General features: G+C 38.5%; 3 long non-coding RNA genes and 1 other non-coding gene across 10 annotated transcripts; all 4 read left to right on the top strand.

Moving 5' to 3' along the window:
- The first annotated feature begins 17,446 nt into the window (after positions 1-17,446).
- LOC131233653 (uncharacterized) lies at positions 17,447-48,812 on the top strand. 6 transcript variants are annotated; one of them, XR_009165318.1, is made up of 4 exons: positions 17,447-17,465; positions 31,944-32,066; positions 48,160-48,293; positions 48,526-48,812. It is a non-coding gene; the product is annotated as an uncharacterized LOC131233653 (long non-coding RNA). The 6 variants fall into 6 exon arrangements; XR_009165322.1 differs by having other exon boundaries at positions 17,451-17,465; positions 31,944-32,004; XR_009165319.1 differs by lacking the exon at positions 17,447-17,465 and adding an exon at positions 30,046-30,495.
- LOC131233654 (uncharacterized) lies at positions 24,507-29,791 on the top strand. Of its 2 annotated transcripts, XR_009165324.1 has the most exons (5): positions 25,592-26,096; positions 26,263-26,346; positions 27,085-27,231; positions 27,442-27,492; positions 29,594-29,791. It is a non-coding gene; the product is annotated as an uncharacterized LOC131233654 (long non-coding RNA). The 2 variants fall into 2 exon arrangements; XR_009165323.1 differs by lacking the exons at positions 25,592-26,096; positions 26,263-26,346 and adding an exon at positions 24,507-24,709 and having other exon boundaries at positions 29,594-29,788.
- On the top strand, positions 41,090-41,196 carry LOC131234069 (small nucleolar RNA R71). Its single transcript, XR_009165482.1, has one exon. It is a non-coding gene; the product is annotated as a small nucleolar RNA R71 (small nucleolar RNA).
- Positions 48,813-50,767: 1,955 nt separating the features above from the next.
- On the top strand, positions 50,768-51,335 carry LOC131233903 (uncharacterized). Its single transcript, XR_009165404.1, has 4 exons — positions 50,768-50,854; positions 50,937-51,029; positions 51,112-51,219; positions 51,305-51,335. It is a non-coding gene; the product is annotated as an uncharacterized LOC131233903 (long non-coding RNA).
- Positions 51,336-72,089: the final 20,754 nt, after the last annotated feature.

Genomic DNA, 72,089 nt, shown 5'->3' with positions numbered 1-72,089 from the left:
TTCTTCTGGGGTAGGGAAGGGTGGAAGAAGAAGTGTCATTGGCACAACTGGAGAAGTCTTCTACTGCCAAAATCTGAAGGTGGTCTGGCCCTAAGACCCTTAAAATCAGTGATGCAAGCTTGCCATTTAAAGCTTGCTTGGGCAGCCCTGTTCCGGGGCAAGAATAGTTGCTGGTGTAAGTTTGTGAGAGCTAAATATGCTTAAGATTTTTCTACCGAGCTAATCTCGCCTGCTGCCCCCAACACAGCTCCAATTTGGAAAAGGATCAGGGCAACGTTTCCCCTACACGGAAAAATCAAGATGGCTAATTGGGCGTGGCTCCATTGATTTCTGGGAGGAGGATTGGTTCGGCCTTAGTTCTTTGTAAGTTCTGCAGCTGCATCAGCATGCCAGCATGTCAGCTAGTGTCCGGGACTGGATCGGCTCCATGGTTGGTTAGATAGAGTGAAGGCCTTGCAGGTCCTGCCTCTAGCCGTGGTGGATCACACACTACAAGAAATTGGCCCTTTACCAACGACATCGGTAAACATGACTTTTCCTGACGAAATATAATTTCGTCGGCAAAAGATTCCCGCCACGACCAAATATGTTGTTGCCACCATTTACAATAATGGCTTAGAAACTTTTCCCAATGATATTTTGTATCATTGGTGAAAACTATGATACATAATATTTCCCGACAATTATTTCATCAGTAAATTTAATTTTTTCTGACGAACCAAATAGTTTGTCGGCAAAAGGTCCCTTGGTGTCCTTTATGATTTTGTCAGCAAAAGATTCCCGCTACGACTAAATATGTTTCTGCCGCCATTTACAACGACGGCCTAGAAACTTTTCTCGACAATATTCTGTATTGTCGGTGAAAACTACGATACATAATATTTCCTGATGATTATTTCATTGGTAAATTTAATTTTTCCCGATGAATCAAATAGTTCGTCAGCAAAAGGTCCTTTGGTGTCCTTTGTGATGACGGAGAGTCTATTTTTATCGATGTTATACAATATCGTTGGTAAAAAAATCTTTTACCGATGAACGAGATACATCGTCGGCGAAAATGAACGGTGGACATATTATTTCACTTTGTGTGGTTGATCATGGATGTTGATTTATAATTTTTGTTTTCGGTGTAGCTCACTACAAGAAAAGACACTTACCTACGAAAATTTTCGTAGGTAAAAGCCTTATTTTTGTAGGCAAAACCTTTTGCCGACGAAAAATTTTCGTCAGCAATTTCGTTGTTAAAAGACCAAGGGAGAAAACTTCAAAGATAAGACTTTTGCAACGTTTTTTTGCAGGGAAAAATATTGACAAATCTTTTTGCCTACAGTTGTTTTTGTAGCTAAAAAGATTTACAAAACTTTTACCTACGACTTTTTTCGTAGGTAAAAATTAAAAATTATGACAACACTTTTACCTACGAATACTTTTGGCAGCTAAAATTATTTAGAAAAGTTTTACCTAAAGTTTTACCTACGAATACTTTCGTAGCTAAAAATATTTACAAAACTCTATTAAAAAAGATTTTCAAAACTTTTGCCTACGAATAGTTTTATAGCTAAAAAAATTTACTGAACTTTTCCCTACGAAAATTTTCGTAGGTACTAAAAAAACCTAGATGATACCTTTACCTACGAAATTTTCGTAAGTAAGTGTCTTTTTATTTCCACTATTCCAACAAAAAATTCCGAGCTTGTAACATCTCCATCATCCGTCGCTCATGCTCCACCCGCATCTCTTCCATCCTCCTCTCCTACTCTCTCCCCCTCGCTTGCTCCTCCTCCTCTCCTGCTCCTCCCTCTGCCTCGTCAGATCCCCCATCCTCCTCTTCTGCTCCTCCCTCTGCCTCGTCAAATCCTCCATCCTTCTCTCCTGCTCCTCCATCTGCCTCTCCAGCTGCTCACTCTTCTTCTCTAGCTGCTCTCTGATGTCATGAAAGACGACCCGTAGCTGCTGAAATACATTCTTCATATCAACAATATATTGCTATAAGAAATACATTCTTCATATCAACAATAGCCTAATGAAAAATAATGTAAATTCAAATTTAGATGCAAAGCAAATCCATATCAGTCAAATTAAACAATCAATTTTGAACTATGTCACAAGTCAGTATTAGAAAACATATCTCATGTCAAACGCAAATGCTAAGTTAGTTATTAAGAATTCAATAGTTGTACATCCAATGCATGCATGACACTAAATTTTTTATTAAGCAGTCTGCGGTTAATTTGTGTTTATATGTTATGTCACGTGTACAATTGGAGTATATGCATATAGGTGTCATATTCCAAGTGGACAAGTGGACTAATTTAAGCATTAGAAACAAACACATGTTCTAGTGGGCTGATATTTGCATCATTACCATACATCCAAGTGGATTGATTTAATCATCATAAACACATGTCCAAGTAGAGTAGACTGATTTAAGCAGACTGACTTCATTAGTTTGCTAAGCCTTAACAATATTATTTGTTAAGGCTGTTTCAGTACAGATACTGTGTATAGCATTGGTATATTTATCAAGATAAAGAAATCATAACTAAGACATTGGAGGAAGCTAAAGAAATCATCATAGGTAAATTTAATTTATATTTATCAAGCCTAGCTCATTTCAGTTGCGTCTCTCTTATTTTTTATACAAGTTAAGGTATAAACAGTCTTCATTACATATATATGTAAGACAGTGGCATGCATAGTCTGATATATACAACAATTTCACATAACAAGAATGAAATAATTGGCCCAATTTTTACACCATAGTATAGTTGGGTGGTCCATCGATGAATGACCTATATCTAGCCTACATTGGCATATGTGAGAAGATATCAACTTCAATCCAAGGCAGAAGACAGAACTTCATTTAAAAGGCAACTGGAATAAAAGATCAAGAGAGAAGTAACCTTAGATTCTTGCAGGTTGTGCAGGCCTCTCTTCCTAGATTCTACATAAAAACCCTTTGGGCGATTGTGTCCAAGGCAGTTGAAAAGTTCCCAGATAGTTGGCTTGACTTATAATTTTGTTTTGGCTTTGCATATATTGGTAAATTTTGGCTTCAGCCATTTGTTAACAAAATTTTCCAATGTTCCAAAAAAAAAAAAGCATTTGGCCGAAGTTCTTGTGTTTCTGAAGACCAAATGGGGCATATAAAGTAGATAAGGTAGAAATAAACTAGCAAGTTTGCCACATAAAAGTGTCAGAAATAAATGGTTGTCGTGGTCGTAGCCTTGTCCCAGCTATTTGTTGCTGGCTTCAGAGGAAAAAAAAATGGCTTTTAGATAAAATGGCAGCTTGTTCAGTCTTAGGCATGAGTATAAGAAAGATTCAGTTTGAAAATTTTACCCTTGTTTAGCAATCTGGTGAGTGGAGTGGATTCATGGTGACACAAATATTTACAAATCTGTAGTCTATGAACAGGTGCATTGTCCAAGTACTTGGGTTTACATGATCTGCTATTTTCTTTGTAATATTAATGAAAAACTACTCAACAGCAACATTTCTGATGTGGTGAATTATATATCCACCACTGAAAAGGACTCACTCCCTTGCAAATGCGAGTACACTCCTCTACCTCTAGCAATAGGTACCACTCTTCATCCCATGGAACTCTCACTGTCCCTGTGATGATCAACAAGGCATGCCCTCCATAATGCAAATTTCAGCTACTTGGGATCTTTAAATGCATCATCCATTGGCAGAGAGAAAATACATAAGAAAATACTTCTGAAACCTGTTCCAAGTAGTGTGGACAAATCTATACTCCTTAATTGTGACATTTGGAAGTAATGGCTTCCATGATAAATGCAGACTAACATGGCTTCTAATATGAACAGAATCCATAAATTGTGACCCAACAAAATACAGCCACAATAAAGTAAGTAGTCATGCATTAACTAGTTTAGCAGAAACCATCACAAATACACAATTAGACAGATAATTGGATAAAATAGAACATTGAAAAAATGAATTGAAAAAGGAAAAGGAAAAAAGGCAGTGGACCGATGTGAACACACCTTTCTATTCTTGGTGTTTGTAGGAAAAAGATAGAGGCAAAATATTTCTCTTTGATCAAAGTCGTCCACAGATGTAGATTGCAAAAGCAAGCCACCAAGCATATCACTCAAAGGAACCTGTAATCAAGGACCAAGAAAAGGTTAGATATAAAAATTCGCTGTCATATTTAGAATAAGTATTACTTATTGAGTTTTTAATATGGATTTGGGTCGAATATTTTTTTTCCAGGCAGTGAACCTGTAATTTGAACCCTGCAATTTCATAATATAATTGAATTATTTTCTTAATGACCTGTTGTGTATGCTAATCTTAATTACTTTGCGCCTTAATCAATGCCTTGGGATGGAAATTGGTCAGGCAATGATGATTAAATATTTTTTGCATCTTATGAGCTACTTGCATCTTATGAGCTACGAATGACAAACTTCAAAATGGCCGTTTGAATAAAATCAGTCTGAAAAAATGAGAAAGATTATGACTAGGATATTACATGGATGAGAATTTTGTACACAAGTGTGGGGTTTGCTGCTGGTGCTGCTAAAAGGTTACACACATGTCAAAACACATGTTTTTTTTCAGATGTTTATATGTAATTCCAACCTAGAAAAAGACGTGAGCTCCATGCATGGTTTTCTTTTTTCTTTTTTCAAATTGAATAGATTAGCCCATTTTGTAGGGAAAACTCTTGATCATGGTTTAAAACTAAGACTATCTAATGAAACTCGCTCAATTGTCTCGGACTTGTAGGCAAAACATGAAAAATCATAGATTTGCAACAATTTGATACTGATTTAACATGATTTATAGAAAAAAAAAAAAAAAAAAATCGAAAATAGAAAATGCTCACCAGATCGAACATTTGGGATATATCCCACTACTTTTGTGTTTTGTATCGCACAGGTGGGATACAAGATATATTGTGGGATATATCAGCCAATATCATTGATACTTAAAACACTGGTGTTAAGCTATGCAAAGCACTAGTTGAGAAACTCAATCTAGCTCCAACCTGCCATCGCTCCCTGTTTATCTCATCATATCTTTCATTGCTCAAAGAAGATGCATCCATCACCACTGTTCACCGTGAGTGCTCGTTGACAGTGTCACTCATTTTGTTCATCCTTGCTATAGTTTCTCAGCATTCTTATCAGTTCTTTGTCATTGATCAAGAATGGTGAAGAAACCTATTTTTTCTTTTTCATTGGTGCTGCCAGTCACCCTAGAAAATATGACCTTTCAAAATTTCAATCATTGTCCCCATTGCTTGTCCACTCTGGTAACAGGTTGCCCACTGTTGCTGTTACCTATTAGCTCTACCGGCAAGTAAAAAATGCAATGAAGGGTTTGAGAAAAACTTTTGTTGATGGAAGAAAAGCAATTCTCTGTTAGATTTTCCAGTCTATAAGTTGTGCTTTAAGGAAGCTTCTTGAAGAAGAAATATTGCCCTTCATGCTAGCCCAAAGGGTGACAAAGCTTGTGGAAGAAGCTGGCTTCAATCGAGCTAAGCTGTCAAGCTAAGTTGGATTGCTAGCTTAGATGAGGTGCTTAGTAGAGCTGAATCATTTTGCCAATTTGAGTCATCAAGCTGACACAAGCTGTGAGGCAATTTTCTTCCCACCATAGTCACCTAGAATTTGATTTGTGTGCAATAAGAGCCAACATACTAAACAAATCGATGCATGCACCGCGACGGCAATTAACAAGAGATATGAAGCAACATCTGCACATGGATCGACAAATACTCGGGCTCATGTAAAAGTAGGGCATGTGGTGGTCATCTTAGCATTCTTGTCCAATGGATGTGAGTTTAGACAATGCCTTGAGAAGAGCAGCAACATAAATATTTTAGTTTATTTTATTTTTCTTGTTGATAAATCAACCCCTAAGCATCAAAGCTTGGGTATATCAACTCCACTTTTCCTAGGATCCTGAACCCAACTTTGACTTGCCACTTGATCTTTGCTAAGTTTTGGGTGTCAGCTGCCAAGGACAAGATGAACCAGATAAAGTTCCGAGTGAAGATGATTTGATCTTTTCTATTCATTGGAAAATCAAGAATCAGAATTCCATTTAGTCTATCCCTGTATGTGACAGTTATACTCCTGGTGTTGTAGCCTCACCTAAATGGTGGATGTAAATAGTTTCTAGAATAGCCTGTGTTACTCAAAGTAGGTTCAGGTATCAAGTATTGCAAGTATTGGGTTTGGTGGAACCTTGAAATCCAAATTCTCTGGGTACAGTTACAGTAAAGATCGGTTAATGCTCATAGGTCTAATCATGTTGAATACTTCGTGAGGTAGCAGGATCAACACAAACAAAGTCTGAAATTTTATGGACCACTTAGAAACCAAATAGTTCCACCACAGACCATACGGGTTGGAAAAAAAATCAAAGTAGTGGACTGTTGGTATGAACCAAACAGTCTAGCAGCACATGCTAACAGAAGATCTAGTGATGCATAAATCATGCAACGCATGCGTAAGAGTAAGATCAGCAACTGCAGGGACAAATTTTCTTTTTTCTCATAAATAAACCCATTGCTATAATTCTTAAAAAAATAAAATATAAAACTAAAAAAATAAAACCCATTGCTTTGTATGTGCTCGCCATCTTTTTGTAGGTTGCATTCAAACAGAAGTTTCTAAAGATAACGTGTCTCTGCCATCTATTTCTAAGTTGGTACTATCAAATTTCTCAATAGCTCCTCTATAAAAGGAAACGAGAATATCTAGAATTTTATACTACGAAAACTGCAAGGCTTCTTTCCTGACAAGCTGTATACATAGCTGTAACATTGTAGATTGTGGTTATGGTTTAAACAAACCCAGTTTAAAGCTGCCTATTCCATAAATAGGACCAGAAACTGTATGTTTCTACCAGAATTATCATACAGTTGCTGTATCTGCAGGGATAGCTGTCAAAACTGCCAAAAAAAAAAAAAAAAGAAAAAAAGAGAAGGGAACCAGCTACTGCATTGTGGAGAATAGAAGCTGAACTTCTAAAATAGATAAACACATGCATCAATGTGGGGCCCACATATGTAGTGGATTTCAAAATTCATGAAAATCCCGCATGGGACCAAATGCAATTTCATCCCACCTAATCCTAAACTTCCGAATTCCCATCCTCACCAAATGCTTAATGGAATTTGCACGAGAACAAATGCAATTCTATCCCACCTAGTCTCATCTAGTACCCTATGCCAAACACCCCCTTAACCATGCTTTTGCATACTCACAGGTGCATAAGGTGTGCCCCATCATGAAGATGGCCGTATGTAAAAATCAGGCTGGTACACTCAATAGGTGGGCCACTGCAAGTCTGCGACTGAAAATAGTGGGTAGTTTGGGATTCCTGTAAATAGTGGGCCACTTTAAAAAGGGTCTGCAGGCAACACGCTTCACCTTAAGCGGAATCAGGGATTCCTTGTAAATCTGAATCTGGGAAAACTAAGAATCTCCAAATGCATATTTATTAATCATTGAAGATAAAGAAAGAATGAAGCTACTCACGTCGCTTTCTGCATAGCTTTCGTTGCAGCTGCTCCGGTTCTTAGTGCATTAACAGTCTCCGTTGTTGCAGCTGCTCCGTCATTTCATATCAATAATGGAAAATAAGAATCATGAGGAACAAAACCACCTTGGATGGAAAATAAGACAACTAATTTGAAGTGAAAACAATCATATGATTAGAAGGAAAATAATGGATACCCAAAGTTCCATTCAGCTTTGATACAAACAGGACACATGTAGAAGATAAGAGCATTAACAATAGGAATAAGTGATATACAAATAGAAAATGAATCTTCAAATATTTTTGGGCATAGGACAGTTGGACAGGAGATAACAGTTTACTCTCTTCTTCCTTACAGCACATCAGACATCAGTTTGGAATACCCATGCCTGTCTTTTCAGGTTGTCTACAAAAAACTCCTTAACTTTCAAGGGGGTAGCCAAATACACCATGTTTGATCATGGCACACTTTCTTTGAGTTTCTCATCTAAGCCAACTAGCACAACCTAAACACAAACTATTTTCCAACATTTTGTCATCCAAAAACATAAGACACATGAAAGACACACCACCCTCATACTCATAAGCTTCACATTTAAATGAATTTTTGGATTTTAAAGTACAAATAGCCAATCGATGCATACAACTACCTAATTTAATCCAGTACTAGAGCAGCCACCAACCATAGAATTTTAGCCTTCTAAATCCATTTAATGGCGGGGGGGGGGGAAGCTTTGCTGTGTCTCTTTCTCTTGGATTTTACAGAACAAGTTGATATTTTTCCAGGGGAAAAAAGTGTGACCTATGGTAATGCTTTAACCTTAAAGGGAGTGGGCCAAACCAGGCCAAAGCAGGTGCAAATCCAGCCATGAGCTAATATTGAGCCCCACGGTGAGGATCCTATCCACGGATCCACCAAAGCTGGGCCATGCTGCTCTCATGGCATTGAGTAAGTATGTTTGGAAGTTGTTTAGTTTCAAGTACTTAGAATTTCTAGTTCATTAAAATCACGCCACATCAGGTGGTCCCTCATATCCATTGAATCTGTCAAAAAAGCAGAGGGTCGGTAGAATTAATTATTTCGGTGGTTGCTTTGTGTTTTCCCTTTTTTTTTCTTGCGTGCCAGCTCCCTTCGGGGCCTGTTGCACCTGGATGGCAGAGGTCTCAGAGATCATCACAACCTACCTGGTGAATGGTCCAGATCTCTGACACGTGTGCTATCCAATTTGGAAACCAAGCAAGGTATACTGTGACCCAAATGAGGAGAAACGGTCTGATTTTTAGGCAAGGAGATCTGAGTACCACGGCCCACCTGATGAAGATACTAGATCTTGCACACGTGTGCATGCATGTGAATGTGCAGGGTTTCACACTCGTGTGGTCTTGGCAAGCTAGTGAAATGTCAAGGGAACTGGCGCGAGTGACATGTAGGAAGCCCCACTAGTGAAATGGATCACTCCACAGCAGGGTCCATCAAGCCAACAGTTCGATCACCTAATGTGAGCCCCACTAGGGACAATCAATTTCAAATCAAAAGAACTCATACCACAACAGAGATGGCAGTGTGATCATACCTTCTGGGAGACGGCAAAGGCAAGCTGCTCTGGAGTCATGTCATGGAACGGCTTCAATGGGGTTAAGAGCTCCCACAACACAATGCCAAAACTGTCCACATCGACTTTCCTAGTATGTTGTTTCTCCTTGATCATCTCAAGAGAAAAAACCCCCCTCTATGCATCAGAAATCAAGGAAGACGAGCCGATCCTAGCCGGTTTCCTTTAATAGCCACCAAATCCAGCGAGCTTTTCAGTTTCCCATGACTTTCCTGGCTACGCTGTGGCGCAGCAGCATTGGATAGGGTTTTTCAGCTATGGTGGTGTCGATGTTGGCCGGGGCAACGATGGATGGGGAAGGAGCTTGGGCTGGAGAGGGCGGAGACGGGTTCGGCTAGGATTTTGTGGAAATCAACTTTGCTGCTGAGAGGAGGAGAAGACAGACCAGATCTGGGTTAGGGAACGGAGAGAGAGAGAGAGAGAGAGAGTTGGGAGTGGAGGTTTTTTTGGGCGCGGCTCTGTTTTTAAGCGCGCGCCCAAATTTAGTCCTTGGTCTGGCATGGCTCTGTGGGCCCCACCATGATGCGTGTTAAACATCTACCCCATCAGTCAGATGTACCATCCCATGGTGGGCCAAGGGATTAAAAATCAAATCAATCTATTACTTTTGTGAGCCACACCACATACAAAAGTTGAGAGGGGTTACCCTCCATTAAAACATTCATAATTATTTTTTGGGCCCACCGAGATGTGGCCCACAAATCCAGCCCATCTATTATGTGTGTGCCTCTTGGTGAGGGGTCATACCAAGTTTCAGATGCATCCAAATTTCAGGTGGGGCCCACCAAGTGCTTTTATATGTTTTAGGCATGTCTTCACATGATTTTAGATGGTATGGCCCAACGTAGTTCCGTATACATCTGATTTTTGGCATATCTAATAATTTAAAGGGGACCCATCAAATGCATGGTGTTGATGTTTGACACATGTCATGGTGGGGCCCACACAGCTTGACCTCATGGGGACGGCATGAATTAAACACAAAGGTTAAGTTGTGTGGGCTCCACCATGACATGTGTCAAACATCAACACCGTGCATTTGATGGGACCCCTTTAAATTATGGGATATCCCAAAAATCAGCAGTATACGGATCTTAGGTGGGCCATACCTTCTAAATTCATGTGAATAAATGCCTAAAACATATAAAAGCACTTGGTTGGGCCCACTTGAAATTTTCATGCATATGAAACTTGGTCTAACTCCTCATCCAAGTGGGACACACATAATGGATGAGCTAGATTTGTGAACCACATCTCGGTGGGCCTAACAAATGATTATGAATATTTTAATGGAGGGTAATCCCTCTCAACTTTTGTTTATAGTGTGGCCCAAAAAAGTCACGGATTGACTTGATTTTTAAGCCCTAGGCCCACCATGAAATGGTGCATTTGATTGATGGGGTAGTTGTGGGCCCACTTTGATTTATATATTGTATATCCATATGATCCATTTACTTGGCTCAATGTACAACCATAGTGACTCTAGAGTGGGCAACGTTTAAGAATTGGAGGTAATTCTTTAGCTATACAGGTGGCATGGTTTTACAGTAATCACAACTGTCCAAATTGCTAAACCAAGTGTGGATGGAGTATAATTGAAAAATGACAAAGAGAAGATTATTAACCATGCGCATGATTTTTTACTTTAAATTTGGACCACTTGCTGCTTTCTTTTAATAATCTATTTGATGGCCATTAATTGGATGGTCAAGATTACTTGACCTTGTGGTTCTAGAGATTTGCTTAATCTCATAATTTGGATGGTCTGGATAGTCGTACATCACTATCACACGTAAGGAGAATGAATGGACGATCAGCCTATTTTTTGAGAAGGACAATCTTCATTGAGGGGCCTACCTTTTTCATGGTACTGATGTCCTCCATAAATGACATGGTAACGCGAGCCATAGAACCGTTGCATATAGGTGATCAGTTCTCTTTTTAAAATGTTGAAATATCAATATTGTATTTTGAGCTTTGCTAAGCCCACACGCATGTGCAATACAGCTCGAGTACATGTCATATATTTGCCAGCATGGCATAATAGATCTGAGATCCAGTCCATCCATCAGAACAGAAACACAATAATAATAACTTAATTCAAGAATCTGTTTGGTCCACGTGTTATGTGGGCCACAATTTGTAAAAAAAAAGTAGGGCTCTGAGAAACCTGGTTGAAGTTTTCTAACCCATTCACTGTTTCCAAATTGAGGCCCACATACTCATTGGACCAGATTTTATTTTGAAGAAAAAAACATATACAGAGTAGGACCAACCTGATGGATGGATGAGATCTACCATGTATGTGTCATGCTGGCATATGTGTGGTATGTACACGAGTTTATTTGCACACGCGTGTGCGCTTAGTAAAGCTCTACGATTTGCTATTATTTTCTACTGTCAATATAGAATTTCAGAAGATGCAAATCATACCAAACTCAAATGAATAATTTTAGAAGCTTCTCACCATCCAATTGAAATTATCATATGAATAATTTTGGAACCTCAATCAGGCTACATATGAGAAAGATATTAGGCATACAAAATTGATCAACAATTTCAGTGAAATTTAATTTAAACATCTGAAGTTATTTACTCTTTAATTTGAACTGATTAGATTGTCCAAAAACGATTAAAGGTTAAATTAGTGGATGTGCCTAATAATTTAGTAATTTTATTTTTCACAAATAAATTTCAATTTCCTTTTAAAAATAACATTTTTTTTTTCCAAAATGTATATATATTTTTTTTTACTCTTTCAACCAAATATCATTTTTATTATAAAATATTTCAAAAATATTTAAAATACAAATTTTGAATTTTTATTTTCAAAATCTCAAATATTTTCTCATATTTTAATTTTTTTCTCAAAAATTTCAAAATGCCGATTTTTTTCCTTCAAAAGCATTATTTTGTTCTCAAAATTTTTTTTAAACACAGTTAAAATTTCTAAGCTTTTCAATATTCTTTTTTATGACATATTACAAATCATCTAAATATTACCTTTTAATTATATATATAAAAAAATTTCCATTCTTATGATATAAAAACTAAACATACACACACACACACACACACACATTTTTACCGACAAAAATTTTTAAAAATTAAAACATTTTTTACATTATTACAAAAATATATACATTTTTACATTAGGAAAAACACTTTTACCGATGATTTTTTGTATTTTGAAAAATTCAAAACACACTATATCTACGAAAATTTTCTTAGGTAAAGATGACACCCTTTACCTATATTTTGAAAAATTCAAAACACCCTTTACCTATGAAACTTTTCGTAGGTAAAGATGACTTTTACCTACAATATCTTCTTTCATAGGTAAACGTAGACTCATCGATAGGGAAGAAAGATTCAGAACACCCTTTAGTTACGAAAAGTTTCGTAGGTAAAGATGAATTTTGTAAAATTTCAAAACACCCTTTACCTACGAATATTTTCGTAGGTAAAGATAGGTTTTAAAGATAGGTTTTACCTAAGAAATATAGTGTCGTAGGTAAAAGTAAACACTTCGATTAGATTCAGTTCACCCTTTAGTTACGAATATTTTCGTAGGTAAATAAAAATTCAGAACACCCTTTAGCTACGGCAATTTTCGTAGGTAAAGTGGGCTTTTCCCTTTCGTAGGTAAAAGTAAGGTTTTTTGATTTTTTGTATTTTGAAAATTTCAAAACACCCTTTACCTACGACTATTTTCGTAGGCAACGATAGATTCAAATCACCCTTTACCTACAAATAGTTTCGTAGGTAAATATGTTCAGAACACCCTTTAGCTACGACAAGTTTCGTAGGTAAAGAGGGCTATTTGAACTTACTTTTTGTAGGAAAAGTAAGGTTTTCGATTTTTGTATTTTGAAAATTTCAAAACACCCTATGGCTTTTGCCTACAAAATCCAATTTCATTGCTAAAAGTAGACTTTTCGATATATTTTCGATTTTTGTATTTTGAAATTTTCAAAACACCCTATGGCTTTTGCCTACGAAATCCAATTTCATTGCTAAGAAGAATTTCAAAACACCCTTTACCTACGAAAATATTCATAGGTAAAGATGGATGGAAATTCAGAACACCCTTTGGCTACGAATGTTTGCGTAGGTAAATATGGCTTTTACCTACGAAATCTAATTTGGCAGGTAAAAGTAGACTATTCGATTTTTTTTTAAATTCAGAACACCCTTTAACTATGACAATTTTCGTAGGTAAATAGGGCTTTTACCTACGAACCTAAATTTCATAGGTAAAAGTAAGGTTTTCGATTTTTTATATTTTAAAAATTGCAAAACACCCTTTACCTACCAAAGTTTTCGTAGGTAAAGATGGCTTTTTGGGTAAAGTAGACTTTTCAATTTATTTCAAAAATTCAGAACACCATTTAGCTACGAACATTTTCGTAGGTAAAGATGGCTTTTACCTACTAACTTATGTTTCGTAGGTAAAAGTAAGGTTTTCAATTTTCGTAGGTAAAGAGGGGTTTTACTTTCGAAATCTTCTTTCGCAGGTAAAAGTAAACTTTTCGATTTTTTTAAATTTAGAACACCCTTTAGCTATGAATATTTTCGTAGGTAAAGATGGCTTTTGCCTACGAAAGTAAATTTCGTCGGGAAAAGTAAACTTTTACTGACGAAAAAAATTTCGTTGGTAAAAGTCATCTTTACCTACGAAAATTATCTTCATCGGTAAAAACCATATTTCTTGTAGTGTAATAAGTATATTTAAAAACATATGTACGGAGTGGATGGGGCTGATAGAGCACGGGTGGGCCCAAATATTTTTAAATCTTTTTACCGACGAGTTATAAAAACTATCATCGATGAAAATTTTTGTTGGTAATAATGTTATGTTTTAAGTTGAAACGACTCCAGCGCCCATCCCTCTCACTGTCGCTCTCTCTCTCTCTCTCTCTCTCTCTCTCTCTCTCTCTCTCCTGCCATCACGGCCGTCCGACCATCACCGCCCATCCTTACGCCGCACGGCGCACGCTACACGTCCGGCCGTCATCACCTTCGGTAACCCCCCTTTCTCTCTCTCTCTCTCTCTCTCTCTCTCTCTCTCTTCCTTCTCCCTTTATTCTCTCTCTCTCTCTCATTGTCCATTGCTTGTGGGGCCCATCACCGAAATCCATTACCTATGTGTCCCACCGTCACAGTCCATTGCTTGTGGGGGCCATCATTGATGTCCAGTGCTTGTGGAGCCCACTGTTGATATACAGTGTTAGTGGGGCCCGCCGTAGCCATCCACTGTTTGGTGAGGCCCACTGATTTAGTAAATCCCTAATTAGGGATTTCGAAATTAAAATCCTTAATTAGGGATTTTAATTTTGAAATCCCTAATTTGGGATTTTCAATTTAATTAAGGGCTAAAATGCCTAATTGTGGGGCCCACCATCGTTGTCCATTGCCTGTGGGGTCCATCGTTGATGTCCACTACTGGTGGGGCCCACCGTCGTTGTCCATTGTTTGGTGGGGCCCACTGTTTTGGATTCATCATGTCTATGATAGAGCCATAAATGTTTTGGATTCAGGCTAGGCTAGGAATAACCTTATGAACGATTTGGATGGCATATAAACATCACATTTGGACCTGAGAGAAGGTTACAATGATGGACCTTTCCTTATTATTTTCTGTCATGTGGCCCACTTGAGTTTTGTATCCATCTCAATTTTCCATTGTTCATGACCTGACAAGTGTTTATTGGGCCACTGCACGGCTGGGTTTTCATGGGAAGCCGATTATATGTTGAGTAACTTTACAGGACGCACTTTAATTCATATATTTTAACCACTCCTTCCATCCATTTTCCAAGATAATTTTATTTACCACCTTAGAGGAAACAGTGTGAATTGAATGTCTGCCATTGAAAAATACTTAGGGGCCAAAGAAGTTTTGGATCAAGCTGATATTATTTTTATTTTTTATTTTTTTAAAAAAAAAAAAAAAAATTCATGTATTTGTGATCTTAGGAATAGTTTGGATGAAAAATAAAGATCACTATGGGCATTAGGAAGGTTTTAATAGCGGAAATAATTATTCCCACTGTTTCATGCGGTATGGTCTACTTGAGGTTTAAATATGTTTAAATTTTGTGCTTAACCCCTAAATGAGCTGGAACAATGGATGGATGGCGTGGATAAAGCACATGCATTCACGGTGGGCCAAACAGAGTTTACTCAGTCATTACGCAATGTGATTTCGTTTTCATGTCCCTGAACCTAGCTTTGCAGGTATGGGCACGTCAGAGCCTAAGATAGACGCCTTGTAGCTCTCTCTCTCTAGCCCATGGGTCTAACATGTAAATGTCCTGTCCCATTTTCCACCTAGCCGTGATGGGCGGGTAGAATAGAAATGACATGGAAATTTTTGAATTGACTGAAAGCCTATCGAAATTGAAGAAAATGACCTAACCGATATGAAAACAAATAAATCAAATTTGGCTTAGAAAAGTCAAGGAACTATGAAATTCACAGCTTCCTTCCCTAGTAATAATCTTAGATCGTAATCATGGTTAAAAGACTTTGGGACTCTAACCAACTCGTCCGGTCTTGAGTCAAGTCCCTACTCCCTCACCCAAGTCAAGGGTGATCCCTTGTTATCAAAAGTTGAAAAAAAAAAACAAAAAAAAAGGGCCGGCCATCAAATAGGATGGGTGCAAAAGCCTCCCATGCTATCGAAATTAGCTTTATTATTATTGTTTCTTTTTCTTTTCCTTTTGTTTAACTGAGGATATAATCCGTGGTAGAGTGAAATGATTGAACAACATTCATGTAACTGAATCCAATTGCTTGGGATGATGATGATGATCTTCATTTTTCTTGCTTATTTTCTCCAGAAAAAAACATAAAATTACACATTAATCAAAAGAATTTCCGTGGTTGATTTCCGTGGATGTATGTGGATGTCAAGCAGGGGTCCTTGAAAGGTGGAAACCGTTATTATGACCATGATGAAGCTGTCCATTTCCTATAGACAGCAATATGGGTGGCCTGGTCATTTGGACAGGCCCGTGTTTATGGGTGATAAACCCGATCTTGAACCCGAACTCGAACCTGAATTCCTAAACCTAAACCTAAACCGAAACTCAAATCCCTAAACCTAAACCTACACCTAATCCTAATCTCAACTCCTTAACCTAAACCTAAATCAAAACTTGAAAACCTAAACCTAAACCCGATCCTAAATCCGGAGCCCTAAACCTTAAGCCTAAACCTAAACCTAAACCTATTCTCAAATCCCTAAACCTAAACCTAAACCTAAACCTAAACTCAAAAACCTAAACATAAACCTGATCCCGAACCCGAACCCAAATACCTAAACCTAAACCTAAACCGAAACTGAAATCCCTAAACCTAAACCTACACCTAAACCTAAACCTATAACCCTAACCTAAACCTAAACCCAAACTCGAAAACCATATGATGTATGCTTTGTATGTTTATTGAGTTAACTTATATTGTGAGGCAAATGCTTTGTGAAACTTATTATAATAATAACCATATGATGTATGCTTTGTATGCTTATTGATTTGACTTATATTGCAAGGTCATATCAAAATTTATGCAAATCCAGTGCTCACGTGAGTCACAATAAGAAAATACAAATTTGGGTAGTATGCTTAATATGTATTACATTTTTAAAAAAAAATTATTATTGTAACTTGTTACTTTATAATTGTGACTTGTGATTGTGATTTATAAGTTAGATAATTAGTTACCCATTTGAGGATTTCTATGTGGCCATACATATATATGGTGTGTTTTTGGTGGCATAAAAATCGCTCAAATTGTCCCATGTTGGACAGTACAAGGTTAAATGGATAGTATGCTTTCATATAATGTATTTAAATGTTCATGCCTCATTTGCGGCCCATCTCCTTATTTCTCTCTGGATATGTTTCTTCCGTTTCATATTCAATGCCAAATATCTTTACATTGCTTTAGATATTTGACATCGGAATATAACGTAAGATCAACTTATCTAGAGAGGCATGGGGAGATGTTGCCGGATTTTTGGCGTGGACGTTTAAATGGGAATATGAAAGTATTATAATCTATTCAACGTTGAATGGGTAACTAATTTAGGATTTAATTGTTACTTGTAAGTTAGATAATTAGTTACCCGTTTGAACGGGGGTCCTTAGAAGGTGGGAACCGTTACTATGACCATGATGAAGTTGTCCATTTCCTATGGACAGCAATATGGGTGGCCTGGCCATTTGGACAGGCCCGTGTTTATGTATTAGCTCGAAATTGATAGAGCAGACCCGAATGTGCGTCGGAGCTATTCAGATGTTGAGCAGGGGTCCCTAGAAGGTGGGAACTGCTGATATTTATTTTTTTTCCTTCATCAATGTTTATGTGATCTTTTGAACAGGTTGGATGATAAATAAACATCACCATAGGCCCTAGAAAGGTTTCAATGATGGAAATCATTATACCCACTATTTCTTGTGATATGGTCCACCTGAGTTTTGGATATGATTAAATTTTGGTTTCAACCCCTTAAATGATCTGGAAAAGCAGATGGACGGTGTAGATAAACTACATATATTTACAATGGGCCCAACTAAGCGTACTGAGTAACTCTGGATGCAATCTGATTTCAGGCATAACTAGCTTAGTGGGTTAGGCCTTGACCATGGGACCAACTCGATCAATGTGTTGTAAATCTACGTCGTCCATCTGCATTTGCAATAGCTCATTTTGGAGGATGTCCCAAATTGAGGCACATCCAAAGATTAAGTGTGGATCATACCATAGGAAAACCTAAACCTACACCTAATCCTAATCTCAAATCCCTAACCTAAACATAAACCTAAACTTGAAAAACTAAACCTAAACTCGATCCTGAACCCGAACCCGAATCCGACTACCTAAACCCCAAGCCTAAACCTAAACCTAAACCTAAACCTAAACCTAAACCTATTCTCAAATCCCTAAACCTAAACCTACACCTAAACCTAAAACTATAACCTAAACCTAAACCTAAACTCGAAAACCTAAACCTAAACCCGATCCCGAACTTGAACCCAAATTCCTAAACCTAAACCTAAACATAATCTCAAATCCCTAAACCTAAACCTATAACCCTAACTGAAACGTAAACCTAAACCTATTCTCAAATCCCTAAACCTAAACCTAAACCTATAACCTTAACTTAGACCTAAACCTAAACCTATTCTTAAATCCTTAAACCTAAACCTAAACCTATAACCTGAACCTTAACCTAAACCTAAACTTAATTCACTTAACTAAAACCTACACCTAAACCCAAACCTATAACCCTAACCTAAACCTAAACCTAAACTTGAAAACCTAAACCTAAACCTAAACCCGATCCCAAACCCGAAACCAAAACCGAATCCCTAAACCTAAATTTAAACCAAAACCTAAACTCAAATCTCTAAACCTAAACCTACACCTAATCCTAAACCTATAACCCTAACCCTAACCTAAACCTAAACTCAATCCCGAACTCGATCCCGAACCCAAATTCCTAAACTTAAACCTAAACCTAATCTCAAATCCCTAAACCTAAACCTATTCTCAAATCCTTAAACCTAAACCTAAACCTAAACCTAAACCTATAACCTTAACCTAAACCTAAACCTAAACTTAATTCACTTAACTTAAACCTACACCTAAACCCAAACCTATAACCCTAACCTAAACCTAAACCCGATCTCGAACCCGAATCCCTAAACCTATTATCAAATCCCTAAACCTAAACCTAAACCTATAACCTTAACCTAAACCTAAACCTAAACTTAATTCACTTAACTTAAACTTACACCTACACCTAAACCCAAACCTATAACCCTCACCTAAACCTAAACCTAAACTTGAAAACCTAAACCTAAACCCAATCCCGAACCCGAAACCAAACCGGAATCCCTAAACCTAAATTTAAACCTAAACATAAACTTAAATCTTTAAACCTAAACCTACACCTAATCCTAAACCTATAACCCTAACCCTAACCTAAACCTAAACTCGAAAACCTAAACCTAAACCCGATCCCGAACCCGAATTCCTAAACCTAAACCTAAACCTAATCTCAAATCTCTAAACCTAAACCTACACCTAAACCTAAATTATGATCCTGAACCCGAAACCAAAACCGAACCTGAATCCCTAAACCTAAACTTAAACCTAAACCTACACCTAAACCTAAACCTATTCTCAAATCCCTAAACCTAAACCTACACCTAATCCTAAACCTATAACCCTAACCTAAACCTAAACCTATAACCCTAACCTAAACCTAAACCTAAACTTGAAAACCTAATCCTAAACCAGATCCCAAACCCGAAATCGAACCTAAATCCCTAAACCTAAACTTAAACCTAAACCTAATTCGAAACCTAAAACCCTAACCTAATCTTAAACATATTTCCGTAAACTGACTCTAATATTTTCATTGTAGAGATGGATAAGAGTTGGATGCAAGCTTAGAATAGGTTTGGCCTTGAGTATAAATAAGGGATTCAAGAGTTCATGGAATTTGCGTGATATCAAGTAGATTCAAGTAATAGGATTAGATGTCCATATTGAAAATGTAAGAACATGGTTCATAAGACTTTAGACAAAGTAGAAGACGATTTGTTCATAGTTGGGATTGACCAAGGTTACACTTGGTGGATCTATCATGGTGAAGAGTTCCACCAAAGAGTTGAGGCCACTGAAGTCCTTGCTGACCCAATGTGCCGGATGACGAGGATGAAGACGTTGACGAAATGTAAGATATCATAGGGGATGTGTTCAGGGAAATAATTACAGATATTGATTTTGTAGCGACAAGTAGTAGCCAAGATATTCCTCCTATGGGTGATGTCGAATTAGAAAAGTTTAGTAGGTTGTTAAGGGATGTGCAACGTCCACTTTATTTGGGGTGTGAGAACTTCTCCAAGTTGAATTTTCTTATAAGGTTACTTCATTTGAAGATAATAAATTGTTGGAGTAATAAATCGTTCAATACGTTACTTGACTTGTTGAAAGAAGCATTACTGGACGGTGAGACATTGCCTAAGTCTTATTACGAGGCAAAATCCTTGATGCGAGACATGGGCCCTGGTTACATCCTCATACATGTATGTATAAATGATTGTGTATTGCATTAGAAAGAGCATGAAAATGTTGAAGAGTGTCTAGAATGTGGAGAGTCTAGGTAGAAGTATGACCAAGCCGAGCGTAAGAAAATCCTACAAAAGGTGTTAAGGTACTTTCCATTGAAACACAGATTGCAAAGATTGTTTACGTCTCGCAAGACGGTTGAAGATATGAGGTGACTTTAGGAGAAACGCGTTCATGATGATAGTACACTGAGACACCCTGAGGAATCTAAAGCCCGGTAAAATTTTGACAAGCAATATGACTGGTTTGCAGAGGATTCTCGCAATGTTCGACTAGGTCTTGTAAGTGATGGTTTTAATACATTTGGTAATATGACTAGCTCGTATAGTATGTGGCCAGTGGTACTTATGCCCTACAATTTACCTCCTTGGTTGTGTATGAAGGGATCATTTTTCATGATGTCATTGCTTAGTCTTGGACCCAGGTTACCCGGGAATGACATTGATGTGTATTTGCGACCGTTAACAGATAAGTTAAATGAGTTGTGGAGTCAAGGTCTACAGACGTATGACACATTTGCAGGACAGATATTTTGATTGCATGTAGCAGTCTTGTGGACAATAAATAACTTCCCTACGTATGAGAATTTGTCTGGGTGGAGCACGAAGAGAAAATTGGCATGTCCTACATGTAGTATTGAGATTTGTTCATTATCATTGAAGCATGGTAAAAAAGGTGTTATATGGGTCATCATTGCTTCCTTTCGAGCGATCATAATTGGCGTAAAAAGACGATGATCTTTGATGGCAAACAAGATCATAGGCTACCACTGAAAGAGCTATCTGGAGAAGATATGATACAACAACTGAATAACATTGGAGAAGTTAGATTTGGTAAGGCCCCGCACTTGAAGAAGATGAAACGTACAGTATTGGACTATAACTGGAGGAAGAAGAGCATTTTTTTAATTGCCCTATTGAAGTGATCTTAAATTGTGACACAACTTGGATGTCATGCATATTGAGAAGAATACATGTAACAATGTCTTCGGAACATCGATGAACATAGAAAAGAAAATGGAAAACAGTTTCAAGGCTCGATTGGATCTACAAGCAATGAGTTTAAGGAAAGAGTTGTACTTGCAACCACATGGTAATTTATATACTATACCAGCAACCTGCTACACATTGAAAAAACTAGAAAAAAAGTGTCCATGTGAATGGTTGAGATCGGTGAAGTTTTTCGATGGGTATGAGTCAAATATATCTCGGTGTGTATACATAACGGAGTGTAAAGTAACAGGAATGAAAAGTCATAGTTGTCACGTCCTTCTGCAACGTCTACTGGTCGCGATTCATGGATTCCTGAGCAAGGATATCAGTGCAGCGCTGATTGAGTTAGAGATTTTATTTAAGGATTTGTGTTTGAAATCGTTGAATGTAGGGGTTATTAAATGACTGGAGAGAGACATTGTCGTAATCCTTTATAAACTTGAAAGAATATTTCCACCTGCATTTTTTGATGTCATGGTACACCTACAGATTCGCTTACCGCACGAGGTGAAGCATGCGGGCCTAGTACAATATCATTGGATGTATCCGATCGAAAGTGGTAGAACCTATTAAAAATTTTATTCATTCCATAAACTACATATATCCATGTTTTCATACGTATAACATAGTGGTTTTGTGTACAAATACCTTCACACACTAAAACGATTTGTGAGGAATAAGGCATGTCCAGAGGGATCCATTATTGAGGCGTACATTGATAATGAGTGTTCATGTATCTTCGTAGTATAGAGACTAGATTCAACCAAGAAGATCGAAATGCCGATGAAGGGCAGGAGCATGAATAAGGACTCATATCTGTATTCGCACATAATGTCCATCCTTTAAGATCCCCGACGTTTCAGGATATGGACCTTGGGGATCAAGCAAAGGTGCGGTGGTATATGTTGCATAATTGTGAAGAAATAGAGTCGTACATAGAGTAAGTCTTCCTTCGATAATTGTATCTCTACATATGATGATTTTAATGTTTCTTGCTGTTGACGTGCCAATTATGTGTAGCGAACACACCGAGGAGATGAAGTCCCAATACCTGACAAATTTTGATCGAATGCATCAGGATTAGTTTCCAGAATGGTTCGCAAAACGTGTAAGATTTCACTTTCTATCTCACCATACTTAGAATTTTGTTATATTACATAATATTTAAACCTAAGAAAATTCTTAAACAATTACATTTTGTACATGATAATAGGGGCGCGTTTGATTTTCTAATGAAATGGTAAATACCGTGTGAAAAAGTAATAATTATTTCCCCATGCATTTACAACATACCTGATTTGACTGCTTACTTTTTTACACAAAAACCAGTAATATTACAAAATATATGTGGGTCCCACTGTGATGCATTACGCTTATCTACACCATTCATCCATTATTCCAGTTGAATTCATAGCATGAGAAAAAAATTGAGACATATCCAATACTCAAGTGGACCATGTCATACGAAAAAGGGAATCGAATACTTACCATTAAAAACTTTGTGGGGCCATTGTTTCTTTTGGTGTGGGCCGCTTGAGTGTTGGATCTGCTTCATTTTTTGTCTAATGCTCTAAAATATTGTAATAAAATAGATGGACAAAATGGATATATCATATGCATTACCTTGCAGTTCAAAAATTAAAATTATCTCTTTTGAACCAATTTCAAAGGCACGAATTTCTATGAATTTTCAAACACGGTGAAATCGAAATAATTACCATTTACTGTGTATTTCCCATTGCTTTGAAAAAATAAATAGGCCCTAGATGAAAACATTACGCGCTAGCAACTCTGTGGATGTGTCTGATGCATTCTCTTCACTAGCATGTGGCCCTGATAGACGTGTATCTAGATATATAGGTTGTATTGTAAACGGGATTCAGTTCCACACTGAAGAGTATGAGAAGTATAGGACTACACAAAATAGTGGGGTGGTTGTGAAGGAAACGTATGAGGAGGTAGAAATTAACTTTTTTGGTGTTTTAACAGATGTTATTAACTGAGTTATTGTATGAGAAAGCGGTGTACTTATTTAAATGTAATTGGTGGGACATTGAAAATAAGAAGTTGGGAATATAGACTGATGACTACTTTACAAGCATAAATTTATCTCGGAAGTGGTCTAAGGATGACCCATATTTCATCGCCAGCCAAATCGAACAAGTATTTTACCTCGTAGACACGAATTTAGGCGGCTCTTGGCACATGGTGCAGAAAATAAAGCCCAAGAACGTATTTGACATCCCGAAGCAGACGTTAAAGATAGCGAGGACAGGAAAAATGAAACGTCTAGGGTTGAACAAGCATATCAAGAAGACATGCCATCTAGGGATAGAGGGACTGATCCAAATATTGATATTGATGTGGAGAAATTGGACAGAGATGATATGCCACCTGATCATGTTGATACCTCAATAATACATGACATTGTTAGAGATGATAGTAGTTTTATTAATGACGACGTTGCAGACGATGAAGAGGAAATACTGATGATCAGCGATAGTGATGGTGAAGAAGAAATAGTCCTAAGCGATAGTAATACAGTTGACGATTATAAAATGTACACGTGATTTACATGTCATTTTTCAATTCGAATAATTTGATTATTAGATGTATACATGTTTTACACACTACCAAAAAAGGGGCAAAGGATACAGACTATGTTAGTTTTTTGCTACGAATTTAAACTATAGCTATACTTACTATGGATTTAATCCGTAGCTAAAAGGTTACCACACCATTAATAATTAACGGTGGTGTAAGGGGCTCTATAGGGCCTAAAAAAATATATGTGTTCCATGTAAGCCGTTCATATATTTTGAAATATGATTATAGGATATTAAACCAAAAATCATCTAGATTAGAGGCTAAAGTGGACCACACGGTAGGAAACATGGAGATTAAATCACATGTGCTCCCAATGGTGTGTTCCACTTGGACCTTCAATATACTTTATTTTTGGGATTATGGACTAAATTATTTTATTATAATTAATGGACGGAATGGATTAAGCAAATACATCATGATGGGCCCTACGGAGACCCTGACAGGACCGTCCATGGGTGCCTTTCGAGCGCGCGCCCAAAATTCACCCCATTTCTCTCTCTCTCTCTCTCACTCCGTTCCCTAACCCATTCTCTCATCTTCCTCCCTCTCTCTTTCCATTCCCTTATCCTCTCACTCTCTATCTGTGCGCCATTCCTCTCTCTCTCTCTCTCTCTCTCTCTCTCTCTCTCTTCGTTTCCACTGTCAGCTCTCTCAATCTCCCTCTCTCTCTCTTGAGCTCCCTTTCCCTCGCCGTCTCCCTCTCCCTCTCTCGAGCTCCCGCGCCCTCACTCCCCCTTCAACACCACGGCTCTTTAGCAGCGCTGCCTCCACCGGCTCTCCCGCCCCCTCACTTCCCCTAACATTGAGGCTTCTTCCTCTTTAAAGGTTCCCTCTCCCTTACATTTCTAGGCTTTGGTTGATTTCCTTGTTACTGCGACTTGAATATGAGATTAACTGCTTTTATTATTATTGTTATTATTATGTAAAAGCTCGGTACAAGCAATGAATAATGCATGTTTGGATGTGTTAGATCCATAGGACCATATCTCATTCCAAGTGATGCAATTGATAGGTATTCAGATCTTGGTAGGATAGGCTTGTGGTTCATTGCTCTCTGTTTTCTAGCTAATGGTTTCCTCTTTTCGTTGAAAAAAATAATTGCACTTATATATTCAATTCATAATTTTTCTAGTGATATTCTTTCAGTCTCTGCCAAGTTTCTGTTTTGATATTGGTATTGGAACTCCAACAATCTTTAAAAAAAAAAAAAAAAAACTTTCATTAATGTTGCATTCTATTTTTCTTTAAACTTGCTAAAAGTCATTCAGGTAATGCCATCTATTTATTTTTTTCATTGGCTGTTCAGTTTCTACTATCTTTTCTTATCCATGACTGTATATTTTTTTAGGTATTTTTTTCATATATATAATGGTTCTTTGTATATATTCAAATGCTTTAATTTTAGGTTATTGAAATTGGAAGTAACTTGAATTATTATTTTTTTATATATAGAATGTTGATGTCTTGTTTGGTTGGACCTGTTTGAAAATGATCAAACCATTGGAGTGATGGGCATATGATCCCTTAATCCTATCTATCCAGACATTAACATCCAGTTCCCACAGGGAAATAACAAAGACTATTTATTCTTGTATTTAAATTTTAAAATGGTGACATATTAGGAATAATGTAAAAGATTTAATCAATTATTTCTAAATATTGATGTGCATGGAAAGACCAAGGAAATTAGGAGCAAAACATACAAACAAGAACATAGCACCTGAAGAAAAAATAAAAGCTTTTGAGCTAGATTATGATAGAAAATGTGATCGTTGGAATGGATATGATCCATCCACTTATGCTTGTGTCATTGAGAGATATGAAGCAAGGGATGAGGCTAGATGGATGGGATCAGTTATGCATGCGTGGCCCAAAGTGATGCAATGGGTCCCACATGGTTTAACTTTTTTGACAGGTGGGTATCATGTATTCACTTTTCACTTTTCACATGGTTTACCTATATGACAGGTGGGTATCAATGGCCAGTGGAACCATGATTCCATGGTCCAGTTTGCTAGTCCGATGAGCTTTCCATTGGCTAGAGCATTCCTTGGACCACTCCCAGACCTTTAGGTCCTGACCATTAAATGTGGATAGTTGTTTGCACTCAAAAACATCCTTGATTGGATTATCCTAACCATCCATTGGTTCCCTGTCAAATGTGGACTGTTGGTTGTCATCAACCATATCATCGGCATGCTATAGTCATCTGGTAGGGGTTCATCTCAAATGTATATTGTTTTTGAGGTTATATTCTAAGTGCTTGCACGTATGCTTACATCTGGATGAGTTGGGCTCTCTTCCCTGATTTTTATGGCTTTTATTTTATTTAGTTTAGAATTTTATAGTTGATTACATTGATTTATTATCAAATATAGGTAACCATTGAGGAAATTTCCAGCTTGATGTGACTTCAAGATTAGCACCCATTGCTTTTTTGCAGTTCTCCTACTCCATTGATGGTAGCTCATCTCTTTTTTCCTTTTTAGTTACCTTTATATGATGTTTGACTTGTTTTTTCCTTAATTTTGAACTAATTTGGCACTCTATAGTTCATCATATTGATAGTCTGCATGTTTTTTCTAGTTGCTCAGTACAAAATTCATTCAAAATTACAAAAACCAAAGAATCATGATAATCTGGGTAGGCCAGACTATATGAAACAAATAGGATGGAATGCCCACCACATATAGTTTTGTGTAGGGCCCTTCGTGGTGTTTATATGCCTTTCCATCCATTCACTTGATGTGAAGATGAACCACTTACCCAAAGACATGCTATTCCAAAACTCGTGTGGGTAATACCATGTGAATTTAGAGGTTTTATGTAATAATTCTTTTGGGATGGCCCACCTGAGTATTGAATTAGTTTGCTTTGGGGATCAAGGCTAAACAAGGTGTTTCATATACTTGATTGACACAGTGCTTTCATGCATGTTAAGTTGTTTTCCCAGCTTAGAGAAAGTAAAGTTGGTAGGCAAAATTAGGCCATGCGCAAGGTGATGGGGAGAGAACTTCTCCAGTTCAATCAGCTATCTGGTATTTTAGAGTTTTGGGAATAGTTATTGTGCAAGATGCACATGGCCTGATGGGGGATGCATTTATGAATATTTGAATGATTTTAAAATGGCCTGATGAGGAATGCATGAATTGGATTCATCACTTGCAGTATATCAATATTTGAATGATTTTATTAACTAGGGAACATGAGGAAATCATAAACAAAGAAGCAAGATCTTGACTCCTGACAAGCATTCAAAGCAGGAAGATGCACCAGCTTCAGATGTTAATAAGGAAAGCAAGGAGGATCCAACAAATGAAGTAGAAGAAAAGGGACCAGAGGAGAAGGTAAACTCTTCCGTTTTTTGTGCGTTTTTTGGTTGGATGCATTTATGCCTCTAGCTATAGTGAGAATGTTTGCTCAAGATGTCTTGACTAAAATCCAGTCGGTTGACTCGAAACTATGGGCTTTGTAACTATGGGCTGGGGTGTATGTTGGGTTTAAAGTTCAGAAGCTTTCTGCCAGTGACAATAATGACCTTTGCACAATATGTGCAGATTTTGGAGATCTTCTGCTTTGTGATGGATGCCCCAAGGCCTTTCACCAAGGTAAATGCTTTTCCCTCATGTTAATGATTGCTTACCTTTCTATCTTGAATGTTATTCATCAACTTCTTTCTCATTTATTTTTAGTTGTACAAACTGGTAAGAGCTTATTTGTTAAATGAGGGATAATGTAGAACTGTTGCTATTTATAGATTGGTGAACCTAGAAGTTCAAGAATTGCATATGTTTATGCCATGTTGATGATACAAAAATCTGAACAGCTGTAATCCATCCAGACCAATATATGTTTTATTTCCCTGCTCCAGAGTTGGAAATTGAAAAGTAAAAATAATAGACGAAACACTATTAAACTGTAATTGATATTTGAGTTTCATAGAATTCGAATAGATGGCCATGATTTAAAATTTAAAATGCTTTACCATATTATTTAGTTCCATCTGTCAGGATTAACTTTCTTATAAGTTAATCCCTTCTAATTGACACCTTTTTTTTTGGAAATCATTCCTGTTAGTTTCCTAGGATGCTTGGTGTCCAGAAATAGTAGATGATTTAGTTTTATACAATATCAAAAATCTTGATACTCGCCCTCAACTTGGCTACTGCAAAATTTGACTCAACTGAGTTTACTTTATGACCTCTGTATGTATATGTGGAAGGAAAATCTAAAATAAAAACACAAGGTAGCATTTGGGTTCCTTTTTAGCGCTTAAGTGTTCTGATCATTATTAGAATTTTCAATAAAGCCTTAGACCCTTCATCAGTAAAAGAGGATTTGGGTTCCTTTTCAGTGCTTAGCTCCTCCATTGTAGGGCCCAAAAAGCTAAGGTTCATTAACTGCAGATGCAACTATGACCTAGACTCTCCTACGTGTACACACATGCTAGTGTGGCACGTCTCATATCCAAACTATCAATTAGGTGGGCCCAAGAATTAGTTCGGTTTGCTCATCAGGTGGGACAAATGTACGAAACAAATGGATGACTACAAACAGTTAACCAACAAACCCAATTCAATGCTAATGTGCTACATCGGATGAGCAGAAAGGGCTAATTCTTGGGCAACTGCATGTTTGGCCTACATAGTGGATTGTTTGAATCTCACATGCGTGCAAGGGGGCTAGCGGCTATACATGAGGAGGATCAAAACATAACTTCGTTAGCTTTCCCTCAGGACTATAAACATTAGAAGATTGTGATATTTTAGTTCAAGTGGCCATTTGCCATTTGTATTTTCAAACTAGGTAGCTGCCAGCTGATTGCCCTTTATTTAGGTGATTTCTTCCTTTGGATGAATGATGACGCTCTATTTGTTTTTGCAGTAGTTCTTTGCCATATAAATAAATGGTCAGTTTATGAAGATCAACCCTTTGGAATTAAAATGCTTACAGTTTTTGAGTTCGTTTCTTTTACATTTAAATCAGGTGCCTGTTTGGAATCTGTGTAGATTCCTTGTATCCAAACATGCCCATCTTTTTTATGGTTTATTTGAATGTTTGATAAACAAAAGCCAAGTTGTGATCTCGTTTGAATTATCCTTACAATCAATGTGAGAATTCATGTTGCTGTGAATCACACAAGTACAAGCATGCTTCCTAGTTGTTTGATTGTGCATTTATATAAACTCTTTTTGATATGGCATCCCTGCTTTTACATTCCACCATCACTTCGAATGAGAGTAGCAGCCCCTAGAACTCCTCCATCTAGTTTGTTTGAATATTATCATCTCTTTCAAGAGTACCAAAAACTGTCATTTGTTCCTTTTAGTTTTGTGCCACGGGCTTTTGTTTGAAATTTTAGTTGGAATTGCCCAGTTCCTAGTAACTGGTAGAGTAGCTGTGTGCTTTAATAATAAAGCAATTAGAGGTATTTAAGTTTCATTTAGAAAAAAAGTTGAAGTCAAGGTCAAGAGAAAGGATTGGAACATGAATTTTTCTATTCCCCGTTGTTTTTTGTGATTTTCACTTTGTACCTTCTTCTTTGAATTCTTTTATAATAGTTAACATATTGACAAATAATTCTTCGTGGCCTTGGTAATGGAATTCAGCTCAATTCTAGATATAAGGCATTATATTGAAAGGACAATCAAATTTTGGTGTAAATATTTTTGTAACTTGATTTTTTCTTTCCTTTTTTTTTTTTCTTAGGTGCATGTTTACAAAGAGCCATCACTCACAATTCCTGAAACTTCGGGAATTGTGCATCATGGGATTTTGAACAACAGAAGGCAGAAGGCAGGTCTTGACTAAGGTGAGTACCATGGTTTCACTTTCATATCCTTGACAAATTTTTTTATTAACACCACTTGACAATTTCGTCCTCTTGAGTACTTGTCATGGTCTCTAGTGACTACTATAAAAGTAAAGAAAATTTGTTCACCTAAAAAAATGGTTCTTATTAAGCAATTTTATAAGACAAATATTAACTCGGCTAAGTTTTCATGGCCCAGTGGATTGGCCAAGTCAATGCAAAACTTGGCCGATTTTTGTATAGGACCGATGCATAGTATGAATTAGCGGAGTGGTTGCAGGTTTGGAGATGTTGGCTTTGGGGTCTCTTTTGTTTATATATATGGGGCTGGTGCATTTATGGAGATATTAGACAAGTCAAATGTGAAAAGGAGGTTGGCTTTAGGACCTACAGTAAACGTGCATCACTGGGACCTATAGTAAACGTGCCACTGTGAAGAAAACACCATAACTAGACAATTTTAGTAGTTGGTGGGACCCACACATTAGCAGGTGAATGGTAAATGGTACCTTTTATTGTGGATCACCCCTGGACCAAAGACTTGGTACCTTTTGTTATTGTAAGTTCCAAATTACTTTGTTTCTGTATTGCGTCGGAGCTATCCGGATGTTGAGTGGGGGTCCCTGGAAGGTGAGAACCACTATTATGACCATGATGAAGCTGTCCATTTCCTATTGACAACAATATGGGTAGCCTGACCATTTGAACAGGCCTGTGCTTATGTATTATCTCGAAATTGATGAAGCAGATCCGGATGTGCATCGGAGCTATTTGGATGTTGAGCAGGGGTCCCGGGAAGGTGGCAACCGCTGATATTTATTTTTTCCCTTCATCACTGTCTTTGTGATCTTGTGAATAGGTTTGATGATAAATAAACATCACTACAAGCCCTAGAAAGGTTTCAATGATGAAAATCATTATACCCACTATTTCTTATGGTATGGTCCACCTGAGTTTAGGATATGATTCAATTTTGGTTTCAACCCCTTAAATGACCTGGAAAAGTAGATGGACGGTGTAGATAAACTACATATATTTATAATGGGTACAATGATTTCCTAACCCTAAACCTAAACTTGAAAACCTAAATCTAAACCCGAACCCGAAACCTATAACCTATAACCTATAACCTAAACCTATTCTCAAATCCCTAAACCTAAACCTATAACCTATAACCTATAACCTATAACCTTAACCTTAACCTTAACCCATAACCCATAACCTAAACCTAAACCTATAAACTAAACCTAAACTTATAACCTATAAACTAAACCTAAACCTATAACTTATAACCTATAACCTATAACCCTAAACCTAAACCTGAACCTGAACTCGAATTCCTAAACCTATAACCTAAATCTAAACCTATAACCTAAACCTAAACCTAAATCCAAACCTATAACCTAAACTTAAACCAATGACTTATAACCTTAACCTTAACCAAAACCTAAACTTGAAAACCTAAACCCGAACCCGAATTCCTAAACCTAAACCTATAACCTGATATATATATATATATATATATATATATATATATATATATATATATTTATATATATATATATATATATATATATATATATATATATATATATATATATATATATGTACGAGAAACATAATAAAGGAAGGAAATTTAGAAGAAAAAAACTAGACTAATGATTATTTCCTTTTCCTCTTCCTATCACCAAAAAAAGAAAAAAAAAGTATTAAAAAGAAAAAAAAAGAAAGAAAGAAAAAGAAAAATAACTCCAAAAACCTTATTTAGTTTCCACAAAACTGAAAATTTTCAATTACGACTTTGAGATTGGCAATGGGAAAACCTAATGTGTATGTTGTGTTTTAAGTGTTTTGTTATTGTATTGAGTCAATACTACTCGAGACTTGGACTCACTCAGCTTAGTGCAACACTTTGTCATGTGTCAGGATTTCCTCACATTTTTGTAATATACATATACTTATATCCGAGTTTCATCATCACTATGGAGAAGAAGGGTCAGTTTTTTTTTTTTTTAATATCATATTCACATTTTGGCTTGATTTTTTTGTGCTCCATTTGTTTGCATTCTTGTTTCTGAATGGGACGGAGGAACTATATTGTCATATCCTATTCATGGAGTTTTATAAGCATCTTAACCTCTTCTACTTGGGTTCCTCTTCTTATTCACTTCTATAGATATGTACCACTTTCTCTTTGTTATAATTTATGATTGATTTTTTTCCCTTCATTTGGTGCATCATTTGCAGATATATTGGAAGGACTTCTTAAATTGCTAGGGAATAGGGAATGTGTTGACTGCAAAAGCAAGTAGGTATCTTGGTTGAATTGTGATAACGAATGATCTTTTATTGCAAAAGCTGGAGGACAAGGTGGATTTTCAATATTCTTCTCATTAAATACTTTTTGGCTTTTCTAGTCATTAGTTACATACTGCATTCAAAAGCACCATGAGCAATAACAATATTCACATATTATAATTGTAAGACCCGTGTCCTAGTCCGTACTGTTCCATTGGCTTTCGCAGTCCTCCCGGTCGAATTCCGGCAATCCTCGACCCATATCCAACGTTTGCGCGCGATCCTAAACCGGGTCCCGCATACTAAAGTCGGATCGAACTGAAACTTGTATCATAGCGACCGTGCCATCGCCGCGGTTCCAACGCCGCGACTTGCGCACCGAACCAATACCCAGGCCAGGAGATGTGGGCTTGTGTTCATTCCGAAGAAACGTCGCGCGTTACGAATATCAAGGGAATCTCTACTAGATGTCCCATCAATCAATGTCAAGTACAAGCCTTACCTAAAGTACAACAACCCATCCCTACCTTTTCAAAAGTCCACTGTCACCCTCCACCTCGCCATTCCCTTTTATAATTTTCAAACTCACCCATACCTCTTTAACAAATATTTCAAACTAAACCATACCCTCCCATCCCCTTCCTTACATCATCCCATCCATATCACTCCCATCATCTCACTCTCTCTCTCTCTCTCTCTCTCTCTCTCTCTCTCTCTCTCTCTCTCTCTCATTTCTCAAATCTCTCAAGCAACCCCCCCAAAAAAAAAACTCCATACGTCCAAGCCTCTCCAAGCCTTCCCAAACAACAAGTGTGGCCCACCCTCTCATCTCTCATCCCCACCATAGAAACTCCATCATCTGCCGTTAAAAGTTGAGCATAGGAGCTTACAAGCATACGGGAGCAAGAAGAAGGCTTAGAGGTGGGTGATCCACCGTTAATTTTAATTTTTGCACCCACTTCTTGGTGGGACCCATTTTGATGAATGTAATGTTCACCCCCCAAGTATAGGGTTGTGATGTAGTAATAAACTTGGTGAGACCGAGGTCAAATCCTAAGGGACTGTCACCTGTACGTTATCTGAAACTAAGTAGAACTAGAACTAAATTAAGATGAAATCTAAATCAGGTGGATTTGAGGAATAATGGTGAAATAGTAAACTAAAATATGTAGAATTCAAAGATAGGAAACTAAAGATTCAGAGGATCCACTTGTAGAGATCAGGGAGATCTTATGCCTGCATTAAAAACTCATTTGGACTTGGAGTCTATCTTCATCCAGTTGAAGGGTGTAACCATAAAAATCAAGACTGAACTTCCTTTCTTCTAGTTTTCAAGAGATGAAAGGTATATGAATTAGAATAGACTCTATCACCAAACCACCCCCAGGAGACAAAGTAAACAACAGAATTAAACTAATTAATAACCAATCAACATGATATGAAGATTAGGAAGGGTACCGTCATCTGATCATGCCCAGAAGACGATGGTGAACAATAGGGCTTCCTGACGTCATAAACATAAAAAGGAAAGGAACATGCTCAAAGCTATTACAGACCCATTGTAATTTTAGTCACAACAGACCATTAAAACTAAAAACATTCCCATAATTAACTAAAATCAACAGTAGTTCAGTCCAAACAAAAGGCACAAGCAAATAATTCTCCCATCACGCTACAAGCTTCACCTCTTGGCCCTAGCTGAGAGGTTTAGCCCGACATAATGCGGCTGGAACTCTCTAAAACAAAAGAACACAAAAATAGCAATTACTCTCTTTCTCTCTCTCTCTCTCTCTCTCTCTCTCTCTCTCTCTCTCTCTCTCCCTTGCAATCGTCCAAAGATTCAATGCCCCTTCTCTCTTCTCTCTTCTCTCTTTACAGCAGCTGTGAAAGGGCGGTGGAGAGGAGTGCGTAAAGACGTGGTGCGGAGAGATTCGGACGGTGGATACAGCTGGAGGTATTTACGCACCCTTAGTTTGGTGCGGTAGCAACATAAAAATCACTTGCATCCGATCGAATTTACGGCCATGAATTAAAAATCTAAGACGTTCAATTGTCTTCGCCTTGGTTGGTCCTTCTTTAGGGAGATTTTTAACGGCCAGGATCGTCGGACCGATCCTGGCCATGAGTGCAAACAGACTCGGATCGTCGGGTCTCGGACACGCTATAACAGGGTCTGTGCGTTTCTTGCACTGATGATAGGTGAAGCCCATAATTAGAATTTCCAACGAAATCCACACCGTCCATCAGTTTCTCCTCGAAAATCTGGTTAGATATGGTCGGTTTTGGATTTTCATTGGCGCGGCCCACCTGTTTGATCTTGCGACGAGGATTCTGCCATCTAGCACATTTGCAACCTCTTTTTGGCATTCTTCAGACCAAGAACTACCATATCTTGATCAGGACCTTCGTATGATTCGAATGGACGGCTCGGATTGAGCTAATGGGTCCATATGGTGGCCCACTGAGATCACCCGCAACTCCCTGTTGTGAATAGAGGAAACGGAGATTTCCGTTTTAAGAAATAAGGTCAGTCAAAACCGACTTTGACCCATTTGGTTGGTCCGATGCACAGCGGGTGTACACTCGCTATGTACACCCGCCACGTGAAGTGGGGTCTACCTTGATGTTTGTGGGAAATCTGATCCGTTCGTCCCTTTTCTCATCTCATTTAATGGATAGAGCCCAAGTTTGAAGCATATCTGAATATCAGGTGGGCCTCAGATTAGTAATTCATGGGTTGATCTGACCATTGGACCACTTCCATAGGGATCCAACAACTGAAATTTGACGTGTACGGTTTATTTAGGGTCTTCAGGCCATATATGAAGTTTCGAGTCGATCAGATGGTGGGAACATTATGATCTTGCATTCTGGACATTTTTCAGGCCTATTTGAAGTGAGTGGCTGGAATTTCTCTGATTTATGGTGTGTTAATCCTCAATCTTGGTCCCATGGAGTCCCGTCCAATGCCTTGGTGATGCCAGAGCGTCAAATCCATACCTTCAGCATCTTTTTCAATCCATGCTCGTCAATTTTCCTTGCATCACAAACACGATTAAAATAGCCCATTAAAACAATATCATGTTTGTAATTCAGGTAACAACTGGGGTCTAATATGTAATATTTGACCCTCAACACAACCGCTAATTAGCATTTTGCTAATCCCGAGCAAAGTATGCGAAAAATAAATTGAGAATTACAGGACAATTTCTATAAACTCGAGTGATTTTTGAAAACAATCCAGAACTAGAAGTTCAAGATTCATGATTGTTGGCATTACTTTCTCCTGGAATCAAGCTCATGGTAAACTTCATAATTAAGTTCAAATATTAATCCATTAATTAGAGAAATTCTAAACATTGAGTTCCATGAGTGTATAGTGTAATCTCGGCTTAATACTATTAAGATTCACTTCTCTATTTCAGGATATCATTGGTAACCACAAGAGAATTCATGATAACCTAAACCAAAACTTGATCCATTCTTTCAGCTTTTGATGATTTTCACACTATGTCAACTTTTTAAAAGTAAAGCTAAGGAGGGGAAACGAATCCTCACCTATAGGGAGCAGACCCATGGTGAAGACTAGTCGCCCAACTTTTCCCAAATGTCAACCATGGGGAATCGAATCTACACCTATAGGGAGCAAACCTATGGTGAAGTTCGTTTTCCCAACCCTTTCCGCAGGCAGCTATCTTGTAGCTGGGTATTTTCTTCTTTTTCTTTCATTCTTCTTATTGAACATGATGGACAAATTCCCAGGTTGGTTCCTTCCATGCTTATTGATCACCAAGTTACACTTCAATATTGAGCTGAAACCGTAATGTGCAAGCAAGATGTGTCTTGTGAAATCATGACTCAATCAATGTTTAAAACCTCTAAATATGGATTAATAGTTCGAACGTAACTGTGAAATCTAACAAATAGCTGGATCCAAGAGTCATAAATTTCCAACATCACTTATCTTGTAATTCTAAATCTAAGATGGCTGTCAAAATCACTTCGAATTCATATGAAATTCCAGAAAAATTTAAAAATTGTCACAATTTTCACGCTTAAAACCAAGAAAACACCGATTAGGAGACCTAATCTTCCACGCCCAACCTAAAATCTACATTGTCCTCAATGTAAAAGATATATGAGCATGTAATGCACATGGGATAATAAAAGTAAACGAGAAGTGATGAGAAGATAATACCCAGATGAAGGAATCAAGAAGCTTTTTCACAAAGATCTCAGTATAAAAGCAAGTCAGCACAAGAGAGAAACCAACAAAAGCAATTATCCTAAAATAATGTAGAAAGCAAATTAACCTAGAACAACATAAAGCAAACTACCCTAGTCCTATGAAAACAGGAAACCTACATGTACCTCCATCAGACTAGGAGATCAATCCTGGTAAACAGGATCAGTCAGAGGCATGGACATGTCCTCTGCGTCGAATTTCTCGACAAATGGCTTTAGTCGATGACCATTTACTTTAAACTCCTTGCCATTGTCAGGATCTCTTATCTCAACGGCCCCATGAGGATACGCAGTGACCACAGTGTAAGGGTCAGTCCAACGAGATCGAAGCTTACCTGCAAAGAGATGCAATCAAGAATTATACAAAAGGACTTTCTGACCAGGTGTGAATGATTTTCGTAGAATACGTTGGTCATGAAATGCCTTCATTCTGTCCTTTTAAATTCTCGAGTTCTCGTATGCATTGTTCTTGATTTCTTCGAGTTCATTCAACTGAAGTTTGCGTAGCGAGCTAGTGTTTTCCAGATTGAAATTCAATTTTTTTATTGCCCAGTAGGCTCTATGTTCTAACTCCACAAGTAAGTGGCAAGCCTTCTCATAGACAAGTCTAAAGGGAGACATTCCAATAGGGGTTTTAAACGCAGTACGGTAAGCCCATAAGGCATCAGTTAATCGGATTGACCAATCTTTACGGTCAGGGTTAATTGTTTTCTCCAAAATTTGTTTAATCTCCCTATTGAAAATCTCAGCTTAACTACTTGTCTGCGGGTGATATGGGGTACTCACCTTATGAGAGATATCGTATTTCTTCATTAAACTCTCGAATGACCTATTACAAAAGTGTGAGCCCCCATCACTAATGATAGCTCGAGGCGTTCCGAATCGGGAAAAGATGTTCTCTTTTAGGAATTTAATGACCTTACGATGGTCATTATTCCGACACGGAATCGCTCCAACCCATTTAGTGACATAGTCTACAGCGAGCAAAATATATAGATTTTCAAAAGAATGGGGGAATGGTCCCATGAAATCAATGCCCCAGCAATCAAATGCCTCGATGATAAGAATGGGATTCAAGGGCATCATATTTTGATGGGACAATGCTCCTAATTTTTGACAATGCTCACAGGCTTTGCAAAACTCATGAGTGTCCCTGAACATAGTGGGCCAGTAAAAGCCACACTGCAAAATCTTGGCTGTGGTCTTTTTGGCAGAAAAGTGACCACCACAGGCCTATGAATGACAGAAAGAGATGACACTCTAATGCTCAACGTCTGACACACATCTCCTTAAGATTTGGTCTGTGCAATATTTAAATAAATATGGATTATCCCAGAAAAAGTTGCGCACCTTGGTGAAAATTTTCTTCTTATCTTGCGTAGTCCAATGTGTCAGTATGGATCCTGTGACAAGATAATTAGCAATATCAGCGAACCAAGGTGAATGGGAGACTCTGAACAATTGTTCATCAGGGAACATGTCATTGATATGTGTCGTTTCAAGAGAATTAGAGGGATTAAGGCGAGAAAGATGGTCAGCCACTACGTTCTCTACTCCCTTTTTTATCTTTTATTTCTAGGTTAAATTCCTGGAGTAGGAGGATCCATCGTATCAGGCGGGGCTTAGCATCATTCTTAGACAGAAGATACTTAAGCGCCGCGTGATCAGTGTAAATAATGATCTTAGATCCAATCAAGTAGGACCGAAATTTGTCCAAAGCGAACACTACGGCCAAGAGTTCCTTTTCCGTAGTCGAGTAGTTCACTTGGGCAGGATTTAGAGTCTTACTCGCATAATGAATAACGTAGGGTTTCTTATCTTTTCACTGGCCTAGAACCGCCCCAAGAGCATAATCAGATGCGTCGCACATAAGTTCAAAAGGAATGCCCCAGTCGGGTGGTTGTATGATGGGTGCACTAGTCAACATGCCCTTAAGCTTAGTGAAAGCTTCCTGACATGGCTCAGTCCACTCGTATGGTGCATCCTTTTGAAGTAGATTACATAAATGACGAGAGATGAGATTAAAGTCCTTTATGAATCTTCTGTAAAATTCAGCGTGTCCTAAGAAGGATCGCACGTCCCGTATGTTCTTGGGTGGACGTAAGTTAGAGATAAGATTAATTTTTTCCTTATCCACCTCGATTCCTTTGGATGAGATAAAATGTCCAAGAACAATTCCCTTATGAACCATGAAATGACACTTTTCTCAATTAAGTACCAAGTTCTTTTCTTCACATCTTTTCAGCACACATTTAAGACTTTCTAAGCACTCGCTGAAAGATGAACCGAAAACAGAAAAATCGTCCATGAAGACCTCTAGATATTTCCCCACCATGTCAGAAAAGATACTCATCATACATCGCTGAAAGGTGGCAGGGGCATTACATAATCCGAATGGCATCCTTCTGTAGGCAAAGGTGCCGTAGGGACATGTAAATGTGGTCTTTTCCTAGTCCTCAGGGGCGATTTCAATCTAATTGTAGCCCAAATACTCGTCAAGGAAATAGTAATAGGAATGACCAGCTAGCCTTTCCAAGATTTGATCAATGAAGGGCAAAGGAAAGTGGTCCTTCCTCGTGACGGTATTCAGCTTCCTGTAGTCAATGCACGTTCTCCAACCAGTAGTAACTCTTATTGGCACGAGTTCATTATTTGCATTGGCTGCGATGGTGACCCCGGACTTCTTAGGAACCACTTGAGTTGGACTCACCCATTGACTATCGGATATGGGGTATATGATACCCACATCCAATAGTTTAAGAACCTCGACCTTAACAACTTCCCTCATGTTTGGATTTAGTTTACGTTGTGATTGCCGAGCGGTCTTCGCATTATCCTCAAGATATATGCGGTGAGTACAAATCGAGGGGTCGATTCCCTTGAGGTCCGCTGTCGTCCATCCAAGGGCTCCTTTATGCTCAATGAGAGTAGATATGAGCATACTCTCCTGTTCTTTCTCCAGGTGGGCAGAGATCACCACCGGGTATGTCTCATCTTGACCTAAATAGACATATTTCAAATCAGAGGGCAAAGGTTTTAGGTCAAGCTTTAACGGCTTGAGGTTAGACGGTAGAGGCACTACATCAGTTTGAGGCAACTCTTCAAATTGTGGCCTCCATCGGTTAACTTCAAGTACCGGTGTAGTATCAAGCAAGGCACACGTCTCCCTAATCATTTCATCATCAAAATCATGGGAGTGGGCCAGGCATGTCTCTAGAGGGTCAGAGGATAAGGTCAGAGGTGTCGTATCTTTCACGAAAGTGTCAATCATATTAATGTCATGGAAATTGTCATCATCCTCTAAGTTTCTGCCGTAATTGAAAAAGATGTTTAACTCCAATGTCATATTCCCAAAAGACATAGTTATGACACCATTCCTATAATTGATAATTGCGTTGGAAGTGGCAAGGAATGGGCGACTAAGAATGACAGGAATCTGAGTGTTTATGTTATCAATGGGTTCGGTGTCCAGGATGATAAAATCTACAGGATAGTAAAATCTATCAACTTGGAACAATACATCCTTAATTATCCCTCTTGGTACACGAACAGAGCGATCAGTAAGTTGTAGTGTGGTTAGGGTTGGTTTTAATTCACCCAAACCTAACTGTCTGTATACTAAGTAGGAAATCAGATTGACGCTCGCTCCTAAGTCAAGAAGTGCATAATCAATTCGATGGTCCTCGATTACACATGATATGATTGGGCTACTAGGATCTTTGAATTTCTGTGGCACGTCTTGCTTTAGGATGACACTCACTTTCTCGGTCAAGAAGATCTTCTTTTGAATACTCTGCCGTCGTTTGGTCGTGCATAAGTCTTTTAGGAATTTGGCATATGAAGATATCTGTTTTACGACATCAAGTAGAGGAATGTTGACTTTCACTTGTTTCAACTCCTCTAGGATATCCTGAGAGTAAGAGAGAGGTTTTGGTGCGACCAATCGTTGGGGAGATGGAGCAACTGGCTTTTCTAGAAGTTCCGGTTCTAATTTTTGTGGGGCCTCACTAGGTCCATCATTATTGTCCTCTTCTGGTTCTTGAGGCTTTTCAGGCCTAACCGGAAGGGTTTTATCAATGATCTTCCCACTCCTAAGAGTGGTGATGGATTTAGCGTGCTCCATTTGATTTGAAGAGCTGGGATTACTTATCTCGTATTGCAGTTTAGGATTAGGGAGCGGTTGTGCAGGAAGCATTCCCTTTTCTATAACCGTCATACGTGAATCCATCTTTTGTATAAAATCTCGCATTGCCTGGGTCAGCTCTTGCATGGAATTTTGAACCGGTTCTTCTTGAGGTTTCCCCTGATTTGGATTTTGATTGAAGAAACTTTGAGGGGTAGTAGTTTGTCCATTTCTCCAACTAAAGTTTGGATGATTTTTCCAACCAGGATTGTACGTATTAGAGGTCGGTCCATTGAAAGGTCTTTGATAAGTATTTACGGCATTGGATTGTTCATTCAGCACTTCTCGAAAGGCGGGTATTGTAGGATAATTTTCAGTTGTATGAATGTTTCAATCACAGATGCCGCAAACACTTTCATTAACCTTATCCTTCTTTCCTTCCATGGAATCAAATTTTCTTATGAGCATAGTTACTTTATACTTGAGATCATCCTCTTCTTTCAAGAGATACAATCCACCTTTCTCCTTAGATTGAGTCGGCTTAAACGTGGTGTTCGATTTTGGGTAATAGTCCCATGATTGTGTTTTTTCAGCAAGACTATCGAGGTAATCCCATACCTCGTCAATATTTTTATTAATGAATTCTCCATTACACATTGTCTCTACCATTTGGCGCATGGAGGATGTCAGTCCATCGTAGAAAAAATTTGTGATGCGCCATGTTTCAAAGCCATGTTGTGGGCATAAACTGACCAAATCCTTGAACCTTTCTCAACATTGGTAAAATGTTTCATCCTCCTTTTGGGTGAAGTTCATGATTGCTTTTCTAAGGATAATCGTTTTATGATGTGGAAAAATTTTCTTTATAAATTCCCTCTGCATATCATTCCATGTGCCAATGGATCTAGGACACAGTGAATGTAACCATGTCTTAGCCTTCTCCTTCAAGGAAAAAGGAAAGAGTTTTAGCCTGACTGTGTCCTCAGACACATTTTGAAAATATAAAATGGCTATGATCTCATCAAACTCTTTCAAATGTAGATATGGTTCTTCAGATTCAAGCCCATGGAATTTAGGAAGGAATTGGATAACCCCTGGCTTGATGTCCATATGTCCTGTATTTTCAGGAAAAATCATGCATGAGGGCGTACTCACCCCCGCTGGTTGTAAATAATCTCGTAAAGTACGAGGCGGGGGTGGTTGATACACCTCATTCTCATCCTGAATGTCCTCCACCCTAGGTTGGGGTAGAAGAGGTTGGTTCTCAGTCATCACTTCAATTAACTCAGGGGATTTCGGTGGTGTCTACTCCTGCGATGGATAGTCAACCCCTTAACCAATCCTCTTTTAGTCAAGAGACGTCGAGTGTTGTCATAGGCCCACTTGGGCATGAAACACTCGCAGCCCTCAATCAAATTCGAAACCTAATCCCAAGAAAGGAAATAAAAATCTAGAAAAAGAAGGTTGGAAAGAAGATACCAAATTGGAGTCCCTAAGTTAAAAACCTGGAAAACAAAACAAAATAAGTTAGATTCTAAAAAGAGAAGGACTAAATTTAGAAAATCATTAAAAAGAAAGATAGAAGTAAACTAGTTTCTAAAAGAAGAAATTCCTAAAAGAAAGTAGAAATTTCTAAAATAAATTAGAAAAATCCTAAACTAGAAAGTAAATTACTAAAAGAGATCTCAAAAATAGAAAGTAGAGAAAGAGCTTACCGAATTAGAAATTTCTATCTTAAAAGCCTACAAAATAGGAAAGTTAGTTTCTAAACAAAAAGTCTAAAAGTAGAAAAAAAAATAAAATTAGGAAACAAAGTTAGATTCTAAAAGAGTTAGAATTAGAAAGTTAATAAAAATAGAAAGTTAGTTTCTAAAAAGGAAAGTTCCCTAAACCTAGAAGCTAAGTTAGTTTTTAAAAAGAAGACCCAGAATTAAAAAGTTTTTAAAAACAAAAGAGGAAAGTTTCTAAAAATAAACTATTTCTTAAAAATAGAAAAAAAATACTAGAATTAGAAAATTTCTAAAACTCAAACCCTAATTCTAAAAATAGAAAAAGTAGAGGAATTAGAAAAGGATTACCAATTTAGAAGTTTATGTTAGGATCCTACAAAATAGGAAACAAGTTAGTTCTAGAAATCAAATATAAATAACAATCTAAAACTAAAGTTAGTAAAATCCTAATCTTAAACTAATTCTAAAACTAATTAATTTCAAAGAATCGTAACTGTCAATCCCCGGCAACGGCGCCAAAAACTTGTTCATCCCCCAAGTATAGGGTTGTGATGTAGTAATAAACTCGGTGAGACCGAGGTCGAATCCCAAGGGACTACCACCTGTACATTATCTGAAACTAAGTAGAACTAGAACTAAATTAAGATGAAATCTAAATCAGGTGGATTTGAGGAATAATGGTGAAATAGTAAACTAAAATATGTAGAATTCAAAGGTAGGAAAATAGAGATTTAGAGGATCCACTTGTAGAGATCAGGGAGATCTTATGCCTGCATCAAAAACTCATCTGGACTTGGAGTCTATCTTCATACAGTTGAAGGGTGTAACCATGAAAATCAAGACTGAACTTCCTTTCTTCTAGTTTTCAAGAGATGAAAGGTATATGAATTAGAATGGACTCCATCACCAAACCATGCTCAGGAGACAAAGTAAACAACAGAATTAAACTAATTAATAACCAATCAACATGATATGAAGATTAGGAAGGGTACCGTCATCTGATCATGCCCAGGAGACGTGGTGAACAACAGGGCTTCCTGACGTCATAAACATAAAAAGGAAAGGAACATGCTCAAAGCTACCTCAGACCCATTGTAATTTTAGTCACAACAGACCATTAAAACTAAAAAAATTCCAATAATTAACTAAAATCAACAGTAGTTCAGTCTAAACAAAAGGCACAAGTAAATAGTTCTCCCATCACGCTACAAGCTTCACCTCTTGGCCCTAGCTGAGAGGTTTAGCCTGACATAATGCGGCTGGAACTCTCCAAAACAAAAGAACACAAAAACAACAACTACTCTCTATCTCTCTCTCTCTCTCTCTCTCTCTCTCTCTCTCTCTCTCTCTCCCTTGCAATCATCCAAAGATTTAATGCCCCTTCTCTCTTCTCTCTTCTCTCTTTATAGCAGCTGTGAAAGGGTGGTGAAGAGGAGTGCGTAAAGACATCGGTGCGGAGAGATCCAGATGGTTGAGACAGCTAGAGGTATTTACGCACACTCAGTTTGGTGCAGCAGCAACATAAAAATCCCTTGCATCCGATTGAATTTACGGCCATGAATAAAAAATCTAAGACGTTCAATTGTCTTTGCCTTGGTCGGTCCTTCTTTGGGGAGATTTTTAATGGCCAGGATTGTTGGATCGATCCTGGCCATGAGTGCAAACGGACCCGAATTGTTGGGTCCTGGACGAGCTGTAACAGGGTCTGCGCGTTTCGTGCGCTGATGATAGATGAAGCCCATAATCAAAATTTCCAACGAAATCCACACCGTCCATCAGTTTCTCCTTGAAAATCCGGTTAGATATGGTCGGTTTTGGATTTTCGTTGACGCGGCCCACCTGTTTGATCTTGCGACGAGGATTCTGCCATCTAGCACATTTACAACCTCTTTTTGGCATTCTTCAGGCCAAGAACTACCATATCGTGATCAGGACCTTCGTATGATTCGAATGGACGGCTCAGATTGAGCTAATGGGTCCATATGGTGGCCCACTAAGATCACCCGCAACTCCCTGTTGCGAACAGAGGAAACGGAGATTTCCATTTTAAGAAATAAGGTCGGTCAAAACCGACTTTGACCCATTTGGTTGGTCCAGTGCATAGCGGGTGTACACTCGCTATGTACACCCGCCATGTGAAGTGGGGTCTACCTTGATGTTTATGGGAAATCTGATCCGTTCGTCCCTTTTCTCATCTCATTTAATGGATAGAGCCCAAGTTTGAAGCATATTTGAATATCAGGTGGCCCTCAGATCAGTAATTCATGGGCTGATCTGACCATTGGACTACTTCCATAGGGATCCAACTACTAAAATTTGACGTGTATGGCTTATTTAGGGTCTTCAGGCCATATATGAAGTTTCAAGTCGAGCAAATGGTGGGAACATTGTGATCTTGCATTCTGGACATTTTTCAGGCCTATTTGAAGTGAGTGGCTGGAATTTCTCTGATCTCTGGTGTGTAAATCCTCAATCTTGGTCCCATGGAGTCCCGTCCAATGCCTTAGTGATGCCAGAGCATCAAATCCATACCTTTAGCATCCTTTTCAATCCATACTCATCAATTCTCCTTACATCACAAACACGATTAAAATAGCCCATTAAAACACATGTTTGTAATTGAGGTAATAACTGGGGTCTAATATGCAATATTTAACCCTCAACATGTAACATATCCATGGAGGGCCCATATTGGCAGGGTCCCTCCACTCCACCGATCTCTCTATTTCTCTCACTCACTCTCCCCCTCTCTCTTTTCATTGTGATGGTGTGGATCCTACCAATATGTGTTATATCTACCCCGTCCATCAACATCAGATGGTGTGGCCCACCTTATTGCAGGTGATGATCCACACCATCCACTATTTAGATGGACCCAATACACCTTTCTTTATATATATTATATATAATATATATATATGATATATATAATATAATATGTATTGTATATATATAATATAAGATATATATTATATATTTATATACATGCAGGTGGGCCACGTACATGTGGGGCCCACCATGATGCTGAGTACATCCATGTCATCCTGCGTCCAGAGACGCTGGACGTGAGGACGGGCGTGGCTAACATGAAGTGTAAACTGACATGGGGTGTACTAGGCTTGGGGTAGGCCACTCATGCAAGCCCCACCTTGATGTATGTACTCAATCCAAGCCATCCATCCTTTTCTTTAGGCCATTTTAGGCATTGAGCAAAATTTTGGGACCAATCCGATTCTCGGGCGGGCCATACTATAGGAAATAGTGGTAATACTGTTAAAACCCACCTTGAATCTTCCATTCGCCTAGAACACATTACATATTGGTCTCATTTGGTCGATCATGGGCCGTAGAATCCGATGGTTGGGTCGGATCGAACTGATGTGAGCCCTACCACGGAAAAACCGCAGAAAAACTGTTTTTTTTTTTTTTAAAAAGGCAGCGCTGACGCTGCTGCAGAGCGTCCGCAGGCAGTGCTTGCGCTTGACGCACGGACAACCGGGCTAGGCCTCATGGCCCCAGCTATGGGCCCCACCGTGATGTGTTTCGAACATCAAGGTCGTGCATTGGGTGGGCCCTTAGGGCAGTGGCTCCCCTGCCAAAAATCAGCCGTATACGAAACTCAGGTGGGCCATACCATCTAAAATCATGTGAGGACATGCCTAAAACATATAAAATCAGTCGGTGGGGCCTACCTAAAATTTGGATGCGGCTGAAACTTAGTCTGAACCCTCAGTCAAGTGGGACACACATAATGGGTGGACTGGATTTGTGAACTGCATCAGGGTGGACCCCCAAGGTCCTTGTGACCTTATAAATAGTTTGGGTGGCAAATAAATATTACAGTGGGCCCTACCCTAGTCCACGTGACCTCATGAACAGTTGGATGGCAGATAAACATTCCAATGGGCTCCCAGGTCCACGTGACCTCATGAACAGTTGGATGGCAAATAAACATTCTAGTGGGCTCCCAGGTCCATGTGGCCTTATGAACAGATTGGATGCAAATAAACAGTACAGTGGGCCCAAAGTCCAAGTGACCTTATGAACAGTTTGGATGGCGCATAAACATTATGGTGGGCCCCAGGTTGGTTAGAAAATAAATATTTTAGTGGGCCTTAGGTCCTTGTGACCTCATCAGCAGGTTGGGTGGAAAATAAACATTATGGTGGGCCCCACTTATGTATGTATTGTGTCCACACCTTTCATCAGTGTGGACCTCCACCATGAAGTATGCGATTTATCTATGCCTTCCATCCCTATGGGACCTACCATGATGGATGTGTTGCATCCAAGCTGTCCAACTATTTTGGAGATAATTTAAGGCCCATTGTTGAGGCCCATCTTAATGTATTGGTGGCCCTTGTTGAGGCCCCCCTTAATATATATATATATATAAGACCCATGTGGTGAGGCCATTGTGATGTACGCAAGGCCCATGGGTTATGGCCCATTGCAGTGTACATAAGGCCCGTTGGTGCGGCCCATTGATACGGCCCACTTGATGAATATAAGGCCCATATGATATGGCCCAATTGATGTATTTAAGGCCCAGTGGGGCGCAATTAGGTCCATTGTAATGCGTGATTCCTCCGTGGTGTATATAATGATGTTTATAACGGGTAGTGCCTTGGAAACATTGATGGTTAGAGGCCCACATTGTAAGGATGATGTCGGTTAAATGTCCACATTGTCACTCTCTCTAGGGCCCATTGATGGGCCTATACTTATAGTGTGTAGGTCGTCTAAGCCCACCTTCATTTTGATTAGAGCCCATCACCACATAACATGTATAACATAGATCCATGATTCATGATCATACATATCATATATATGCCTGATATGAGAAGTGACTGATCATAACATATGCCTTCGGGCATATCATTTATGAGCTCCCTGATAGGTGAAGTCGCCCCACATGAGCGCTCAGTACACGCAGGATTGTTGCATGTCTGATAGTATGATTCATGCACTTGCATTTGTGTGATTGTGATTACTGTATACCCTAGTGACATCAAGGTCATAGCCTCCACAGACACATTGTGGGTGGCTAGATTGGATACCGAAAATATTGTTACTAAGCATCGGGGCGCCATAGATGTCCCTGGGTGAAAATCTCTAAACCCGATGGTACCAGAGGATGACTCCAAAGTCGAGACCGAGTGGATATATGAGCGCACGAGGGCCGAATACCAGGAGACCGCGTCTCCCACTGTGTCGTGGTCGGTTGGAAAGGGGTGTGGCCTTACTCGCTAGAGGGTAGGGGGTAATACTAGGCTGAGTTTGACCAGGTCACGAATGAGTCCACTATCGACATGTCGGATAGGTATTGGTAGATTATTGGCTAGACGGATAGTGAGGTTTTTTACGCTCACTTGGACTGTGCGGCTAGGAGAGTGGCAGTGCCACTTGGAGTATACTAAACCCTGGTGATTATCCAGAATGAGAACTGTACTGATACATGATGAGGATTGGTACGCTTGAGTTGTATCTCACATCGCATGACTGTATTATGGCCGATAACATTCATATCTTGCACCGCATAGCCTTGGTACGACTGATTGCATTCATGTACTCATCAGCATGATTCTACATTACTCTGACCTTACATTCTGAGCACACTCATTTTGCGCACACACTTACACCACCCTCTAAGCTTTCTATAAGCTTATGCATGATCGATGCGTGCAGGTGACGCAAGGACGCAGTCGCAGCCATAGTCTCGCCGCAGTTAGAGCATGCAGCCAAGCTTTTGAAGTTTTGTTACTTTCACTGTGTATTTTCCTTTCTTACGCATTGTACTCAAAAGTTTTTGATCATAGTGGATTTTGTGATGGTGTTCTTGTTGTTATTGTTCGTGGGTTATGCTTATAGTTATGCTCATTACAATTAAATTGATGATATGAAATCCTCCTTATAGCATCCCAGGATCGGAACCTGGTGCATGGGTGCCGGGAGCCGAGAATGGGGTACTACGAAGGCTGTCGGCGCCAGATTCGGTGATCGAGAATTTTGTGAGCCCGGTTTTCGAGTTTAGGGCGTGACAATAATTCTCCTTTAAACAATACAGGAGTAAGTAGTGGGCACATGTCAGTTACGGATACTTCACAAAATGAGACATTGGAGGTTGGACCTGGGAATTTGAAGATGTCCTTTTCATCAACATCTGGACAACTGAAACGTATGACGAATTATAGAACAGGGGTGAGTTGTATTTTTTTTCTTGATTACAAGCTCCTGGGTTAATTAGCTTCAAAGTTTCTTGTAAATCGAGCTTCTTTGACATATATAACTCCAGAATCTAGGCCTTGTAATTAATTAAAACTTTACATATGTTATCCATTGGATTTTAGGACTCCTTGCCATGTCATTCAAACCCTTTTGCATGGTTATTGCAGTGTTTATAACTCTTGTAAATGGTAATATGCCTACCCAGGTGAAAGATTTGGATGTGGAACTTGAAAGTACTAAGCAGAAAAGTAAACAAAACCGGCAACAAGCCATCTTAATTGAAAGGGAAAGAGTTACTCAAATGCAGTGGGATATGGAAGAACTTTGTAGGAAGTATTTGGAGATGGAGTCAAAGCTAAAGTTTGAACATGTTCCTTTTTTGTAATTCTTATGATAGGTTGAGCAAAGTGAAGTATTGTTTATTTAGAAATGTGAATGTGGGATGTATTGTATGATTTGATTGCTATTTGTAATAACTGCATCATTTTTTTTCCTGATTGCATTTTATGTACTATTCCTATCAGCTTAGACAGCAGGTTCTTGCAATGGAAACAAGCACCATTATTATAAATTTTTTTTTAATTTTAAAAAAATATCTATGGATTTTCACCATAGCTCTTGTTCGGAAAACCGTAGCTATTGCTAACTTTAGAATATTGCTACGGATTTCATCCACTTTTGGCTAAGATAGTAGCCGTAGCTGGAGGTATATTTCGCTATAGAAATTATGGTTATGGCCGTTATCCGTAGCTAGTGATATCTATTGCTACAGATTTAATCTGTAGGCGTAGATACATTTTGCTACAAAAATTATAGCTACGGCTTTTATTCGTAGCTACTAATCTCTATTGCTACGGATGTAATCCATAGCCATCGATTTTTTGACCTTTAGCTACACCACCAATAGCTATGGACGTGCTGCGGATTAGATTCGTAGCAAAAGGCCTTTAGCTACAGTTTTTATTCGTAGCCTTTGTCCCTTTTTCTGGTAGTGACAAGTCATGATTTATTCCTTTAATTAACTTGTTTATAATCCACATTTGCAATTGAGTTAATTTCTGATCATGTCTTCCTCAAAACGGAGCGTAGCGGAAGCATGCAACATACTTCATCAGCTGTTGCGGATGGACTTTCTGTCCCTATCGACTTTTGGTAGGGCCAAAGAGATACCCAGTCTGGTCAATGAGTGTAGGGAGGAATATATCAACGATAACTCAGATGAAAGATTATACAATCTCAAAGAAATTTCAGTCTTGATGATGGAGGAATATAATCGCGGGAAACTTTGTATGGAAGATGCAGTTTTGTCACTTACACATCTGAATGGAGTCCCAAGAGACCAGATTTCTCCTATTGTGACTGGTATGTTGGTTGTAACAATGTCGAGTGCTTCACATAGCTTAACATATACTTCTGTAGCGTACGATAACTTATGCAGGGAGTACTTCGAATAGTTGATCCAAAGTTATTTCGTATCACAATGAAATACATGTATTTAATATAGAATGATAATGTGTAATGAAATTTTCAAAATTTACTAGAATGTTTACGGTTTTATTATATTCTACTTGCATTATAGTGTAATGGTCTAATCATATTTTAATCATCTCTCAAAGCATAAGCACAAATTCATTCTACCATCAACACTACTTATATAATGTTTTAGTATATTCCACTTGCGCTGTAAAGTTTAATGTGTTTATTATATTGATGTTCATACATTTGTACTGACATTGTTTAAATTTATAAGTTCGTAGTTCGCACATATTCAGTCATGGCACCGTGTGGGAGATCAGGTCGCTCGAGCACTGGATTTATCATTTGCACCTGTGATGCGATAGAAACAACATCGACGTCGCATACTGCATCACAAGCGTTTGAGCCCTCGTTTGAGCATACACCGGGCACTCCATGTAAGTCTAAGCATATATTTGTTTAGTGACTTTTGTTTATTTTTAGACTTACATATTTCTTTTGTGACAGCATCGTGGACCAGCCGATGAGGACGTGTACCCACGCGTAGATTAGTTTTAGAGCGACTTACGCGTGAGGGTAGGGTGATGGTAGAGTTCCCACAGGACTGCTTTAGACCTGTTGGGGACAATGTTAGGTTGTTTACCTCGGAGGTTAGTGTCCTATGCCGATCTCTGATCCCCGCCACCACCCCCTCGTTGAGCAGACGTGACAAATGATGTGTGACAGCTCATCTGTTAGTGCCTTCAGGTAAATTTTAGTAAATTAATTTTTTTTGTTAAAGTTCATTTATGGTTAAGTTATTTTTTTAATAAGTTTATTGCCTCAATTTATTATTTACGAAATTGCAGGATAAATTTAACTTAGATTTGAGTGTTCCTTACATTTCCCATTTCGTCGACGACATGGTCAGGGAGTGGTTCAAGGAGTACCACGAAGAGTTACACCAGCGGTACAAGCAGTGCAGGACGCACGATGAGGCCGTACTGTCCGCATCGCCGTACTTGACTATAGATGACTAGCGGATACTCTGCGAGAGATTTTCGTCTTAGGTTTTTCAGGTAATATTTACATATTTACAATATTTTAAGGTAACAATTAAATTCATAATTAATAACAATGTATTCTGAATAATGTGTTAAGAAGAGGAGCAGAATAAATTCTGCGAACAGGAAAAAGTCATAAGTGAACCACATAGCTGGTTCAAAGTCATTTGTACAACATCGTTACGACATGGTAAGAAATTACTGGTGATTATTAAGTTAATATATTATTTTCATGCATTTATATTAACTCTATTGTCCTTTCAATTGTGCAGCGAGATTCCGTCACCGGCCAGGAGCCTGGACTAGTAGACCTTTACAGAGGGACTCACTGTTAGCAGATGACGGGATCTTGGGTTCATCCTAGAGCCAGCGAGAATTAGGTAAAAATCCTTACATTGTAAATTTTAATTGCATTGAATTATAATAATGTCATTCGTTATGAAAATTCATGTGTTTTCATTACAGGCAGCGATGGACACTATACGCAATCACCCCACTCCTGATAGTAGTTAGTGGAGTGAGCCAGATATCCTGAGCGAGGTGCTTGGCACCCATTCTGGATATGTGTGTAGGCTTGGCCATGGTGCCAAGCTCATGGCACCCGCTAGAGCTACCTCCAGCCGATCCATTGCTGGGGAGAGCGCCCTACGCCGAGCTGAATGACAGAGAGAGAGGTTCAGTAACTACTGATCATCGTCGTTGACATCAGAGAGCAACTGGAGAGGCGGAGGGAGGAAGAGCAGAGGCGTAGGGAGGAGGAGGAAAAGAGGCAGAGAGATGAGGAGCAGATGCGTAGGGAAGAGGAGGGGCAGAGGCGGAGAGAGGAGGAGAAGCGATGGGAGGAGCAAGAGAGAAGGATCGAGGAGATGCAGGAGGAGCATGGGTGAAGGATGGAGGAGATGTTTCAGGCTCTCGCTATACGCTTTACCACCGATGCCCCACCACCTTCGCCTTCATCTTCGTGATTTTTTAAAAATTTTATTTACGATTTATTTTATATATGAATGTTAAACTTATATGTATTTGCCCATGGATGAATGTGGGTTGTATATATATGGATGTGGATATGATTGTTTGTGTATGGATGGATGTGGTTTGTGTTTGGATGGATGTAGTTTGTGTTTCGATGGATGTGAATGTGAATATGATGAAAATGTATTGTAACAGATGTATTTACAAGTGTATATCAGGAATATTTTCTTGAATTTTGAAAATAAACGAACAGGAAAGAAAGAGACTATTACTGACGAAACATTTCGTTGGTAATAGTAAGTCGAAAACTTATACCAACGAAATATTTCGTAGGTATAAATTAAAACAAAACTTTGTACTAACGATCTATGTATGAGATATACCGACGAATTATTTCATCAGTAATAGCGGGCCTTTACCAATGAATATACTCGTCGGTAATGTCGTTAATCCACAGTTTTACTGACAAAGATATTCGTCGGTATAAGCTGTGTTTACTGACAAAATATTTTATTTTTTCCTACCAAAAGTAACATGTTATGCCGACGATTTTAGTCGTCGGTATTTGTTTTATCACTGCCGACGAAGTCAAATTTCGTTGAGAAATGCCTTTAGCCATAGTCTTATTGTGACGATCTTTCCGACAACATATTTCGTTGGTAATAATCATTACCGATAAGAAAAAGATAAAATAACAACGAATTATGTCGTCGGTAAAATACTAATTTCCTATAGTGGCATAGCCCTTGAAGGGATCTGCACGTCGAACTCAGATGATAGAAGAATATGACTTTCGTCGAGGAACGGGGAGCTCACGGCTACCTCGGCTTGGTAGATCATTAGGCCCATTGTGCTAAAGACCAGCTAGTCTAACTAGATTTGGCACTCCAAAGTCCCTCCAAAGGTCTCCCTCCTCTCCTGAAAAATTCTTCATAATGCAGTCCCAGTCGACGCCAATATCCAAGGGAAAGGTATCAGTCTGGCCTCCATGTGCGCCTGCTGTCCTCCGCCTGCCCATCCAGATTGTGAATCGGTGGACCACCTGTTTGCCACGGGGTCCTTTGTCAGCGGGGTTTGGAAGCGATTTCGTCGGGATTGTGGGATCCCCCAGCCTTTGGCCCCCACACCGGCTGGTTGAGTTGCTCTATGGTAGGATTCTTCCATGGCATCGTCTTCTCCTCTGAAGAGCCCGATCCCCATTTTCATCTTCTGGGAACTGCGACAAGCCAGAAATGCCACCAAATTTGACAACGCCTCTTCTGGAGTCTCCATCATTGTAAAGCGAATTCTCCACTGGGCGCAGCTAGTCAGCTCACGCTTCCCGCTCCTAAAACTCTCCTCGGATTGGTCACTACCATGAACATAGGCTGGAGAATCACGAACCCGCAACCGAGGCCGCCAAAATTCTCCGTTGTGAAATGGAGTAAACCTCCCTCGGGCTGGATCAAGCTGAACGTGGATGGTTCCTTTAGGGGAAACCTGGAGCCTTCAGGAGGAGGTGGGGTTGGGAGAGATGAAGTAGGAAGATTCTTGTTCGGGTTCGCCCGGGGCTACGGTATCGGTACAAGCACGCAGGCTGAGAGTAAGGTAGTATTGGATGCTCTTGCTCTAGCGCATCAACTAAGATACTCTAGAATACTTTTTGCGAGTGACTCTTTGGTGGTGGTGAAGGCCCTGTCAGACTCAGCTAACGTTTCTTGGCAAATCTGGTATTGGAAGGCAAGAATTTTCCTCCTCACCCGCTCCCTTCAACTCCAAATTGTACATACCCCAAGGGAAGCGAACTCGGTTGCGGATGGTTTGGCCCGCCGGGGGAGCGAGGCCCAAGCCAACTCCAACTTCCTGAGAAGAGATTCCCTCCCTCAAATCATCAAAGGGCTGTTGTTTCTTGACAAAGTTGGGCTAGGCTCACTCTGCCACTCTTAGGCTACGTTGTTTCTTTCTTGTTCCACTTAGCTCATATGATAGGAGGGCCCATTCCCTTTTTGTATTTGGGCCTTGCCAAAGTCCTTGTAAGCCCGTCCCGGTCTTTCTGATCAATGAATTCTCGATGGTTTTTTTTTTTCACAGCGATATTCCAGGATGACGATCTCGCGCATCCTCATCAATGATGTAGGCAGTTACTGATGGATTCTCTCTCTCAATCGTTGTTTTTGCTACCTCTTCTGCTACATTCAACAGCTCCGGCCATTTGCTTTTACCTTCACATTTAAAGAAAAATAAGTATCATTTGATGCTTTATCACAAAGAATTAGAGATAGATTAACATAACTTTTTTCTTCTCTCTCGCATCTTACAAACACACATAAAGACATGTGACACGTGTATGATTCAAAGCCCTCATCTAGGGGACACCAGAATTAGATGGCCTTACACCAAAATCAGGCTAAGCCACATATATATATATATATATATATATATATATATATATATATGAGAACAATGGATGGTTTTATAAAAAATTTTAAGTGGTCCATGATGAACCTATGCAGCCTGATTTCAGCCCACAACATACACATGTTGGGCCCATCTAATACAGCTTGGATTTGTGCGTGTGTGCATGTCAGCAAAGTAAACTGCATGGCGAAACAATCGCTTACCAGTGCATTCAGATGCCATCTCTTGATTCCCTTATCTTTCTTTGTTCTTCTTTTTAAGCTCATTGGAGTTGGGTATTTATAGAATGGTGTTTTGCAAGTGGGAGTTGTCTCACATTTTGGCTAGCCGTTACATTTGAAGTTTGAATATTGAATTTGGAGAGAGAGAGAGAGAGAGAGAGAGAGAGAGAGAGAGAGAGAGAGAGAGTCCTAGACGTTTAACAGAGCCACCACCACATTGTTAGGTGTATCATGTCAAAGCTTATCAAAAACAAAGAAACCTCCGCAAGCAATTCCTAAAAAGTACCTTTTCAACTTGTTCTAAATATCCTACCTATTAGAGTACAAATGGGTTGTATTGGACACGTTGATAATAATCATCTTCATGGGTCACTAACATTAAACCAAACTTATTGGATGATCTTGACCGATCAATGTCCTGCAAAATGGACAGTTTTCCTAAATGATAAAAGAACAGTATGATCATCAAAATAGATGGTACACTTGCTAGATCTCAACCTTCTTTTTTTATTTTTATTTCCATGAAGAATCGCGTGGATCCAAAGATTCTAACCATCTCCGGCAATGGATGACTACAAAAGACACCATTGATCAGATGGTTAAGTTCAACTGATGCGTGCAGTAATGCCCTGTTGCCTCATGAAGAACGGGATGGCATAAACGGAGGATCTAGACTTTCCTTTTTTCTTTTTTTATTTTTTCTTTTTTCTTTTTTCTTTTTTTCTTTTTTTGATGTGTCCAATTCATATACGGTGCAAACAAGTGTGATGGTATGCTAGTTAAGTTTAAAACTCAATGATACCAATAATAGATTAGCCAACTTTGACCGGTGGAACCATAAAATGGTAGAGCTATGCGGCCCGGCCGGTTATATGAAAACCAGGACCACCTATATAGTGGGCTAATTATCAGTAAATCTTAGCCATTACTTTTCTTTAATTTCCGTACATAATTTTTACAGTTAACTGTTTTTGTTTCCTGCTATTAGAGTAGATTATGGTAATTTTCCTATTCCTTTTTTGTCAAGCAGATGTATATAAAGGCTATCAATTTGCCAAGCTTGTTTGTCTGGCTTTTGGGTATGGCCCGGTTGGGGCCAGGTTGGGTTGGAGTATTAGGCATGAGGGCCAAAATTAGGCTTAAAATTCAAGCCCATTTTTCAATCAGGTCAAGTTTACACCATGGACAACAACCCGATAACCCGGTTCAAATATGGCCTAGCCTTGGCCATTATGATTTGCAAGGGCAATTTTGTAACATACAAAAATATTAGAACACCGCACCCCTCTCCTCCCATTTCTCTCTCCCTCTCCACAACCACCCATATCTTCCACTTCTCTCTCTGGCCGAACACAACTCTGTTATAAAAAAACACTCATACACGACTGATGTAGGCAAAGCAAAACCATTAAAAAAAAAAAAAAAATCTTAACAAAAAGCCAAAACGCTAAATAAAAAATAAGAGATTAAATGCATAAAAATTTATGTGGTTTGGCAATGTACTTACGTCCATGAGATATTAATACAAAACTTTCTTCTTTTACTAAAACAAGAAAAATTAAAAGTACAAGACTTGCATCTTTTTCATTCCTTTGTACAAAAATTTCTCCCTAAGAGAGACTCCACAAGAATGATGAATTTAATTCCTCTCTCCACCTATCATCCCTTTTTAGAAAGTAAAGATATTTACTATATATGAAAACTTTCTTTAAAAATACTGGCTAGATTAGTGGTAAATATGCATCGTCAAGGATTGAAAAGAGCCTAATCTTTCTATCACATCGTTGGAACTTATTTGAGCTATGGTACAATTAAGAGTGAATTAGGGTCTAGCCAAAGGACATGTAGTTTGAACCCATGCCTGAGCCATGGTACAATTGGCAGTGAACTAGGGGTCCAGTTTGAGGTTTGACCCTTCGGCACCTAAGGTTTTAACTTTAATGTTGATTGAGAGTGACTATGACATGCTTGTATGTGTCACACACGTGACATTGGTGCCACATGATAGTTGTGATGATTAGGATCTGTTGTAGGGAAAATGGGCCGACCAATGATGAAAAGTCAGGTCGGGACCTTGCACACTTCTCCAGGCCGGACACAACAGTAGGTTCTGTCCCCTCCTCAGAACCCAAGCAAGAAGTAAGATCAAGCTCGGCATCCCGTCACCAAATCGAAACACCTACCGACCTGCCTAAATGCCTGAAAGGGCACTGCCTCCATCGATTCCAATATCTCCGGAGTTCGTCAAGAGCACCTTGTCCCCTAGCTCAACTAAGGAAACAGGTCGGCATTACGCAAATCGGCGCTACCCAGGTTAAGACACTTCAGGTTGGCTCAGCTTGCTTCCCATCAAGGTCTGACCACATCCGCTTCTTTTTTTCTTTTTTTATGATCTGCCATTGACTATGCAAAATTACAACCTAAGCCATTTGGGAGGAAAACAAGGAAAAAATTCCTCCCCCACCTATCATATACAGTACAAAGGGGGCCCCCGACCACCCCCAAAAAGATCCGGAACCAAACAAAAGAGCAAAAACAGAGAGCAAGGGGCTAATTTTGAGGCTTAAACGCGTGATCTCAAATGGCCCCTACCCGAGAAATCTTAGCCGACGAAGACCCAGGAAATCCATTGCGATGGAGATCCGTTCTAGGTCTTTGGAGGATTTCCACGACATGCACGTGATCCCAATATCTTCGCCAAGCATCTCGGGAGATTCACCACACATTTGGGATCCGAATCCCTCTACAATACTCACCTACTAAATAGGGAGATCTCCTTTATGACACAGCCTCTCCTAAAACTATAAATAGAGATACCTCTAATGGTGAAAGGTACGCACTATCTTTAGCCCTAAACCTTCAATACTCAACTAGACCCAGATCTCTTTCCTGACTTTGGCATCTGAGGGTCCCTTGCACGAACCAGGGTCTTCCTTTTTTTTTTCAACTTTCCAAACTGTATATATAGAAAGGACTATACATCATATGAGATGCTTTCGGGCCTCCTCCCAAAAACAATCATGACATGGAGGAGGCCTATTGTAAACCCAAGAAACCCAAAATACATACAAAAACAGGAAAAGAATCTATCCACCATACTTCAGCTTGGGCATTGCCTTAAGGTACCCAATCCAACCCTATCTAGGACCACGTTTCCTCTGATCTATGTGGGGAGGTCAAAAGTCTGCCAGAAGAAAATCGATGCCTAGTTATCGCTCCCCAGGTGAGCAAGCCCATCCGCTGGGGCGTTCGCTTCTCTCGACATGTGGGAAAATCTGACTTGACCTTCGCTAGATAGCTTCCAGATCCTTAACACTCAGCATTTCCATCGCCAATTGATATTAGACTAGCCCATAAGAATGTCAATCGCAATCTTAGAGTCGGATTCCACTTCTATGAAGGCCTGGTCCAAATTCTTGCACAGGAAAAGACTGTCCTAGATTGCTCTCAGTTCAGCCACATTGTTTTATCCCTCCCCATACCCGAGGGAGAAAGCAAATATGAAGGAGCCTCTTTCCCCTTTGTAGATCCCTCCACCACCAGATAGGCCTAAATTGTTTTTGGTTGACCCATCAACATTTAACTTTACCCAACCCGGCTATGGAGGCGTCCATTTAACCAAAACAAACTTCCTAGCCTATGTTCTAGGGGCTTCCATCCCTACCACCTTGTGTGTTAGATCTCCCATCAAAGAGTTTGTCTTGGACTTATTCAAAATTGAGCTAAGGGCCTTAAACCATCCAATTACTCGGTGGATGGTTTTGGATGGTTGGGTAGCAATATCTTCAAACTTGGCCTCATTCCTACACTTCCAGATTTCCCAAAGCCAGGCCACATAGCACTACTAAATTACCTGTTAATGAAAGGGAGGTCCACCAAGCTCTTATCCTGTCCTCCACAGTCTGGTTGTTCATAATTGTTATGCTGCAGATAGCCTCGAATTCTGCCATACTTCCTAAGCGAGAGAGCTGAAAATGAAGAGATGTGCAATCATTTCCTTAGTCGGACAATGAGCCTGGGACTCTTTGCAACACACGCATTTAGATGCCAAACTAATTCCCCTGGATTGAACATTACCATCAGTATGGATTGCCCCGTTAAGGAGTCTCCAAACGAAGGAAGAGATCTTAGGGTGCATCTTATCAGGCCAGACCCACTTCGCCCACCTACACTTGTTTCCACCTAGTCTGCCCAGATTCTATGCCGATTTGAGTGAGAAGGTACCTGACGGCTCGAGAGGCCATATACAAGTGTCCGGGCTATCCGTTGTACAAAATCCGCCGTAGAAGATGATATCCATAACTTACTAGGGAAGAAAAGAGAAGATCACTGATGGGGGAGTAGGGCCTGTCGGGCCTAGGAAGTCCCTCACTTTCATTCCCATGAGGTTTTCAGGAATAGGCTTAGATATCCTGGCTTCTAAAGGTCCCATCCCAATCCAGTTGTCTCGCCAGAGATCACAGTCCCCTTGTCCGACTTGCCATTGAACAATGTTGCCCAGAATTTGGAAAACAAATTTGATCTTCTTTCATGTTGGGGAGGAAGGAGGGGAAGAAGCTTGAAAATCTGTCTCGGACTGATGGATGTCCTTGCGGTATTTAGTTTTCATTAATCTCACCCATAAGCTTTCCCCATTTCCATATTTCACAACCTAGGCTTGCTTAAGATGGAGAGCCATAATAACATCTCTTAGATTTCTGATACCCAACCCACCCTCATTCCTAGGCCTGGAAATTTTATTCCAACTGACCTAGTGAAGCTTTCTTTTTCCATCTGCCCAACCCCAAAAGAAGTTGGCAAAAATTTTCTCAACTTCTGTTAAAAACTGCAGTGGAATGAGAGAGGCTGCCATTATGTGCACATGAATACTACCCAGGACATGACAGATTAGCATTGCCCTCCCTTTTTTGCGAGATGCACTTAGCCTTCCATCCACATATTCAGCTTTCAATCTTCTCTTTAAGATCTTGGAAATATGCTTTCCTCACTCTTCCCCTAATCAAGGGGATGCCCAGGTAGAAGGATCTGAATTGGACCTCTGGATCCCCAATGAACGTTGTAGCACTCTTATCCTGGTTGCAGGGTCTTCCTTGTCCATTTCTTATGCAAGTACATGACGGTCTAAAAGGGGCTAACCAGATTTATGCATCAACAAGATCTGTATAAAATTTGGCAATATTTTTATGCTTTTAGATAACCATAATTATCTAGAAAAGGACAAAAATAATTATAATAAGACAGAGTTATGTCTTTTTATGTCAAAGTGTCTATTATTGTGAATGAGTGTCGGTGTCTTGAAGAGGCACATGAACATTTTTTTAGAAGGGTACTATGTCCCTTAAATTCTTATATATCCTAAATATCTTGTCCAAAGTGGATATATTCCATTTTTAGATCAAGTTATCTATAGTCCTCTTAAATTTGTCCACCTACTATATCTTTTTTAGAATGTTTTAAGAGGCATATTAGTATCGAAACTAGGGATCTAATCAACACTTACAGGCGTAAATTTTCATGTTGGAATTCAGATATATGAATTCATTTTATCCTGAAAACAATTTACAATTTTTCTTATTTTACACTTGCTGAAATTTATAGAAAAAGGACAACAAATCCAACTTTAGATATTAATTATTTTAATCAAGATTTTAACTTACAAAACAGATTTTATTCATCTCATTTTGTCATTTCCTCCCACTACAACAAAACTGGGCATAGCTGGCACTTGGGGCTAACCTTTGTCGGTGGTAAGTAAAACCGGCCGCCATTAAAGGGGCCATATAAAACTAAAAATATGAAGCCCTAACCTCATTTGCGACCCACGCCTCTCCCTACCCATGACGTATGTATTTTATCCACACCATCCATCCAGTTTCAAAGATCATTTTAGGGCATGAGGAAGCATATCAAAGGCTCTAGTGGACCAAACCAAAGAAAGCAGCGAGATTAAAAACCTGTCATTGAAAACTTCTCGGGGCTATAAAATTTTTGGATGTAACTCATTCTTTGGCTTATAATGTTAAATTAAATTCTAGATCTAATGGACAGAGTATATTCAACACATATCCCATGATGGGCTCCACAATCCTTAACACATTACCACTACGACCTACACCCTTAATACATGACAACCTCGGCCCTTAACACATGACAACCATGACTCAGACCCTGACAACCTCGACCCTTAACACATGACAACATTGATCCTTAATACATGACAACCATGACCCAAGCCATTAACACACGATGACCTTGAGCCTTAGCAAATGATATATGTCATTGTCTTTCAAGTCAATTGTCTTTCATATAATAATCACAACCATCCACCTCCACCTCAAATACCTTCTGATAATCACTTCTTGTAACATCCCAAATCTTCACGATCAGAGTTTATACTCGTGCCCAAGAAAACTGAAAGTTAATAATTGAATAAATTGGATGCTTTTAAAATTGTGCTATATATATATATATTTATCTAGATCATATCCAGTTATATTTATGAAGGTAACCATTAACGAGAATAAAATTGACTGTATTTATTATTTCGTTAGAGTAAATGAATTCGATAAATTATCAAATTCCCTCTTAGTGGGAGTTAATTACATTATCGAGTTTGCAGCTAAAATATAAAACTAAATCATAAAACTATCTTCTTATTCTTTCAATATAATCTTCCATAGAGAGATAGTCCTCTAGATCTTCATTCTGTGCATCACCTGTACGGTTGGAGAGGGTCAACACCCTACTTATAGTGATGTTATCATTTAAGATTAACAATAATTCAAGAGATTCATAAAAGTAATATAAGGGTTCTGATACATCTTATACTCCACCACTATGAGAGGTATCAGCATGCGCAAGCAATCTACATGAATGCATGCCTAGAAAAGTTTGTGTGGCTCATCATACGTAGTGAACATCATAAGGTGGATCATAATTTATAGAAAAATTGACTCGACCCACATCCAATAACTACGGATATTCGTCGGCATATCCAACGCTACCATGTATTTATGTGAACACTTCGAGGCGGAACAACACATGAGTCGGATGAATTACATGACACGATTTGTTCATAGAGTAACTATTTGTGACATCCAATCCTAGAAGTGATGTAACATACATTGCGAATTACTTATATCGATTTGTACACCACTACCCAAAAATGCATGGAATTATGCGACGATCAAGAGGGTCTCTACCTAAAGCTCATTACGTCCATGATATAATAATTGAATCATTAGTTGTGATACCTTCAACACATAACTTACATTAAAGAGAATGTAAACTGAATCATAGGAGTTCCGGAATATCGAGACACTTGCCCAAACCTTAAAGGTAAATAGCACAAGGCTAGTAATGTAAGGAGGAGAGTAGCAATGGCTAACTCATAAATAGGAAAGTGGCAATGGCCAACTTAATAATACGGAGAGTGGTAATGACCAACTCAATAAAGAGAAGAATAATAAGGGCTAACTCAACAAGTTAGTAAAGGCAAAGGCAAGGCTTGTATCCATGGCCTCACATAATTTCATAAAGATCGCACATAATTTAAAGTCATACCAAAATTTCCAAAGGATAAATAATTGTTAATGGTAAATTAATAATTGTAAAGGGAGAATCATAGTTACATGAGAATAGGTAAAAGGTAAGATAATTCATATCAACTTAAATTAAAGTAAGCTTAAAGGGTTCCCTCACATAAATTCAGAAAAGTCATGCATAATTAACATCACACCTTAATCATTATTTTCAAAGGATAAGAATGTTATAATACATGACTTCAACCCTCTAACAAGGAGATGGAAACTTGACGACATCTAGGATATTATCAAACCGGCAGCCATGCAGGCTATAATCGCGTCAGGAGTTGGGCTGTCTAACAGAAGGGATAAGTTCATCTGGGACCCAACGCCTAACGGCTCCTCGCTGAGGTCTTCATGGAATTCATCAGAGTGCAGGGGCAGAAGCTTCCTTGGTCCAAGTGGATTTGGAACAAATATATTCCCCCCGAGTTGGCTGTCTTCTGCTGGAGATCAACACAGGATGCAATTCCTATTGATTCAGCGCTGCAACGGTGTGGTATCCCATTAGCATCAGGATGTGAACGCTGTAAGCTGCCGAGCCACCTAGGAATAGCATTTGGGAGCAGGGTGCAAACGATTTCTCCTTCCTCCCAGTGAGACAGATATGGGACTAATTCCACGGATTAGCACAATAGGGGGCCGCACCTCAACAGCGCCCTTTCTCCCCACCCACTAGGGGTAATTGAGATGCTAGACCACCTCTTCAGCTATGGTAGGATTGCCCCCCAGGTCTGGGACTATTTCAGCTCGATCTTCGACATCTCGGTGATCAACAACGCATCAATTCGCCAAAGGATTAACCAGTGGATAGCAACAGCTAACGAAAAATCTAGAATCAAAATGCTCACCGGACTCTTGCCCTGTTTCCTTATTTGGGAATTATGGTTGAGCAGAAATGCGGGGCATCACGAGGGCTGTAGGATGTCCATGGAAAGCATCATCTTCAAGGTCAGTAGGTGGCTTCATGAGACTGGCAATCTTATTCAAATGAAGGATAGAAACTCATTGTCAGAGGACATCTCTTCTCAGATCTTGCGTCTTCACCCCGCCCGCCCTCCACCTTCCCAATCTCTGCAGATTGTGAGATGGACTCCCCCCCTCCCCCCCCCCCCCCCAACACTGGCAGAAACTCAACACTGATGGATCCTCGAGAGACAACCCGGGACAGAGTGGCGGAGGTGGAGTTTGTCGGGATCACTGTGGCCATTTTCTTTTTGCCTTTCATAGATACTATGGTTCCTCCACTAATAATATTGCAAAAGCTCGAGTCATGCTAGATGGAATCCGTATTTGTTCTCATCTGGGCGTCACGAATATTATTATAGAAATTGATTCTAAAATCATTGCGGATGCAATGGTGGACCAAGACTCACCCTCCCTCTGGAATCTTTGGTACTACTTGGGTACTATTAAGGCCACGATTCAAAGCCTCAACCTGGTTTTTTCTCATACCTTTAGAGAAGGAAATTCAGTAGCAGATGCCTTAGCAAAGGTAGCAAGCAACGGTCACCCTGACAGGATCTTCTCTCACAGTTCCCAACTCCCGAGGTTAGCTAGGGGAGCCCTCCTCTTAGATAAGGTAGGGATAGGAACTCTCAGACGTTAGGGATCGAGATCCTAGTGTCCCTTTACCTTTAGTTTTCCCTTGTACAGTTCTGTTTGTCCATATGCTACCACATGATAGGTGAGGCTGCAATTCTTTTTATGTTGAGCCCACCCGAAAGTTTGTAATACTTGTTTGATCAATGGAACTCATGGCATTTGCCATTGTCTTAAAAAAAAATTGTGGTGGTAAATTAAATACATGAAGGAAGGATTCAAAGCATGTGAGGAAATATAATAAATCACACCAACTCAAAGTAATATAAGCTAAAAGGAATCCCTCACATAAATTCAGAAAGGTCATGTACAATTAACATCACACCTTAACCATTATTCCCAAAAGATAAATAATTATTGGTGGTAAATAAAACAATTGTGAGAAGAGAATCATAATAGCATGATAACAGGGCATATCAAAGGCATAATAGAATATATCAACTTAAATCAAGGTAAGCTTAAAGGAAAAACCCCCACCTTTGGTTATCAGCTGGCTCAATTAAACATCTAGAGACAATGTTATGGTTAAGCTTTTCCCTAATTTACAAGTTTTGAATGGTTAGAATTTAATTTGGTCCCATTTTATGGTAGGGTTAGATTCAATTGAATTAATGGATCTGAAGGGAAATCTTGGTTGATGGCTTGGATGTTTAATATACCTCATGAGTTTCGATTTAGAAACCTAGAGGTTTTGGTGCATTCTTTCACCAAGTCAACTTAGTTTGACAAGGTGGAATTCTACACCTTTGTCACCGGAACAAAAAAGATAAGAGCGAAAGGGAAAGAAGAGTAATCTTTTGGCCAGGGAGGCCCCCTCGAGTCCAAGCTTTGATTCAACAGCTTGGCAAGATTACTGGACTAATTCTTATTTCTTCCTCTCTCTTCTTTCTCTCCCTTTCTTGCTGTGTGTGCTCTCCAGCATAGGGTGTGGGGTTTTGTTTTATATGACTTCAAAATTCTAGAGGTTTCCTACACAGTGCGTACGTTGGATATAGCATGTAGAAGGGATGACACAAGTGGTGTTGCGACTCCACCAATTCCAGTCCTCATAGGACTCTTCATTCTTTCTCTTACTTCAAAGATCGGATCGGTTTTAGAGAGGTCATCGACTGGTCAACTCGATCTCACCAGGGTGCATCATCATATGAGCTAAACCATTCGTTGTGTGTCATCTCAACCCAAAACTGCAACACTCCAGCTTCTCAATTACATGTTGTTTTCCTAATTCCTCCATGATATCAGGTTAGAGTTGGAACTCCCTCAGATGGAGAATAAACTGCTCAGATTCGGTCATAGTCGCCGAGCCTGGGAGTTTAGGCGAGGAAGTTCTCGTAAGCGTAATTTGTTCGAACTCTGTTACAGCGAACAGAGTGACGCTGACCATGGTTCGATGGTTGGAGTAGGTGGGGTCCACTTGTGATGATTTCTTGAGAAATCCACTCCCTTCACTTTTTTCTTAAGGTCATGTTAGGCAAAGGACCAAAAGATGGAGTAGATCCAAGTCTTTAGTGGGCCACACATTTGATAAGTGTGTGAGTGACCGGTAACGTTAAAAACATTACGTGAGAGGTGTGTTCGGTGTTAGCAAGAAGGAAGGTTACGCAGACTTTTATATATATATATATATATATATATATATATATATATATATATATATATATATATATATATATATATATATATATATATATTGCGAAGTTCATTGTATTGTTTGTAGTGGTACAATATGTTCTGTTCATCAACTTTGACATGTCATGTTAGGACATGGGTCCGAAAATGGGATGGATCCATTGATAGGGTGGGCCATACGGTCTGATCGAGTATCAACGGTTGCATGTAAGAGCACTGAATATTTACAATCTTACCATCCATTTCTCAATTAGCTCCCGGCATCCATTACATCGAAATGCGCCATCCGAATGTCTTGAAATTTAATAGGCATTCATCATTTTTCGTGCTCTTTCCATTGGTCTAGTTTGGGCCTTGATCACTTACAGACGACCAAGATGACTTTTTAATGGCTAACACACTTCATAATTCCAAAATAGCGTTTGTACACATCTAATTGTCATGTTACCTGGTGGTTTGAACCTAGACTCTAAGATTTTCATAATGACTAAATTATCCTAATATTTGAATGGTCTGTTTGGCAGATCTAAACATGATGGATGGTTAGATGACTTGCTAAAAATAAGGAAACTTGATAGTTAGCCATTTGGCCATGTATGTAGGTGGATGTATGGTCATTTTCATAAATGAGTAGACATAAAGTGGGTTTCTAAAGTGATTAGGGGGTAGAACATGTTTATCATTAGATTTGAGTGTCTTGTTCACATGTATAAGTTTATCAGATTGTAATTCTAATAGTGGGTTAAGCGTATTCATAGGTGGTGAACAAGATGAATGGATTATAATTTCAATTTGATGTGTATGAGCGGATGTAGAGGTCAAGTAGCTAGTTTACTATGATCGGGTGGTCCAAAATCAAAGTAGACAGTCAGATGTCTCTACCTAGTGATGAATAGTTGACTGAATGATTGGTTATGATGGACAAGTGAGAATACTTGGGTATATGATGATCCTATCTTAAAATAAATGATCAGATGGCTTGATCTATGAATGGAAACTATTCCTAACGGTCAAATTCGCGTTGGGGAATAAATGTGAGGTTAAGTTAGCTAGATTGGTACTGTACACATGTACATAATGGGTTAAATTCTATGGTAACACTTGAGAACTTTCAATACTCAGGTATTGAAAAGTTCGGGGTGTTACACTTCTCCCTAGGACAACAACCATGACCATCCCTATCTATCCACAACCAAAAGTGGCTTCCATCTCTAATAAAATACTATTTTACAGAAAAATAAAATAAAAAATTCATTCAAAATGTCTTTCACTTATCAGTGGTTTCCATCTCTAAGAAATGTGGTTGTTTGAGAAAAAAAACACTCATTTTTAGGGCTATAGAAGTTATCGATGGTGCCCATATGCCGAAGAAGTTGATGGTGGGGATTGTACGTCGAAAAATGCAGTTGAAATGGTAGTGGACGGCCCCCAAAAAATATGCTTGAAAAGGAAAAAGAAAAGTCATAAGGAAAAAAAAAAACAAGAAAGTTTGCACGAGCACCAGGCTCCAAGCAAAGGTTATTTCATCCCAAAGTTTTAAAAAAATGAGTAAGGAGTCATCTAGGGAATTTTTTTTAAAGGTCTCAATTTTTTAGGCATTTAACATTATCATAATACTACTTTGGTCAAAATCCCAAATATATATGACATTGTTGTATGACTTATAGTTTTGAGATCTTGTCTGCATTCGTTAAGCTCCCTATGGCCATTGTCATCTCTATGCCGGAGAAGAATCTTGTTTGGAAATTGGTCCATATAGCGTGCACATCACTTATGGATGAGCCATCATAGATTGCATGTGGATCAAGAATCCACACTTTTCGGACAAGTCTAACTATGATATTTGCTGCACTTCTACATTGAATGCTAAAAATTAAACATTTTATTCTCGACCATCACTTTGGAGGCTATTGATCAATTGCCTTTTTATTTTTTTGGTTTACAACCTTGATTCATAGTATATTTCTTAAAAAAAGAAGGGAATTTACAGCGCTTTCGGGTGGGCATCTGTAACACCCTGTACTTTTCAGTACTCAGGTGTTACCTTGAAGATCTAAGTTAATTACATGTGCGTAGGATCACGCATAACTCACCTTATGCATCATCATCCAGTGATCCTCAATCTATCCATCTAGACTATCTAGTAAAATCTTCATTCATATATCGAGTCATCTGACCCTTGGTTCTCAAGAACGAACAATCATCTCATCCCAAAAGTGACATTTATCTTTAGGTACTCACCATGTTGCTAGGATCCAAATGGCGACAGAAGTCTAACCCTACCTTATTAGACAGATTGAGCCATACGTTATCAATCATAGGCCTTAGATCATTAGATCCACCATTCGTTGGATCCACAACGTCCAACTTAAAGGTCTGCCACCTAGTCACCACAATTAAACCATCGGACCACCAATTCAATCATGGATCTTCATCTAGACAAACCTTATGACCCTTAAGACTGTCGAAAGTAACCTCCATTCTTAGATCAAGCAATCCAACCGTTGAATTAAGTGAATTAGTGAGATGTTAAGAATTGAGAATTAGACATTCATTTGGAGTGGCCCAGTTGAATGCAAGGTAATTCCAATACCAGGGTATATAGCTAAATGACATATAACGAGTAGTCCCACATTTTAAATATAAGTACAATGAGAAGACAAACAAATAACAACAACAATAATATATAATGGTTAATGGTTAAATAGTATAAAATCATAAGATGGGTAATCTTAGTTACCTACATAGTGGGACCCACGGCATGAATAAAAATGCATGCATGTGTGGAAAAGAAAATAATAATAATAATAATAATAAAGTGAAATAAGTAATGATAATGATATATAGTTTATAATAAAGTAATAATAATAAAATTTAATATTAATATTAGTATTTGGTTAGTAACCCATTATGAAAGACTTACAAACAGCCCATTAAGACCCCAGGACCTTTCGGATAGGGACGGATTAAGATCAGAGAAAAATCCAACCATTAGATTGTTAGGAGTGTAATCTTATCACATAAAACAAGTCGTGGGGCCTGCCTGAGCTCTAGATCTATCTGGTTTTTGGTCAGAGGACCTGATTAAGGCCTCTAAAGAGAATGGTTGGAGTGGATTTGTCAAATACATCACGGTGGGTCCCACACACTGTGCATGTGTACGATAGTGCACGTGTACTTGTGACTACAGGACCCGGTCAAGGCAGGTTTGACCTGCTGACCCGAGCAAAAGAGGAAACTTCCTCTTTTGCTTTCTTTTCTCACCAGTGACAAACAAAGATCATCCATTTGAAAATGGGCCCATCATTGGACATTGATCTGATGATCCAAACCATCCATCTAGTGTGGCATCAAGTTTCCACTGAAACCCAAGTTGTCTCACGTGAAGGGAGGTACGTGTATGGGTTTTTCATCGATAAAACTGTTATATTTTTCATGTAGAAAATTTTCGCGCTGAGTTTTACCGACGAAAATTTTCATCGGTAAAACTGTTATATTTTTCACCTAGCAAATTTTCGCGCCGAGTTTTAACGACGAACTAAAACCATCGGCAATAATGTTTTTACCAACAAACTTATGTTTTGTCGACGAAAAATTTTTTCGGGAATAATGACATAATTTTAACTTATGAAATTTTCCCGTTGCCTTGAAAACTTTGGTGGTAAGAGTTTTACCGACGAACCAAAGCCATCAGGAATAATGTTGTTACCGACGAAAAATTGTCGGGAATAATGATATAATTTTTACTTTGAAAATTTTCCCGCTGCCTTGAAAAGTTTGACGGTAAGAGTTTTAGCGACGAACCAAAGCCGTCGGAAATAATGTTTTTACCGACGAAAACGTATTTTGTCAGTAAAAGCGTTTTTTCCCGACGGATGAAAACCATCAGTAATGGTTTTTACCGATGATAAAAAAACCGTTGTTAATGGTAGTATGTTTGTGTGTATGTATATATATATATATATATATATATATATATAGTTTTTAGATCATATGAGTGGGAAAATTTTTTTTTATATAATTAAAAGGTAATATTTAAATGATTTGAAATATCACATGAAAAGGAATATCACATGTTTGAGAAAAATTTTGAGATTTTGAAAATAAAAATTCAAAATTTGTATTTTAAATTTTTTTTGAAATATTTTTTAATAAAAATGATATTTTGTTAAAAGAGTAAAAAAATATACATTTTGAAAAGAAAATGTTATTTTTAAATGGAAATTGAAATTTACCTGTGATAAATAAAATTACTAAATTATTAGGCATATCCATTAATTGAATCTTTAATCATTTTTAGACAATCTAATCAGTTCTCATATGTTCTCTCTCTCTCTCTCTGTCTCTCTCTCTCTCTTCATTTTTTTCCATAGGATTGTTTATTTTGTGGTGTCTGCTCAAATATACATACAACATTTTATCATGTTAATATAATTAGAAGTGGCCTAATCTTACCTTTCTAAAAACAACTAATAATAATTTCTACCTGATGAGAAATCACCAAGTACTAATAGGCTCAACCCAAAAGAAAAATCAGCATTTTCTTTCTTTCTTTCTCTTTTAACATACACTCACACACTAGAGTTGCTTACGACCACAATGGGTACTTGAACTCGTGACCTTGTATTGAAACTATTTTGAATCTACCATGAAGGCATGAGTAAGGACCTAGGTGTGTGTGCACAGTCGGCGATATGTTCACCACACTGAATTTTGTAAGCCCCACCAGGAAATAAGCTATGAATAATTTTTTGTATTTTATTTATGATGTTAAACTTATATATATTTATTCGTGGATGAATGTGATGTGGAATAGATTGTTTGTGCTTGGATGGATGTAGTTTATGTTTGGATGAATGTAGTTTATGTTTGGATGGATTTACATAGTTTGGGTTTAGATGGATGTGAATGTGAATATGATGAAATATATTATATAACAAGTGTATATCAAGAAGAATATGATGAATATATTGTAATAGGTGTATATCAGGAATTTTGTGCTGGAATATATATATATATATATATATATATATATATATATATATATATATATATATATATATATATATATATATATATATATAAGAGACTTTTATGTACGAAACTTTTCGTAGGTAAAAGTATCGTGAAATATTTTTACCTACGATAAAAATCTTCGGTAAAAGTTTTTTACTCAATTTTTTCTGACGAAAAAAATTGTCAGTAAAAGTTTTGTAAATATATTTTACCTATGAAAATTTTCGTAAGTAAAAGTATCGTGAAATATTTTTACCTACGAAAAAAATCGTCGGTAAAAGTTTTTTACTAATTTTTTACCGATGAAAAAACTTCCTTGGTAAAAGTTTTGTAAATATTTTTACCTATGAAAAAAATCGTCAGTAAAAGTTTTTTACTTATTTTTTATCGACGAAAAAATTCGTTGGTAAAAGTTTTATAAATATTTTTACCTACGAAAAAAATCGTTGGTAAAAGTTTTTTACTTATTTTTTACCAATGAAAAAATTCGTCGATAAAAATCTTGCCACTACCAACAACTCAAATTTTCATCAGTAAAAGCCTTTTCCATCGGTCTTTTACCAACGAATTTTTTCATCGGTAAAACTTTTTACCTATGAAAAAATTGCATTTAGCGACAAATATTTTCGTCGGTAAAAGTGGTTTTTCTTGTAGTGAATGTTGAAGTGGGCCTACTTGTGCCTATGTGACTTTTGAGGATGGTTTTTTTATCACATCAATTTGATATTTGCCCTATGCGTCTTCAATTTGATATTTTTCCTATATGATTTCGATTTGTTATTTGCATTATATGGCTTCAACTTAGTAATTGCCCTATGTGACTTTAATGATTTATTTCTACATAACCATGCGATGGTGAGTCCCATATATTGAATTTGATTGGCCACTAGTCGATAGGCTTCCATTAAACATCCTAAGGTGGTAGTCTCATAAGCCGATGATGGTAGTCATGGGACACTATGTCCAAGCTGTCGGCCTACGCTGGATGATGAACCCCCTGTGGTGACCTTTGAGCTTCCTTAAATTGGCTAGTTGTAGTGGAATAATAATGGTTGGGTCAATCATGCATTCATAGCATACAGATGATAATGGGTAGGTAATTCTGGATACTTTAGCATGGGTCTATATGATTTAGTTGAGGAATCATTTCACTATCGCCCAGACCACTGACTATCAGCCCACTTTCGGTGAGTTGGTACTATGCATGTACGATGTACTTTCACTAGTGACCGGCCACATGTATGGGTTTTGCCCAAAAGCCAACTGAATGAGCATCCCTAGTTGATGTGCACTCATGCATCCATGCATTTAATAAGACTGCATCATGTATTGTTTTGAATGTTTTTTTTGTTTATAACTATGCTTACCTAATGCGACGGTTTGTAATCTTGAGGGGAATTCACATTGAGCTGGTTACTCATTCATGGAATATATAACCATACAGGTAGTACAGGTGGCTTAAAAGATATTCATGTCCAGATTGATAAAGAGTAGGGTACAATCATCAGGGATGCATGGCTGTATCTGCCAAGAGAAGCTGCATGATCTTGCGGCTCAAGTTTATATGCATTTTATTATTTCTTATGTATTAAATTGTGTAATTCTTGTATTTTTTAAGCATAGAGACATTGGTTTGTATAAGTCATTTGGGCAATCGCTCGTATAATATGAATGTAAGTGAAAATTTTCCTTTATGTTTGATTTGTCCATCTTCTACTAAACTGCTAACTTTAAAAAAAGAAAGGAAAAGGAAAAAAATACTTGTATTTGACTATCTTTAAAGGTTACCACTCAGGTTTTTGGGAGGACGAGTCATATATTCGAGTTCCG

This window comes from Magnolia sinica, chromosome 18 (assembly GCF_029962835.1).
Source record: "Magnolia sinica isolate HGM2019 chromosome 18, MsV1, whole genome shotgun sequence".
Classification (NCBI taxonomy): domain Eukaryota; kingdom Viridiplantae; phylum Streptophyta; class Magnoliopsida; order Magnoliales; family Magnoliaceae; genus Magnolia; species Magnolia sinica.
The sequence above is the reverse complement of the archived record's forward strand: the minus strand, read 5'-3'. Positions and strand labels throughout refer to the sequence as shown.